Source organism: Phragmites australis, chromosome 22 (assembly GCF_958298935.1).
Source record: "Phragmites australis chromosome 22, lpPhrAust1.1, whole genome shotgun sequence".
Classification (NCBI taxonomy): domain Eukaryota; kingdom Viridiplantae; phylum Streptophyta; class Magnoliopsida; order Poales; family Poaceae; genus Phragmites; species Phragmites australis.
In genome coordinates, this window is record NC_084942.1 from 1822029 (window position 1) to 1877815 (window position 55787).

Sequence of the window (55787 nt, forward strand, 5' to 3'; positions counted from 1 at the left end):
AAAGATTTATCAGGTAACATTCCTTTGTTCCAAAGATCCTCGTAGTAAATTTTCGTACAGGGATCAAATCCTCGAAAAAAAAATCCAACACCATCCCTTCGTTCCAAGGGAGCCTCAAAGTTGAAACATCGAGGATAGAAGCACCCACAGAGGGACACAAAGATACGGCCGCAGCCAAATCAAGCCTCCGAAGTCGTTCGACAACAACCCGTTCCACGATAATATCCAACGACGATGTGGCGCCTGACGTGCCGGCGGGCGCGCGAACCCAACCGCCGCCGAAGCCTACTCCGACAAGCAACAGGCAACTGGCAGCGGCGCCCCCGTCCTCTCCTCGGCGTCTGGCGGCCGAGGTCTCCCCCGCACCCCGGAGCCACACTTGGCTTCAAAGCCGCTGCTTCGTCCCTCGTGCTCCTCTATTTAAACGCGCGCTCGTATTCCACACCCACCGCAGGGAGCGCGCCTCGTCTTCTTGCTCTTCTTCCTGCTGTGTGGGATGGTGGATGCATGGTGAGCAGTTCGCTCAAAGGCTCCACCTTTCGCAATGGGCGTGTTTGGTTTCTCGGCAAGGATTTCCTTGCCGATGCGGGAGAGCCGCTTGCTGCGCTCGTTGCTCTTCTGAAGCTCTGTTTCTCTCTCACTGCCCTCGAGCTCCACTCCAAGACCAGAGACGTCCATGGCGTCCACCAAATCGAGGTCTTCAACACCCGAATCGACCTTCTAGCCTTCCGAATCGAGTTCCTTGCTGTTGAATCCCGAGCTAGATTGACTTCCTCGCTGCCCTCTCCTCTCAGTTTCTTCTCTGGCCACCAAACCCAGCACAACGGTCGGTGGCCAAATCGAACCCATACGTCGCCAAATCGAGCTCCTCACCGCTCAAATCAAGCGCACACGCAGCATGGAGGTGGTTTGATCAGAAGGGGGGAAGAAAGGAGGGAGAATGAAGAAGATACAGCAAGCAAGGAAACCAAACACCCCTACCTTTCCTTTTCTAACCTTGCCTATCATGGCCGGGCAATCGTTGCCCAGCTAGCCTTGCCCCTACTTGCTTTGGGATGTTCAGTTTCAGCTTCTTTGGGGTCGAATCTGGGCTCTTGGTTGTGCAGACAAGTTGTTTGATGGAATGCCCAAGAGACAATCTCTGTGTGCTTTATTCTAATGATATAAAATCATCTTGAACTAATCTCTTCTTTCCCTATTTAAATTTCCTCTTTAGCTGTATGTTTTATAAAGAACTTCAATTGCAGTTGCGCAGATGACTATAAATTGTTTAGCTTAGGATAATGTTTTGGGCATCTGTCTAGTTCTTTATATAATATGGGTTCGCCTTTTGTTTGTTCTAGTGGTATTACTGTTTTCTAATATAAAGCGTCAGCTTATAGCAGCTTGTACCTGTCAATTTCCACCTAACTCAATTGACATCTGACCTCTCATAACCTTATTTGTTTCATAGACGCATTGGCTCCATTAGTGTTTACAAGTGAAGAGTATGGGTTCCAAGGAAGCGTCCTCTTGTACCATCTTCTGCTTCTTGCTTCTATCCTTCGTGGGCTGCAAATGTCTGGCATCAGTAATAGAGGCCACCCAGACTGCAACCCTCAAGGTTGATGCTTCGCCACAGCTTTCTCGAAAGATCCCTGAAACACTATTTGGGATATTTTTTGAGGTGAGAGTAATTTCTTGGTAAACTCCAGTCTGTTGGGCTTCTCAAGTTTTATCGCATATAGCTAGAATAATCCAAATAGTCTCCATGCTCCATTATGTTCTCACAATAGCTAGCTTTAATTCTAGCTTTAATTCTGCAGGAGATCAACCATGCAGGAGCTGGTGGAATATGGGCCGAACTTGTTAGCAACAGAGGTACTTCAGTTATTCTTGATTGTATAGTGGTCTGAAAAGTGTCTAGATGCACTTATCTTGTTGGGGTGAAGCGTAGAAAAGGTGATAATATGCCATGCTGTCTGCTCAACTCATTTCTGTTGTCCCAGAACATATTTGAGCGAACCATGATTATTCTGAGCATAGCTGTAGTTCCATAAAACAATAAATACAAAAAAACTATTTTGAGCATAAGCTGTAAAATAATAGGCCTTTTTCTTTGGAAGCTGATGTCGAATGTCGATGTTCAAGTTTTAACATAAACATCTTCTGCATTTATGCTTCAGGTTTTGAAGCTGGAGGCCCCCATACTCCGTCAAACATTGACCCATGGTCCATCATTGGAGATGACTCTTCCATATTTGTGGCGACCGATCGTACATCATGTTTCAGTCGAAACATTGTTGCTCTGAGGATGGAGGTCCTCTGCAATGATTGTCCAGCTGGTGGTGTTGGCATTTACAACCCGGGGTTCTGGGGCATGGTATGACTTCATCGTATATTGCCTGTTCATATCAGCATGAGAAATGGATAGTTTCATCAAAACTATATAGTTAATATCAATAATGTGTATGATAGTGTTGTAGCCTAATGTAATGACACTTTGTGATTTGTTTTTTGTCATAAGTAACTAGCCACATAATTGAGTTCCATGCATTTTCTTTGGATCTTTCTGGTAGTGTTACCTTTCATGCTCTGATGTTAGGCAGATATTCAGTACATGTTCTGTTTTCCTACCTTTTCCACCTTTTCTTTTCAATAATGTCACCATTTAAACTTACAGAACATAGAAGATGGAAAGACCTACAATCTTGTTATGTACGTTAAGTCGCCGGAAACAACAGACTTGACAGTTTCACTAACAAGTTCTGATGGGTTGCAAAACCTGGCTTCAGCTACGATAACGTTAGTATCTTTTCTCTCAATACTGGGACCGGAGGGGGGATACTTGATTATTGACATGTGTTGAAAGGATTGCATTGCTGCAGAGTTTCTGGCTCATCAAATTGGACAAAACTGGAGCAGAAGTTTGTTGCTAAAGGAACCAATAGAACCTCAAGGCTTCAAATAACAACTAACAAGAAAGGAGTTGTATGGTTTGATCAAGTATCACTAATGCCTGCAGACACATACAAGGTATTTTATATGATTGCTCTTGATCTTGATAGTGAAAGACAAATCAGGCCAAAAAAATGTATGAAATTTGAATTATACATACAGATGAAGAGTGGACCTCTTAATATGAAGCACCGGCCAATTAGTTCTGCATGGCAACAAAGTCCTACTCTGTGAAACAAAAAGTATTTACTAGGTCTAGAATCCCCTTTTCAGTGACCCAATAATTAAGTCCCATTTCCATTAAATCTTGAGCTAGCCGCCTTGTTCATGTGCAAGTGTGCTTGTGACACGTACGTGGCTGCAACATTTTTGTTATGGTCTGTGCTCCATATTTCTGCTAGCCATACTCTGTTTGGCCACTTATAGCCCTTTACCTCAAGAGAACAATAGTGTAGCAGCCAGTTCATGTGCAAGTGCGTTGGTTTCTTTGATGAGTTAATCACCATTCACCAAGTAAATGGTTCTGATGGATACCCTGTTTGGCTGAATTTATATGTTGGTTTATAGTGTATTCAGTATTGTGGGATTTATTTTATCTTGTTAGAAACTTGAAATGAATTTGATCTCTTTCTAGTATATTGGTCATTCTTATGGTGATGAGTTTATCCCAGTATTTACAATCAATTCTTCTCTGCATACGCAGGGACACGGTTTTCGCACAGAACTTATATCCATGATTTTGGAATTAAAACCACGATTCTTGAGATTTCCTGGTATGCACTTTGCTTTCTGTTTGAAAATCAAATTCTCTATGTTTGGACACATATGATATATGTTCAGACATGTTTGAGATAATTGACTAGATTGCACGGAACTATTGTAGGAGGTTGCTTTGTAGAAGGTGGATGGTTAAGAAATGCATTCAGGTGGAGGGAATCTATTGGTTCATGGGAAGAGAGGCCCGGACACTTTGGGGATGTTTGGCATTACTGGACTGATGATGGCCTTGGATATTATGAATTTCTTCAGGTAGCACTTTACACTGTTTCAGCGATTCCTTTTCTATTGTCACCCCCTAATTATTACCTTGTAATCTACATCAAAGCTTGCTGAGGACCTGGGTGCTGCCCCAATATGGGTATTCAACAATGGTAATTGTTTTCAGATTTATTAACTCTATCTATGATCACTGTCGGCCTTCTTAACTGATGGAAAGTTCCCTCTTAAAACTCAGGAATCAGCCACAATGATGAAGTTGATACCGCTGCTATTGCTCCTTTTGTGAAGGTATGTTTTGAGCTCCCTAGTTCTTTCTCGGGTTGAGCAAACGTTTCTTGATATAATGAATAGTTTTGAAATTTCTTTCAGTAATACCTTCAATTTTTAAATGAATTGTAATTTCTCAAAAATGTGTGCACATTACCACGGTGCATTACATGAGATGTTATAGTAGTGTTACATCTTTTTTTCTTCTGTGCAATCATGCACATCTGGAGATTAAAAACCTTATTGCTCAGTCCCTTATGAGACAATTACATCTGATCAATCTGCTTGAATGATGCTTAAATTCTTCTCTTCTTACCCAGTACTGTAACAGATAGGATGGTGGGCTTTGCTCTCTTTTTTTTTCTTCTCATTCTTTAGTTCACACGAAGAGATGATGCTTGCCTCGAGTTTTATGTTCGTATTTACCAAGCTTGTCCATGAGCTAACTTCTTCCATTTATATAAATAGTAGCAAGTTCACTAAGAGATACCATGCATCTTTTATGGACTTAGGTAGTTGTCATAACTAATAATCCTATCTTCATTCTTTTGGAACTGTTTGTCTTTCTACAGGATGTATTGGACAGTCTAGAATTTGCAAGGGGGAGTGCAGAATCAACATGGGGCTCTGTTAGAGCTGCAATGGGGCACCCTGAACCATTCCCAGTTAAATATGTTGCAATTGGAAATGAAGATTGTGGAAAGAAATTTTACCGCGGTAAATTGATCAACTAAATTTGTATTTCATCCATTATACAATATAAGTCGAAGAGGCCTTGTGCACAAGTGTTAAGAAGCTGTGTAATCAAGGAGAAGGAAACATAGTTGGACCATGCTATCGCTATTGAAGGATAACGGAGATAATTAATCACTCAACTTTATCTCCCAACTTTGCAAGAACATGTTAAACTTGAAAATCTGGCTTTGAAATTGGACTTATGCTGCAAAACTAGCAACACAAGAAAATAGAACTGTATCAGATTTCATAAGAAAAGAAGTCTGCTATTTTTTTTTCGATGGTGTATCTGTTACTCCAGACGTACTCATTTAGTTAGTATATATATTTTAATACCGAATTTTTACATTAAAACATTTGTTATTATTGTCTGTTTCGATCTGCATATGTAAGTGTTACTTTTCTTATCTCCTCTTTTTCGTTTTCTGTCTAGTACTTTATCAGGCCAGCTGTAGTTATATGATATATGTTTGCATCCATGCAAAAAGGAATTAAGAAAAAGTAAAATAAAACCAAGAAGCACAAAAGAAAAATGAAAATAGCAAATGGGAACATATCAAATTAGAACTCTAAAAATCAGATAATTTGAACTCGTAAGATCATTTGAAGATGTATTTTTCATCCATTAGATCTTGGAAAGTTATTGTTTCCTCATCTTATGGGTTCCCTAGGGAAGCTAACAACACCAACGTCCCTATGTGTTGATTTAAGGAAGGTTATTCATTCCAAAACTGATCATAGTCAATATCGAGTTACATTGTTCCTACCTAATGTGCCTTAACTGATCATAACTCCCAGTGGTAGTGCACAAATTTAACTTAAACTGTAGAGTACTACAGACGAGACCTTCTATTGGTCACATGATATTCTCTAATATTGTTGAATATGTAATTACCTCAAGTTCTACAATTCTTTTAGTCACATGATATTCTTTAATTTTGTTGAATAGGTAATTACCTCAAGTTCTACAATGCTATTAGAGAGGCCTATCCAGACATTCAAATGATTTCAAACTGCGATGGTTCATCGAGACCACTTGATCATCCTGCTGATTTATATGACTTCCATGTAAAGTTCTTGCTGCCAAGTCTGTTTGTCTCATTTCCGCTGTCTAGGGTCTGTGATTATGTTTCATTATTCGGCATTAAGTTTAACTTGCCTCTTAAATTCTAACGACGTTTTATAGGTCTATACTGACTCAAAGACTCTGTTTTCCATGAGGAACACATTTGACAGAACATCTCGTAGTGGACCCAAGGTAAGTCTCAATTTTCATTACTTTTGTAAACCTTTTCATCTGGAATATTCTTGTAAAACAGCCCTCATTCATGACCTATCACTTACATCAATTCAGGACTTTGTGACATTTCTTGTGGGATGCTCTTAGGATAGTATGAAAAGAGTCATATGTTTCTTATATAATAATTGTGTAAAACCCGGTCTATCCATTCAATGCCAACTTAAGTGTTAATCTGGATACTATAGACTATTGTACAACTTACGACTCTTAAGGCCAATCCTAGCCAAAAAAAAAAGGAAAAAATGATGAATATGATTACAATTCTGGGGCATTGTAATTCTGAAGGACAATGAGGATATATATGTGGAGCCTAAGTAGTGAGTACTGTAATGTGTGATGTTATTTGCATGTTCTGGAGACTCTCACGAACTTCATTGGTTTCTTGCTTATTTACATCATCATGCATGCATATTGGCATCACCATATCCTGGTTAGACAGTAAATATCTTTCTGAATATGATTCAAATGCAGGCTTTTGTCAGTGAGTATGCTGTTTGGAGAAGTGATGCAGGTAGAGGAAGTCTTCTTGCTTCATTGGCAGAAGCTGCTTTCCTTACTGGACTGGAGAAGAATAGGTGATCTCTCTAACAAAATGGTTGGCTATGGGTTGCTTGGTGATCACACCTGAGTTTTCCTGGATGAATTTTAGACGTTGTCTTTGCTTGTTGAGTCTCCATAACCTGATGGAGTTTGGCCTGCTCTTGTTCCGCTACCAAGATAGTCTTCACTGTGAGTTAGATGACCTTTTGTTGGTTCTTTGCAGTGATATTGTTCAGATGGCAAGTTATGCTCCACTGTTCGTAAATGACAATGATCAAACGTTAGTATTTACGGTTTTATGCTTTATTTACTTCTTTATTGTGTTCCTGTTGATTTATCATTGCCGTAATTATGTTTGAACAAAACAATCAGGTGGAACCCGGATGCCATTGTCTTCAATTCCTGGCAACATTATGGAACTCCTAGTTACTGGATGCAGACGCTGTTCCGTGAGTCCAGTGGTGCTATGATTCATCCTATTACAATCAGTTCCAGCTACTCCAGTTCGCTAGCAGGATCTGCAATTACTTGGCAGGATTCGGAGAATAGCTTCCTGAGAGTCAAGGCAAGTAAAGTTTCTTGCGTTCATCTTAACCTGTACCTGAACTCTGAAGGATTATGAACTTGTACTAATCCTGGAAAGCTCGTGTGCAGGTTGTAAACTTTGGGTCGGACGCTGTTAGCCTCACAATCTCCACAAGTGGACTTCAGGCCACTGTTAACGCATTAGGATCGACCGCCATGGTTATGACATCTAGCAATGTGATGGATGAAAATTCTTTCAGTAACCCAAACAAGGTAATTTACGCCTTCCTTTTTCCCCCTCCTGTCTGAATGATCATATAAATTAAACGCGTCGCAATGTTTAGAGATTGTTGTTGGTTTTGGTTTCCTTGTGGCCTCCGGCTCATCTGAACCCAAAGCTTGCTTGTAAACAATGGCGCAGATTGTGCCGGTGAAGAGTGAGCTGCGCAACGCTGCAGAGCAGATGCAGGTCACGCTGGCTCCGCACTCGTTCACTTCGTTCGATCTCGCGCTGGCTCAGTCCAAACTTGTCGCGGAGATGTGAAGTAGCAACACCATAAATCCGCGAGGTGTGATATGCAAATACAAGTAATCAGTGAGTTGTCAGTACCTTGATAAAGCATTTTATAGTGTAACACGAAGGAGATACTAAATAAAAATCCGAGCAGTTTGCTTAACTTGTCTTCTCCGTGTTTGCTTTACATGTCAGATCACGCCACGTCGCCATATGTGTTTCGTTTTACTCATTTTATTTATTCGAAAAGGCAGTTCCAGACTACCAATATGCATTTGTCCAAAAGAAGGGAGAAAAAAAAGAAGTAAACATTTTCTTCCTAGGAATATGAAGAACCTTATTCATTATGCGTCGCCGTCTTGGTGAGCAACGCGATGGCAAGCTTGGCCAGTTGGAACGCGTTCTTGTCCTCCGCCGTCACCGGAGACGCCACATTGTTCTTCCCAAACCCGTCCTCGCATTCCATGGCGGCGCTCGCAGATGTCTCTAGTGACGACGCCGCCTCACCATCCCTCTTGTCGTTGATAGCAGCTTGGACGCTGGGCTGCGTCTGCACGATGCCGCTGTACAGCGCTTGGCAGGACCTGAGGCAGCGCGTCGTGGCGTCGTCATCTCTGCTCCCGCCCTCCCGCAGCAAGCCGTCGATCTTGGTCGCCGTGCTGGTGGCGTTGGCCGTGAGGAGGTCGACGGCGATGATGGAGTAGGTCCGATAGTCCATGCCGGCGCTGACGCTCCGTCCATCGGAGCCGAGTGCCTCCAGACAGAACTCGGGGTCGACGAGACCACTGACGGTCTTACATACTGGGAGTATTGAAGGGACGTTAGCGGTGACCATGGTGTGAGTGCCCGTGAAGAGGAGGGCAAAGAGCAAGATGACGCTCACGCTACCAGAGAAGAAGGGGGAGGAAGCCATGGCGGATCACTTTTTTTTAGTGTACATTCTCGTCTCAGCGCTTTGTCGCTGCTTCAGATCATGAGATGTGTATGAGGCTTGCAGATTTATTTATACATGTACAAGTTCTGGTTTGCGTTAAATGACATGATCACGCAGAATTAACGGCTTGATCATGTGAATCCGTCATTGTGGTATGCAGTTCTTTTTTTTAGATGATTGCGGCATGTCATTGATGGGGGTGATTCTGTCTTTCCATTATTCTTCCCACTGCTGCTATCAACCGATTGATTGAGATCTATCCACTTAATTAGTTATTGATGATTCTAGTTGATACCTATAGCATTTCCTTTCATTTATTTCTTTAGATCTCGTTCCATACCTATTAACATATCCTTTTCATTTATTTCTCCTTGTTATAATTGGTACGTGATATCGATCTAGCAATCTAGAGAAAAAAATAAAGTGGATACATATTAAAAACAAAGAGCGATACATCTAGCATTTCCTTCAATTTATTTCTTAAGGTCTCGTTGATACATCTAGCATTTCCTTTCATTTATTTATTTCTTAAGGTCTCGTTGATGTGCATAGCATTTCCTTCCATTTATTACACCATTAATGGTACAATTAACATTATTTACAACCAAAATATACAATCTTTACAAATTTGCAATAAATTGAAGAGAAACGTTTGATAGAGGAGCGCATCTTCATGCGAAACCGCTTACCTAGATTTATGTGTAGTGACTGGATTCACATACGTGGGAGGAGTCACATGCTTGTGCCTGTACCTCACTTGTCAGATCTGGCCAAATGGATAGCCCGGTATGCTAAGGCCCGGGCCTATTTAGGAATGGCCCGATTATACCTGATAGTTAAGTAGGTCGTGTTTACTAGTTTGCGTGTCGAGTCTTTGGTTTAGGTACGTCTCATTTAAGATCGGGTCGTACCATGTCGATCCGTGGCACGGTAGGCATAACGGCGGCTAGGCAGCATGGTGGGGTGGGGACGACGGTGGGACAACGCGGGGTAGGATGACGAGATCGGGAGGCTCGGCCGACGGGGCGACGTAGCCGTGCTGGCCTAGCCTGGCTAGCCCTCGGACCGTGCTATGCCTAAGCTGTGCAGTGGGTCCCGTACCGATCCAATTGGCCATATGTAGTCGTTGTAACCTCAAACAAATGGCGAAAGATAGTAAGCACGTGGTTAGTGCCCATAGGAAAAATATTGCAATGCACGTAAACACCTGGCAGGGGCACGTGCACCCATACACACATGTATATATAGGGCTGAACTATTTAACATGCTACGCGTGGGATATTATTCCACGCTCTGTGCTTTGGACTAATCTGAACCTAACGCAGCGGCCAAACAACCTCTCAAGTGAGAAAAATAGAAATAGTCTATTAAAAAAATAGGAAAACACGTATTAAGAAACTGAAAAGTCGAAAAATACATATTATAAAACAGAAAAACATATATTATAAATAGGAAATCACCTATTAAGAAACTGGGAAGCCAAAAAACACACATTATAAAATAGAAAAACATACATTATAAATAGAAAAACACCTATTAAGAAACCAAAAAGCCAGAACCACACATTATAAAACGGGAAACACGTATTATAAAACAGAAATGCCGAAAAACACATGTTATAAAATAGAAAAAAACCCTATTAAGAAACCGAAAAGCAGTTATTGGTAGTAGCGCCATGGAGTACAGTGGAATAACAACATGCGAGATTTTCTCTCTAAATAAGGAAATTAATTATGTAATTAGGAAACAATCTTAGCTAATTAAGTAAAGGGAGAACAACATGTCAGATTTCCTCTCTAAATAAGAAAACTAATCATGTAATCAGGAAATAATCTTCAGCTAATCAAGGAAAGGGATAACATCCTGCGATATTTGCTCTATAAATAAGGAAATTAATCATGTAATCAAGAAAATAATCTATGTGTAATCAAATAAAGGAAAAATAGGTAAAATGATTAAGTAACCTTATATGTAATGCGCGAAATCACTTGTTTCCGTGTTTTGATGATTATTTTCATCGTTTTTCGGTTTTGATTATTACCTTTTCCAGTTGAGTAAAAGGTGATTTCCATGTAAAATAGAAATATTTCAGCATTCCTCGATACTTTTTCGATCCTAACAATTATGGTTTTCTGTTTGCAATTTTCATCTTTTACTTATAGTTTTTTTTTATGAAGATTATGGTTTTCGGTTGAGTAAGAACATGAAGATAAAAAGTATGGGGGAGAATATGATCTCAATGATCTGTCCACTCAAAATTGAACCAAACAAATGTGAAAAATTATCACCATATATGATTTAACAGATATCTTTCTATATTAGAAAAGATTTCAGAAATATTCTCTTAACACATCACATTAACTCAAGATCAAAATTGTACACAAAAGAAACCTAACGCTTGAATTGAAGGAGATGGTGAGAGCATGATGACCACTGTGCCACCGCATGGCCCGGCAAGCACTACAAAAATTGTGGGTGGTGCTGCCATGGTAGTGCCCGCCAAGGTCTAGGAGCGCGAACTCGGCCAAGCAGCGCATGCACCCACCATGGCGCTGTTGCCGAATACGCCGATTGGATCGACGGTGGAGACTGGAGAGAGCACTTGCACCGATGGACGACATCTTGGCTCATCAATGAACGTCGGGGAGCGAGCGCAACAAAACTGAGGCACAACTCTCGCAAATTGCCCTCACCGGCATTGGCTACAAAATTGGATCTAGAGATCTGCAGCGGTTTGTGGGTATTAGATGGGAGAGAAGGGATCAACCGCTATTTAAAGACGAGCGGGATGGTTTTTTCTGGTTGCGGGAGTAAAAATTATGACTTTTTTATGTTGCGTGAGTAAAATTACTGTATTTTCCGATGGCAGGAGTAAACTTCCAACCTTTTCCAATTGCGGAATGGATGGCGTATTGATTTTCTAGTTGCTGGAGTAAACTTCCAATTTTTCTGATTACGGAGTGGATGGGGCGTTGAATAATTATTTAGCGCGTTGGGAGTTAAATACAGGTTATACACACATGTGCTATTGTACACCTTAGGTATAGAATAACTAGCGGCCCAACTCATTCTACGCCTGCGCGTCGTGCCTGATCGCCTCGCGTCACACCATGTGTCCTTGCATGCGCGCCTGCGTGCCTCGCGCGTGCCACGTGCCGCTCATCCTATGCCGCTCGCTCAATAGTATTTTTTTTCTCGAATACGCAGGAGAGCTGCGTATCATTATATTAAAGAAGGAGAAAGAGGGTAGGACCCCTTACAACACACACCCGAAACACCAAAAAATTTAAAAAAATTACATGTGCGCCCCTAAAATTAAAAAAGAACAACCTCAAATTAAAAATGCTCCTCTACTGGAGCAAGGGCAGCTAGGTACGAGAGTGCACGAGCCCCAGCCATATCCCAAAACTGCAACTCCTCACTAGCGAGCAACAAAACTCCAGCTAGGTTTGGTGGGGCTCCATCAAAGACACAGCGGTTGCGATGGTTCCAAATTGACCAAACCCCCAAGATGATGAGAGAGTTAAGTCCTTTTCGTACTTGTGTATCCACCATGTCAATAGCTCTAGTCCACCAATCGTCGAAGGAGGTTTCCTCAACCAAAGGAGAAAGAGCCTGAAGGCCAACCCGCTGAAGAAGACTGAACCAAAATTGCTGAGCAAAAACACAAGTGACGAGTAAGTGAAGGATAGTCTTATCGGCTTGATCGCAGTGCGAACAACAAGCAGGGTGCGGCAGACCTCGCCTTGCAAGACGATCAGCAGTCCAGCACTTGTTATGCACAACCAACCATATGAAAAATTTACATTTGCCCGGTGCCCAAGATCTCCAGATCCTCTCCGAAGGTCTGAAAGAAATAGCACCCTGGAAAAGGTTCTCATAAGCCGATTTAGCTGAATACTCTCTAGAAGTTGAGAACCGCCAGATATGAGAATCATCCATCCCTGGCTGCAGCATTACCTCAGAAAGGATGGCCGAGAGATCCAGAAATTCAGCAATAACGCCGACGGAAAGAGCCCCTTGAATGTCAGCAATCCATTTTTGATCGGTGAGGGCCTCAAGAACAGTACATTTATTTGCTCTTCTCTTAGACACCAAAGCAAATAAACGAGGTGCAATCTCAATAATACTTTGCCCATGGAGCCATTTATCAATCCAAAACAAAGTACTTGCACCATCTCCCACCTCAGAGAAAACCGCCATGGAGAAAAAGGCCCGGGCGCACTGATGCACCTTAATAGGGAAAAACGACCACGGCCGATTAGGTTCCGTCTCAGTAGTGTTCAATAGTTATCCAGTAGTTGTCATTTAATAATTACATGTTTTCTTGTAATCTCTGAACATGTTTTTCCCCCAAAACGAGGTCACAGTTATCAAAGACAATGTCAACATATCCACAAAACACTCGTGCTTGATCCAGTGACAATAGACAACTGTATGATATTCCTCCAGACCCCATGACAAGGATGAATGAGGGAGCTCACCTATTGTTTTCTAATCCAGTAAGAAAAGCAGCCTCTGCCAGTGAAGCAAGGAGGCTTCCTCTACCAGCATCCTTTGCTTTATTAACAGCATATTCACTAACAAACACCTGGAATATGAACATCATAGTCAGTTTACTTCCTGCCTATCTAACATCTAACAGTGTTTCTTGAGGTCTGATGAATAGTGTTTACACTACGTGATAGTTAAACTCATCCGCTCAAAAATGTAGTATAGAGAAGATAGTCACCACATCATTCATTAATGGAAAATTGTGTATCTATATGATAAGATCGACTGAACTTCTAATGTATTTCAATAAACAAAGATTTCAGTCTCAATTACAGAACGAGATGGAAGAAACAATGTCTTATAAAAGTTAGTAAGCTTGAACCATGAAAGATACAGCCTTTATAAGACTTTCTAATGGCATCTGTGACCAAAAAAACCACATCATAGAAACCATAAAGACTAGAGTATACCTTAGGCCCTGTACGTGATGTCCTGTCAAACTTATTTTTCATGAGGAAAAGATCAGTAGCATTAGTATAAACCTGGAAAAAGGTTATATGTTTAGAACTCAGTCAATAAAAGTACAGCAAGAAAAACTCTGTTTTGAAGTCAAACACAACTTAAACATGTAGAAAATGGCAGACTCGGAAGCAGTAAGCTTACGTGGACATCATACAGATCTTCAGGAAGTTCAAGTGGCTTAGACGAGTCATCACAGTTTGAAATAATTTGAATGTCTGGATAGGCCTCTCTTATAGCATTGTAAAATTTGAGGTAGTTTCCTGTCCAGTGGAATTAAAGAACATCATGTGCATAGTGGATATTCCCTTTAGTTGGCTGTTGCGTGGTTGTTTTTAGTTTCCTTTTGCCGGAACTGGTCCTTCCTTTTTCTGGCACTAAGTTGTCTCGCTTTTCCTTTGTAAACCTTCTTTTACTCCTAGTCTAATAAAATCGGCAGACCTCCTGCCGTCCTTTCTAAAAAAAAAAATAGTGGATATTCTTGGGAAGCTCACTACTACTTCAGAGAAATTGGTGAGGCTACTGTAAATCTATAAGTTATGATCAAATATAGCTTCATTCATATACAAAACTAATGGACCCTAAGGAACCTTGTAAACTGAACAGCTAATTTTTTTACGGTATTGTTTTCATTGTTTATTGCTCCATAATGCCTATATTGTACTTTACTGGAATGCAAACATGTATCGCCAGGATTAAGTCGATTCCACTAAGTAATAACAGGAAATAGATGAAAGAAGGGGGAATGATGAAGCAAAAAATGGTTTTTAGATTAACAGAAATGAGTGTTGGATTGTGTTAATTACACTTGGCCATGACATCAGTTCAATCCTTAGATAAATATAAACGCCTATGTTAATGATGCTTCTAAGACAATGTCTATGGTATCGGCAAAAAAATAAGTCGTTTATAACTAGTATATGTTAATTAATCAAACTTTACCTGGGTAAAATTCCTGCAAACAATCTTCATTCCCAATCGCAACATACTTCAGTGGGAAACGTTCTGGATGCCCCATTGCAGCTCTGACAGATCCCCATGTTGATTCTGCACCCCCCCCCCCCCCTTGCAAATTCAAGACTATCCAATACATCCTATAGCAGGAAAAATAAATTATATTGAGAAATAGTGAATTTAAAATTATTAAGAAATGCACATTGGCTTGGTGGTATTTGCTATGACTATGAGAAAAAATAACTTTTTTAAGAACATTAGCATAGGACTAGCCAATTCTTATTAAGAAATTATTATGAAGGCATAACTTTTTTAAGAACATTAGCATAGGACTAGCCAATTCTTATTTGGTTGTCTTTTTTTCTTCTTTAAAGATCAACACGCTAGTTTGGCTTCATCATAGGTTAGTGCGTGTTCTTGAGGATGGCAAAGTAAAGAATTATGCCAACCACATCCCTTATCAAAATATTAACAGAGTATGAGTGCTTTGAGACATTTGCTCAAGCATACACATTATATGTGGTCGTGTCATTCAGATTCTAGAAATTAGTCATCATAGGGTTTTCCTTTTGACAAGATCACCAAGCTTACCTGCACTAAACATGCCGATAAAAAATGTTCCAGGGAGAAACTAAGCTATGGGCTTAATCTTATACAAACTCCAAAAACAAATTAATGCAATGGTCGACAATTACCAATGATATTCTTACGTACCAGGTTAAAGCCCAACAACTGCTTTTGTTCATTGAAGAAGAAAAAATTGTGTTACATCAAGCAAAGAACAAAAGATCTTGGGAGTTCAAAAAATACCTTGACAAAGGGTGCAATAATAGTGGTGTCAACTCCCTCACTGTGGCTAATTCCTAAAATCCAAAATAGTAACTCCAAGACCTTAATATGCTATTGATGATTAAAGAAATAATAAAAACAAATAATATTTACCAGCATTGAAGACCCAGGTAGGGGCAGCTCCCAGGTCTTCTGCAAGCTTTTGTTAAACATTTTGAATTAGACATATGATCAGTTGTGGTGAAACCAAAAGAGGCAAACTCAGATGACATTAATCAACATTTACCTGGAGAAACTCATAATATCCAAGGCCATCATCGGTCCAGTAATTCCAAACATCTCCATAGTGTCCAGGTCTCTCTTCCCATGGACCAATAGTTTCCTTCCATCTGAAAGCATTTCTTAACAAGTTGCCTTCAACAAAGCAACCCCCTATCAAAAAGATGCACAAATATTGCAACTCAATTTGTACCATTGGAGAATTGTTAGAACGTTGGTTGCTGCAACTCATCTCTGTCAAGATTTTCTTTAAAAAATGCATCATGGTAACCATATGAAAATACAGGCATTTTAGATTAACTTACTACAAACTTTTAACATGCTATTCCAGATTAACTCACCATAAGCTTTGGAAATTTTCTCGAGAGTCTTAAATGTTTGTGTGTTATACTGTAGCAGTAATAAATCAAGAGTTCCCTTCAAATGTGTTGGTATCTGACACTAAAGTAGCAAGAATGTGTACTCAAAATAGTTTACTTTGTTCCTTAAAGGTGTAGGTAGTGTTGTTTTCCTGTGTTAAAAAAATGTTGCATTCCTGCGATGATACATGCTACAACACTGGGTAATTTCTCAGTTTGGTCAACTAACTTGATGTATGCTAGAATACTAGGTGCATCTCCAACCATGAAAGTATCTGTAAGCCTGGTGAGTGTTATGTGTTCTAAAGAATATACAGGAGCAATTGAAGGATTGGTTTAAACATAAGCTTTTCAGCACAGAGAATAATACAGCGTACGTTTCTATTATATTGTGCTAGGTGTGTCACTAGTAATTTATTTGACAAACCTAGTATAGTTGTATGATCAAAGCATGTTTCATTTCATTTTCCTGTATTCTAGTTTCTGCCTACTCCTAATGCAAAGGAATGCAAAGTAGAAAGTTGGTTTTCAGAAAACGCAGAAAGTACCAGGAAATCGTAGGAACCGTGGTTTTAAATCCAAAAACATGGATATGAGTTCCTTGCGAAAACCGTGGCCCTGTATGTGTAGAACAAAATGCAATTAGCAACTCATGTCAGCGTTGTAGTAAGCATGGCCTGGCGTTAGAAAAGGAATATTAAATTTATTTCTAATTTCTATAAAAATGAATATAATTTATCTGATTTGATCTAATTGGTTAGCAAAGTGAACACTTGGACCAACATTTTGGTGATAATTGATTATCGATTATGATTGAATAATTCTGGCGGCGCACATAATATGAAAAGGATGCCCATTGAATATATGCCTGCTAATTAACCAACAGTGCAAGCTTGTATCTTTTCTTACAGTTCATGGTAATATACTTCCTTCTTGGATCTTCATGAGCTATGCCACAATACCTCTCTGCTTGCAAATAGCCAAAAGTGAGATAAAGGATAAAAATGCAACGCACCTTGTATGTATCTGAAGGCATGAGTGACACTTGATCAAACCATATTACTCCCCTTCTGGAAGTTGTTAGATCAAGTTTGAAGTTCTGCATGTTCCTTGAGCTAATAATTGTAGGTCTACCTTTGTCCAATTTGACATATCAATGTCTCTGCAACAGTGCAATATGCAATTATATCAGTTAGCGAAGAAAAAGAACAGATTAAAAAATAATATCCATGTCACGGAAAAGATACATACTGTATAGAAGCCGATGCCAGGTTTTGCAATGCACCTGAAGGTCTTGAACATGTAAGTGAAGCTGTCAACTCCACAGATTCTGGTGATCTGATGTACATGACTAGGTTATAGGTTGTTCCTTCTTCTATGTTCTAGAAAATCAAATGGTCAAGATCTTCATACAACCAGAAGGGAAAAGCAGAAATGGTTTGGAGAAAAATCATAGCAGAAGTTCAAAGGAAGTGAGGCGCATCCATTAGATAGGCTCGTGGAAAGCTGACACTACTCACAAAAGAATCAACATGAATATAAACCAAACAGTTAGATCGCTATGTTGTTAGTTTCACCTATAGAAAAAGAAAAACATTTTTTTATAAGTAACAACACTGTAGTGACTTATAAAATATTCTTTTATTTAGACTTATATTTCCATGCTGATATGCCAGTTCAGTTATGTATTAGGATGAATTCATACCATGCCCCAGAATCCCGGATTGAAAATGCCAACACCACCAGCTGGACACTTACCACAGAGAACCTCCATTCTTAGAGCAACAATATTTCTAGTGAAACAGGAGACACGATCAGTCGTCACATATATGGAAGATTCATCTCCAATGATGTTCCATGGGTATATGTTTGAAGGGGTGTGGGGCCCTCCAGCTTCGAAACCTAATGACAGTTACAAATTTCCAATAATGTTATAAAAGAACAAATTCTGCAGCAGTCAGTTAAAGCTAAACTTCAAATGTTAACGGCAGTTACAAAAGAAAAAGGTTGAATGCTTTTCTTTCGTTGATCTACGGTTTAATACTGAACTTCAGTGTATTTAGTTATGTAACAATGCACAGAATTATCTAAGCAACAGAACTGAGTTAACCAACAAGCAGCATATAGAAATGAGGATAAATAACACCGTTAACAGAACTTTTTTCTAGAATTGTCCTTATATAGGACATGTTGTATGTTTCACTTGAACAAAAGGGTCAATTTACTCTCTTATTTTGGCTCATTAAACTATTTGGCCTGTATGAAGTTGAACCACTGCTATAAGGGACATTTTGGATATGTCTTGCTAAGGTTTCAGGTTTTCGCACTAAAGTGTGAAAAGCAGAAGGTGCAGTTTCATTGCCTAGATTTTGGAGCTATCTATCATTCTCGTAGAACAATAAAGTAAACAACCTGATCAACTGCATCCAGTTACTTGTCAGAGCATTTTTCCCAGATGCGTATATAAAAGCTAACAGTAACAATAGTACCTCTGTTGCTAACTAGCTCTGCCCATATTCCGCCAGCTCCAGCATGGTTGATCTCCTAGAATATTCACTGATCTAGTTATCATGAATAGATATAGGACAATATGGAATATTAAGATTTTTGTTACCATGCGGTGAGAATTAAAACAAGTGTTAACCAAAAAAACTGTCATGCAGACGAAAGGAACAACTTGGATACTTGATTGCTTCTTGCTCCAATAAGTAATGGCAGATAAAATTTCATAACTGGTATTCATGAAAGTAAGAAAAATTGAAATAAGAGTTGACCTAGGATAAAACACCCACGAAAAGGAATTCAATCTTTTTGCTGAGCCATACGAAAATGGACATAGGAGAAAACACCCACTAAAAGGAATTCAGTCTTTCTTTTTTCTGAACCATGCGAGAAAATGGACATGAACATGGAAATGTCACCGTAGTTAATGAGTGCACTGCAGAGTGCCCGGATGTCAGGGACGATCTATGCTCTCTGTCTCTGTCTGAGCATGCAATGCAATGGTAGAACAAAAGCACACATGCGATATGATCCAACTAATTGCGCTGCATGTAACCACAATCAATCCTTGTGTTATTGTTTTCTGATTCAAGTAGTATTTCATTTGTAAAATTGAAGAAGGGAAGGACGTGAGAGGGGGTGGGAGGGAGTGAAAGGTGGCCGGAGGGGCTTGGCTGTTGCAACAACAGCAACAAACATAAGATAATTTAGTTAGAAGATCAATCGCATACATAAAACAACAACAAACAAAAGGAAAATGCAACAATTTGAAGAGGGTAAAATAGTAACAAACATAAGATAAATCAATCAACTTAGCGGTGGATCCAGGGGGGCACAAGCCCCCTACCCTCGGGCACACTTGGGAGCCCTCCAAATCCCTTCCTCAATTTATGGGTATGGAAGAGGAAGAATAAGAGAAGGACGAGGAGGAAGATGAAGAGAAAAGGAGGAGGGGAAAAGGAAGAAGAAGAGTAAGAACTCTTAATTTTTTGCTCTAGATCTGCCACTTAATCAACTGAATAGGTAAAGAGCATAAAACAGAGGAGAAAATAACAAAGATAGTTAGGTTAATATTTCATTAGAAATTAAAACTACCAGCTACAATGTGAAGAGAAAAGATTTGAGAAGCGAAGGTATGTCACCTGTGAAAAGTGCGCTCAAGCGTGTGATGTTGTGGAAGTATGAGCTTGGGAAGGACGATGTAATGCTTTAAGTAGGCCATGGCATGCGTGATGCTGCGAAAATGGAAGTAGTGGGAGGGGGGGACTAGCAGAGCAGAGCAAAGGAGGGCTGGAGCCGCAATGGGAGGGCCCGGATGTCAGGGATGATCTATGCTCTCTGTCTCAGTCTCAGCATGCAGTGCAATGCAATGGTAGAACAAAAGCACACAGGTGATATGATACAACTAATTGCGTTGCGTGTAACCACAATCAATCCTTGTGTTATTGTTTTCTGATTCAACTAGTATTTCCTTTGTAAAATTAATTGTCCATACATATTAGAAGTATTAGGCCGCACCATCTTGGCGACCTCCGAGCGTATCTACGTTAGTCTATTTTAGTTGCTCCGTTTGATATATTTTGTGTGGTCTGGATGAAGGTCATTCAGAATGATTAGCGATATACAGTGTTCCTTCATGACCGAGACAGTGCTCCGTTTCATGCACAACATTAGAAAAGGTGAATAGTCAGTAAGTGACCGTTTGATATGAAGGAACAATAACCAGACGACAAAGAAGCCTCATGTGTTCACGCACACGCCAGTGCATATTGATGAAGCTGCTGCCCGAGACAGTGAGTGTTCATGAACCTGTTGCATCCAATGTTCCTTCATGTCACATTAATTTGTTATATCCAGTACTCCTTCATATCACTCCGATTATAGCCATGTTAGACTACTTATAATATTAGTGTACGTGAATGATGAAGCAGGGATACATGGCTTTGGAGCCCATGTATGAATGCATCGGTGTCTCCTCTCCTCGTACTACTGTCGTCTTTTAAGCCTTCGAGTGACCATCAGGAAATAGGACGTCATGCCCCTGCTTAGCACATGCACGTCTTTCTCACCCCTCTGCGATTTTTGTCAAGCTCTTGTTACTAATCATAGCAAGTCCATTCCCAATGAGGTATATAAATACGTAGCAATGCAAGAGGACAAGAAGTAAGGACGAACAGCAAATACTAAATATGAACTCGATCAGCTCATCCCTGCCTGCCACAAAACTAAAATGCTTCTTCAATCTCATGACTAACAATAACAACACTTGATTATCTGGTTTGTGCCTCTCGGATGTCAATTCCCTCTTCCTTTTTTCCAAATAGCCCGATATGCAGATGTTACGGTGGGCCAGAGTTATATAAATCAAGGAATGGAATTTGAATTGTATTCAGGAGAACAAACCTCAGATAACAATCTAGTTTTTTCTTGTAATTGCAAAATATAAAAAGATGACAAACTAATTTTATCTCCTAGATTCACTAACTTGTATGTTCGTTGGGACTTGAATTTCCAACGCCTATAGAACTGATGTAAGGAGATGAATCCACGAGACGGTACAGAAGCACAAATTTCTTTTGGAACAAATACAGATGCCAGATCGCCAGAGAATACAAGGATGAACTGACTGGAAATTAAAGAAGCAAGATCTCACCTCAAAGAATAGTCCAAATAATGTTTCAGGGATCTTTCTAGCAAGCCTCTAAGAATTATCAACCTCCAGTAGTGCTGTCTGAATTGACTCCAATTCTGCAGCCAGGCTTTTGCAGCTCACAGAGAACAGAAGGAAGGAGCAGAAGAAGGCACGGTAATACACTTGTTTGGAAGCCACATGCACACAGCTGCATTCCGATAAAACGCTAATTAAGCCAAGAAATACAATTGGAAGAGAAAATATTAATTGGCCATACATATGTAGAGAATGATGGAGCAGGGATACATGGCTTTGGAGCCCATGTATGAATGTGTCAGCGTCTCCTCTCCTCGTACTACTACTGTCTTTTAAGCCTTCGAGTGCCCAATGCTCAGCACATGCACGTCTTTCTCACCCCTCTGCGATTTTTGTCAGCTCTTGTTACTAATCATAGCAAGTCCATTCCCAATGAGGTACATAAATACGTAGCAATGCAAGAGGACAAGAAGTAAGGACGAACAACAAATGCTAAATGTGAACACTCGATCAACTCATCCCTGCCTTCCACAAAACTAAAATGCTTCTTCAATCTCAGGACTAACAATAACAACACTTGATTATTTGGTTTGTGCCTCTCAGATGTCAATTCCCTCTTCCTTTTTTTCCAAATAGACCGAGATGCAGATGTTACGGTGAGCCAGAGTTATATAAATCAAGGAATGGAATTTGAATTGTATTCAGGAGAACATATGGAACTGAAGCGGCAAGATGGGGTGAACTTCTTGATCAGGTTGCTCTTTCGGAAGAGAGAGATGTTGGTAAATGGGCTCTTACACAGCAAGGAATGTATTCGGCCAAATCAATATATCACTTCATGTTAGAAGTTTACAGAAGATATATAGTTGGCTTTGTTTCCTGATTCAGCCTATCTGGCTATTTTGTTTTTCTTTTTCATTCGCGGGTTGTGTTGACAGGATCCCTTTAGGGAGGGCAATGTCATCTTGTAAAGGGGCCTCTACTCCAATATCCACTGCTGAGAAGCTCTACATCTCGGTTGGCAAATAGTTGACTCCAGATGAGGCGACTGAGTATAGAAGCACTGTTGGTACTCTTCAGTATTTGTGCTTACTCGGATCAACATTGCTTACTCTATTAACAAGGTGTGTCAATTCTAGCATGCTCCTACTAGCGTGCACTGGATGGCGGTGAAACTGATACTTCGCTATCTTCATCACATTGCAACGACTAGTATGAAAATTCGCAAGTCATCTTCCACCTTGGTGAGTGCCTTCTCTGATGTTGATTGGATGCTCGGATGATCAAAAGTCTACAGGTGACTTTGCAGTATTTTCTGGATCCAATTTCATCTCGTGGAGTGCTCGCAAGTAGGCAACAGTCTCTCGCTCAAGTACTGAGGCAGAATATAAGGCCCCTGCTAATACTACAGGAAAAATTATTTGGGTGCAATCAGTACTTGGTGAGCTTGGCATTTTTTTAGTCTCAGACAGAATGGTTATGGTGTGACAACCTTGGTGCTATGTACCTGTTGGCAAGCCCTGTGTTCCATGCCAGGACTAAGCATATTGAAGTAGACTTTCACTTTGTTTGAGATCATGTTGCACGTAAGGTTCTTGATATACAATTCATCCCTTCACGAGATCAAGTGGCAGATGGTTTCACCAAACCATTGCAAGTGCCGCAACAAGAGGAATTCAAGCGCAATCTCAATCTCCAAGAGTTGTGGTTGAGGGGGGCTATTAATAGAATGTCATCTTCATATATAGGATCCATTGTATAGATAGAATATCTTGTATATATGGTAACAACCATCCCTTTGATATAGGGATTGCCACCTATAATCTGTTGTACATCATTCTATATAAGGAGGAGGCATGCAACCATTGTTCAGCGCACAAGCCATAACCAAAATCCATCTTTCCTATTTTACATAGTGTAGAGCGCACTTGCCTGGCCACCACAATGAAGCTCCCTGGTTTTACACATAGATTGTATTAGCGTTAATTAAGTAGAAGAACTAGCTTGGTGGATGATGCATGGAGGGGGATGCTTGCTTACGTTGTTGAAGAACGCAACAACATGCCTCAAAACATCCCTGCTCTGCTTGTCTGCTCTTCGTGTTTGCGGGCGGTCGGTGGTGAGAGAGGTGGGTGGGGCCCGGGTGTCACGGCCACTTGGTGGGAGAGAAACTGACATCCCCACTGCTAGGCTAGAGTTGAAGCCTCGAAGGGGAGGGAAGAAGGGAAGGACGTGAGAGGGGGTGGGAGGGAGTGAAAGGTGGCCGGAGGGGCTTGGCTGTTGCAACAACAACAACAAACATAAGATAATTTAGTTAGAAGATCAATTGCATACATAAAACAACAATAAACAGAAGGAAAATGCAACAATTTGAAGAGGGTAAAACAGCAACAAACAGAAGATAAATCAATCAACTTAGCGGTGGATCCGCGCGGGGGGGGGGGGGGGCTCAAGCCCCCTACCCTCGGGCACACCTGGGAGCCCTCCAAATCCCTTCCTCAATTTATGGGTATAGAAGAGGAAGAAGAAGAGAAGGAGGAGGAGGAGGAAGAAGCAGAGAAAAGGAGGAGGGGAAAACGAAGAAGAAGAGTGAGAGCTCTTAATTTTTTGCTCTGGATCTGCCACTGAATCAACTGAATAGGTAAAGAGCATAAAATAGAGGAGAAAATAACAAGGATAGTTAGGTTAATATTTCATTAGAAATTAAAACTACCAGCTACAATGTGAAGAGAAAAGATTTGAGAAGCGAAGGTGTGTCACCTGTGGAAAGTGCGCCCAAGCGTGTGATGCTGTGGAAGTGTGAGTTCGGGAAGGACGATGTAATGCTTTAAGTAGGCCATGGCATGCGTGATGCTGCGAAAATGGAAGCGGTGGGAGGGGGGACTAGCAGAGCAGAGCAAAGGAGGGTTGCAGCCGAGGCTGGAGCCGCAGTGGGAGAGCCCGAATGTCAGGCACAATCTATGCTCTCTGTCTCTGTCTGAGCATGCAGTGCAATGCAATGGTAGAACAAAAGCACACAAGCGATATGATACAACTAATTGTGTTGCGTGTAACCACAATCAATCCTTGTGTTATTGTTTTTTGATTCAACTAGTATTTCCTTTGTAAAATTAATTGGCCATATATATTAGAAGTATTAGGCCGCACCGTCTCGGCGGCCTCCGAGCGTATCTATATTGGTCTATTTTAGTTACTCCATTTGATATGTTTTGTATGGTCTGGATGAAGGTCATTTGAAATTATTAGCGACATCCAGTGTTTCTTCATGGCCGCAACAGTGCTCCGTTTCATGCATAAGATTAGAAAAGGTGAAGAGTCAGTAAATGACCGTTTGACATGAAGGAACAATAACCAGACGACAAAGAAGCCTCATGTGTTTAAGCACACACCAGTGCATATTGATGAAGCTGCTGCCCGAGACAGTGAATGTTCATGAACCTGTTGCATCTAGTGTTCCTTCATGTCACATTAATTTGTTATATCCAGTATTCTTCATATCACTCCAAACATAGCCACGTTAGACTCCTTATAATATTAGTGTACGTGAATGATGAAGCAGGGATATATGGCTTTGGAGCCCATGTATGAATGTATTAGTGTCTCCTCTTCTCGTACTATTGCTGTCTTTTAAGCCTTCGAGTGCCCAATGCTCACCACATGCACATCTTTCTCACCCGTCTGCGATATTTGCCTAGCTCTTGTTACTAATCATAGCAAGTCCATTCCCAATGAGGTACGTAAATACGTGGCAATGCAAGAGGACAAGAAGTAAGGACGAACAACAAATGCTAAATGTGAACACTCGATCAGCTCATCCCTGCCTGCCACAAAACTAAAATGCTTCTTCGATCTCAGGACTAACAATAACAACACTTGATTATTTGGTTTGTGCCTCTCAGATGTCAATTCCCTCTTCCTTTTTTCCAAATAGCCTGAGATGCAGATGTTACGGTGAGCCAGAGTTATATAAATCAAGGAATGAAATTTGAATTGTATTCAAGAGAACATATGGAACTGAAGCGGCAAGATGGGGTGAACTTCTTGATCAGGTTACTGTTTCGGAAGAGAGATGTTGGTAAATGGGCTCTTACACGACAAGGAATGTATTCGGCCAAATCAATATATCACTTCATGACAGAAGTTTACAAAAGATATATAGTTGGCTTTGTTTCCTGATTCGGCCTATCTGGCTATTTTGTTTTTCTTTTTCATTCGCGGGTTGGGTTGACAGGAAGGAAATTCTATGAGATCCGGTCTCACAGAAAGATCTCCTCTTATACATGCCATATGCTCCTCTCCTTTCTCTCAGTTGCACGTGACAGTTATCGGATCAAGAAAGGACGGCATGGATCAGAGTCTCATATGATTCTTTCAGTGAAGGGTCTCATAGAATTTTCTTCCGTGTTGACAGGATCCCTTTAGGGAGGTTTATTTCAATTTTTTTATTATCAAAATTAGTAGAAGTTTACAAAAATAGACTCTTCTTGCCCATTGAACGGGCGAGAAATAAATATCATCCGTTCAACAGGCGATTCATATTTCTCGCCCACTAAAAGAGCAAGAAATGATGTGTTTGGTGTAGAGATACTTTGAGGTTGAGAAATATATGTCAACCAACCAGAGTGTGAGAAATATTTCTCTCTACCTGGATGTGTAAGAAGGTGTTTTTTTATATAAAATTTGCATTCCACACTGGAGATAGCAAATTTTATATAAGAATAGACGGGTTTTTTTTTTAGTGCAGAAGCATGGTATATGATTTAGGGTTAATACAAAATTATGCAGAAGCAGCTTCTTTGCTGAGCATATGCATCTGCATGGATGTCTATATCCTCTGGGGAAATTAAGTATTTGCCATCCTTATGAATGACCACTTTTCAAATGACATCTACTTTGTCATCTTCAATTTTTTTGCCATAGGAAAGAGAAAACTTGTTACTCCTGTGTCACTTTCAGCTCTTTTTCCCATAACTTACCATTCTCTGGGTATGCCAGTTTCATTAGTTAAATCGACCCTTCAATAGAACATCATACTCCTTTATTAAGTCTGTAATGTTAAAGACGTAGAGTTTCATTAGTCAGCATAATTCCGTATAAGCATATATAATAGACAATCAGGAGATAAGCTAACCTTTATCACCAGGGACACGACCCATCATTTGGCATACTATCAGGAACCAAATAAACCTACAAGGACATGCGCAAGCTCTTCTTCCGCTACTTTGCTCTCATGGGGAGCTTACCGGAAATACAATTTTTGCTCTCCGCTACAAGAGGAAATGAAACTCTACGGTAAGCTCCAAATCACAGCCAGTTACCAACAGATCTATTTCCTGCACAGCTCATGGGGAGGTAAGTTAGGTTCTGAAATCATGCTTTTTCTTGACAAGGCATTGTCGATCAGTGCAGGCAGCGCTTTTAGACAAGAGGATACAGACATCCATGCACACACATATGCTCTGCAAAGAACAGAAAATGGTTGGCAGCATTGTTCGTGATCTCTGACATGGGCTGATCCTAATTCTGGGCACCAGATAAGGTTGCTGCCCCAAATTGCACCTAGCTTCAAGCACTCCCCTGTCACTACCGGAGCCATGTCGTTTATGCATATAAGTTTGTTGCACAAGTGCTTTTGATTCATGACAACATGGTTTGTTGTTACTTTCATGCATGCACTGGAAAAGGGTCCCTATTTTTTTTTAAAAAAGAGAGATTTATTAACTCTCATTGTTACATCAAGCTGATACAACCGCACAAGAGTTACTTTCGGCCTCTACATAACCAAGATGCACACAACCACTATCAAAGATACAAGAACTCAGTACATGAGACACAAAATATATGGAATAACACTGGCAATATATCTTGCCCCCACGTCACTCCCAGGGGGCAACTCGGGCGGCTCCACGCCCCGGCGCTGCCACCCTCTCTCACCCCTCTCTCCTAGATCGTCACCACCTGAGCCGGCTACCAGAAGCCCGCACAATGGCGAGGACGGTGATGGCGAGGCTCCCCTCCCCCCTTCTGGGGATGCTCGTTGATGAGGAGCATGTGGCCACGCTTGGTGCAGGAGCAAGCTGTATGTGGCGGATGCGACAGGTGGCGGCTAGCAGGCGGTTGTGGATGACGGATCCAATCACTGGCGGCCAACATGCAACCGTGGGCGGCAGATCTAGCTGGTGGCGGTTGGCAAATAGAGACGGGCAGTAGATCTTACAGCTGGCGACTAGATCCTTTTAGAGGTGGACGCGTTGATGGCAGGGCAAGGACGTGGACGGCGCAGTCGGCACCCATGGCATGCGCTGTGCGGAGCGCGTTGGCGGCCTGGGTAGGGACGGCGTCTGGCAGCTTTAGAGTGGAGGTTTGGCTGGATGGGCACTGCGGGCATGCCACGGTGCATCATCATGAGGCCGGCCGCCACTTCACCGAGGCTGCGCACCCTGACGGGGTAGTTCACCGCCACCCCGGTGTGGTGGGTGGCCTGACGGCTCGGTGCCCGACCCGACGGCGGTTCTGCTCGGCGACGGCCGGATCTGGCAGGTGTGCGCGCGGTTCGGTGGTGCGGTGGATGCGTTGAGAAGGAGTTTCGAGGTTGAAGGCCACCAAGGAGCCGGGTCGGTGTTGCTGGCAGCATCTAATCATTTGTCCATGTGATGCAGTCGTGATTTTGGTGGCGGCTCCGCGGAAGGAGGATTTGCACGGGTTGCAGGGCTGGACTGCGCACCCCCAATAGCGAGGCAAACCGAATCTGAAGTGTGGTGTCCAACAGCGAGTGTGGGACGATGCCCATGCGCTGTAATCAAGGCGATGATTGAGGCAGCCTCGGAGGTGAGCGGATCTGGTGTGTTACTTCGGTCAGTGGGTCTATGCGGTGCTATAGCGGCATTGAGGCATCGGGTTCTGCACAGTGGCGACTTGCTCGGTGTGGTGTGGTTGGGTTCGCGACGGCTTCCTCTTCTCTCGGTCAAGACCGGGGTTTCGATGACTACGAGCGTGAGTCAAGATGTGTTGGAGCTGCTGGCGGCGGCGGCTTGACGTTGCGGCGACGGCTAGTCTGGTGCTCGACAATTTGGTGATATGGTGGTCAGTTGGTGCTACGTTGATGGCGGCCGGTGTTCGGTGGTTACGGTGATGGTGGCCCTGCAGGGCACGATGGCTTGACGACGACTGATCCTGCATGGAGGTGGTCAGTTCGGTGAAGGGAAGCCGTGCTCTTCGGGGTGGCACGTCGGTGACTGAGGTGGTGTAGAGCGTGTTGGGGCTTTTGTCCAACAGGCCATTGTTGATAGTCGTCGTCATTGTTGTTTTTTTCTCTGTCGTGAGCATCGTCGTTGTTTTTATTTGCCTTAGTTTTAGCAGTTGTTGTTTCATCGCTTAACCTCTTTTGGGGCCGTTGTTTTGCTCAGTTTGGGCCTTCTGCTTTATCAATATAATCGTCAGCTCTCCAGCCTGGTTTGTTTTAAAAAAATGTATGGAATGATCTAATAAGATGAAAACACATCTCTTCTACTAAGGTTATGCGGAGTCTAGACTATTATACAAACAGGATAAGGAGCTCCCTAGCCGCCTGCTCCAGTCGTGTACATGCCATAGTAGCCATTTCACGATGCTCCTGCTAATGTAGTACAGACAACGAACAGAGCCAGTACGTACAAGTAAAAATAACCTGCAAAAGAGAAACATGTTTTCTCTTGTTAAACAACGTCATTCCTGTATAACCATAGAGATCAACAAAATGCAACGGATGTGTCTACCTCACATTCCAATGATAATGATATGGATAAGTTCCGTGGTGACCTCGCTAGAACAATTACTCTATCTAGATGACAATTTCTTGTATTGATCGGTGTCTTTTGGACAATTTAGTTGTAATATCTATACTATTAATGCTATCTTTTGACCATTTGAACTATGTTTATATAGCAATCTTAAGTAAATAATGGTTATTACAGTTTATTAGTGTAAAAGAAAACATGACAATAAATATTGCCTGGTACAAATCAGGAGTCAACCGGGGTAAAAAGGATAATTCCATCTCTTTAAAAAGTCAGGAATCAGTTAGATTACCAAACAATTTATAGACAGAATCAATTCCACGTAAGAATCAGATCGAGGAGCTCTACAAGGACCCTAGTTGCTGGTGCGCTCTCAGCAGCAGGAGGCTCGCGGTTGGTGAGAAGAGCATCGGACTGGAAAGGGATAGGGCTGAAGACCATCCCCTGCAAGTGCCAAACCCCAAATTCAAATCCCTCGTCAGATAAGCACAGTACGCTTCAAAGATGAACAGAAAAGGCGAGATTTTGGGGACCTGACCGACGAGGACATCGCCGTAGGTGTACTTGGCGCGGCCGTCGAGCAGGGCATCCACCGCAACTGCGAGAGACCAAGGCAGATCGAATCGACTGAGCACAAAGCACAAAGGCGAAGTTCAAACGGAGAGATTGATTGGGCGAGACCCAGGTCGCGGCTGATATCGCAGACGGTTACGGCGCCGGGCGTCGGGAAGCTCGGGCGGCATCGTCGATTTGCTTGGTTGCTGGAAGCTAGTATACAAGACAACGTTGGGAAAGAGCGGCGCAGCGCGGCGGCGGGATCAACCGAGGGGTGAGGGGGGAAAGAGAGCGGCGATGGATCGTCGACGGCGAGGGGAACACCAAATCGTAACGGACGGACAAATGGCTGCTGGCTGCTAAATCCAACGACCGAGAGGTAGTCAACATTCCATTTGGTCTCCCCGCCTCCAAGGTCAGCCGACACCCGTTTCATTCCGATTCTTCCCGCCCGCCCATCACTCTCCCCCCTGCCTCGCCCTCGCCCTCGCCCTCGCCCTCACCAGCTAGCAGCTACTGCAGCCACCTAAGCTCTGCAGCTCTCTCGTCCTCCTCCGTCTACCACCAACAATGCTACGGAGCTCTCTTAACCCATCTCTCTGGGCCCTGGCTTTGCACGCACCGTGCTCGATGAAATGCCTGCGAGGTAACTACAGGTTTCTCCGTGTCTTGCTTGTGCTGTGCTGCTGTCCTGGCAGTTACTCCTGCACCTCAGATTGCGTCTGACTATGAAGGAACCCATTATTCCAACAGATGGATGGTTTCATCAACTTTTATGCCCTTCCTTTTCTATGTCCTCTTTCTTGTCGATTCAGGGAGAGTCCTCTTCTCTTTTGCTGCTCCACTTCGTCGTGTCATGTTTTGTTCTAACTAACTTACTGACTCTTACGAAACTGACATTCATGATTCATGCCAATTTGATGTTGTACATTTCGTTACCTATGAAACTAACAATGCTGAATCCCCTTCCTTGCAGCTTGAACGGATTGCGATTACTTTAGAGATGCAGGTGTCGTTCTCAATGCAGTTTTAAATTTTCTCGGGATTGGATTACTAATATACAAGCAAATGGCATCGATCATATTTGGTCCAAGAATCCTGCATGCACTCCCTCTGCGACTGCACGTGCTCAGTGAGACATTTCAGTACGGTCCTTTTAATTGTGGTGTGCAGCGGAGGTGGAAGAAGCCAGTAGATTCAGCAAGAACCCGTCTGGAGGGCAGAACAAGGGATCATAGGCTGGACAAGCTCATCATTCAACTGAAGAACTTGAGGGTGGCCTTGGCTTTACATGACTTCATATCTCAGCAGAGGAACGGATTTGCATCTCTCCAACTTCTTTCAAAGTGGAGACATGAGGTTGGGATGAACATTGAAATCGGTGCTTTCCTCAAGAAATATCCCCACATTTTTCATATTTACATGCACCCTGTCACGAAAAATCATTGCTGTAAGACCACGCAAAAGATGGTCGACTTGATTGCAGAGGAAGATGCTGTGATCAGGGAGAATGAGACCGACATAGTTCAGCGGCTGAAGAAACTTCTCATGATCTCGACGAAGGGAACTCTGAATATGCATGCATTATGGCTCATAAGAAGGGAACTTGGGTTGCCCGATGATTACAGGTCTTCTATACTACCAAACCATCAGCACGATTTATGTCTTGAATCCCCTGATACTCTGTCACTTGTCTCTTGGGATGAAGAATTAGCTGTAGCTAAGGTTGAAGAATGGAGGGAAAAGGAGTACACCGAAAAATGGCTGGCTGAATCAGAGACAAAATATGCTTTCCCAATCAACTTCCCTACTGGCTTTAAGATTGAGAAAGGTTTTAGAGTAAAACTCAAGAACTGGCAGAGGCTTCCCTACACCAAACCTTATGAGAAGAATGATTTGCATCCGATCCACAATGTGGAGCGGCTTGAGAAACGTATCGTTGGTATTCTCCATGAACTTTTAAGCTTGACAGTAGAAAAGATGATACCACTTGAGAGATTGTCACACTTCAGAAGAGTGTTCACTATGGAGGTAAACTTGCGGGAACTTCTTCTTAAGTACCCTGGCATTTTCTACATCTCGACCAAAGGAAGCACACAGACAGTCCTTCTGAGGGAGAGTTACAGTAAAGGATGTCTGATTGAGCCGAACCCTGTATACAATGTACGAAGGAAAATGCTATATCTGATTTTGTCTGGATGTCGTAACGTTGGTGAACCAGAAAGTGCAATTTGGTTTACTGAGTATGATCAGGGAAGCAGTCATAAGTCACAGAACAACACACGCCAGTTGGATACTACGAATTCCATAGTGGAACTTGAAATTGGAAGTGACTCACATGGAAAGAACCATTTTACTGAGGAGTTCCTGCACAAACCTTGCTGTGATTCAAAAGAAAATTAGGTTGAATAAGCAATCTTGAACATGTGGCAATATTATGTTACTCCTAGTTACTGGATGCAGACAATTATTCTGTGAATCAAGTGGTGCTGTGATCCACCAATTACAATCAATTCCAGCTACTTTGATTCACTGGCAGCATCTGTAGTTACCTGGCAAGGCACTGATAAATGATAATAGCTTCCTGCGAGTAAAAGCAATGGAATTCCTCCTGACCTGCATCTGGTTGCTTTACTGTTCTCACATCCAGCAATCCGTTGATGAAAATTAGTTCAATGACCCAAATAAGGTGAGTTGATTGCTTGCATCGATTACAAACTTTTCATTTCATGCTTTATAAATTGGATTTGGTTAGGTGCAACCTTTTGATTGCAAATTCTGAATCCATTGGAACATCTGCCAACTAGTAAGTGTGTACGGATCAAAGCATACAGCTTCGTGGATATTCCCTTTTCATTTGATAGTTGCTTTATAAAGTTCTCAGAAACTATTTCATATAAAACTGTATATTGGGTAATGCCTACGACAGATTTCTCATTTTCCCCATAAAGGTTGAAATAGAATCAGGTTTAATGTAACACAAAATTCCTAGGTATCTTTGAGCTTGTCTAATATCTATATTGCAAAGAGTGCAGATCGTGCCAGTTACCAGCAAAGGTACCCCAGTGCTGCAGAAAAGATGCAGGCCTTGCTGAATCCTTACTCCTTACCATTCACTTCATTTGATCTGGCTCTGGATCAGTTCATATTCGTGGCAGACATGTGAAGCAATAACAAAAGGATGAAGATCTGCAAGGGAGACAAGAGATTGCACGATGTGTGGTACGGTAATTGCAGAAAGCAGAATGTTATCCTGCTGTTAAGTGCAAGCATGCTGCAAGGTTTTCTTCTTATCCTTCTGCAAGCATATAAGAACAAGTTAAAATAGTTGCACACTGTCGATTTTATTTCGCTTGACTCCAGTTAGTCAAGGTTTAAATGTCGCAGGGGCTCCTTTTTCTGTTACATATGTCATTTTTTTAGACGCTCTTTGAAATGATCGAGTGGTGTTATTATCGTTAATTATTGATTATATATAGTCCAGTATTTCTTTGAACAATTAGAAGCACCACTGCCTTTTTCTCTTAAAAATATATTTTACGATTTTCATAGTACTACAGTCAGTGATGTTTGAGACTGAGTTTGCACTTAGCACATGATGAGCAGTTGCCCAGCTTCCTTTACCCGTGGCTCCATTGGTATATATCCGACGGCAAATATGGTCTCATCCTCCAGAATCTCCGGATGCAGTTGATCGTAGCATCACCTACTCATTGTCACAATTGCATGATGCTGCGATCATGCAGGTCAGAGCACCTGCAGTTTGTGGAATATTTTCCTAGAAATACCTTGCAATCTTGCATCCTTAGGGATCTTGTTTCACGCTGCCAATGTTTCTTCTGGACCATGAGCAGGAAATACACTTTGGAGAAATTTCTGGAGAGAAGGTTGTAATACTTAAGGGGCGCGTGGTCCGAAACACCTCTATTCAGAGCGTGTACAGAGACCAACGAATACTTAGATTCTCATTCTGTAGTCATAAGAACTCTATCTAACTTTTCATAAGTCGGATTAGGAAGGGAATTCGCTCAAGTGAATTGTCGACCTGTTAAATCAATTTCTCTAAGATCAAAGCTATCAATGACAGCATTGAACAGAAAAGGCCATCGATCATTATATCTGTTGTTATTCTTCTCACTACTATTCCTCAGGATATTGAAGTCGCCGCCAATCAGGGTTGGGAGGTGGTTTTGCTTGCAGGCGCGCACTAACTCCGCAAGGAAGCTAGATTTAAAATCGTCATGCGCCGGTCCGTAAACCGCCATAAGGATCCATCTAAATTTGTCAATCTTGTTGCTTAGATGGAATTTGACGAAATCCCTTCCGCAATCAGAGTCAAATCTAGAGTGGATGCATTAATCCCAAGGAGAATGCCTTTAGACCAACCACGAGGAGGGAGACAATGCCAAACAAAATCAACACCACCAGAAAGGCGAGCTTGATTCTTTTTTGACAAATCTCTCTTCCCTGTTTCTAATAAAGCCACAAAATCCAAATTATGCTCCCTAATACCATCAGCAACATACCGAAATTTAGCCAAGTCGGAGAGACCTCTGCTATTCCAGAAGATACCTTTCATTGGGAAACATTTTTGTTGGTTTTCTTGTTACTGTTCGGGGCCTTTCGCCCTTTTTTCTTAGAGGCTGATTTAGATTTTCTAACGGTATCCATAAGGTCACAAATTTTTGTGCCTAGCTCCGCCTCATCCCAATCAACCTCCGACATATCTTTAATCAAGTGAGCGAGCAGAGCACTATCAGGTTTAGTATCCTCGTCATCACTTCCGTCAAAGGGATTCATCCCTTTTGTGAAACCATTATTTGGCAAATTATTCGTTGTTTTGAAATTAGGTGCTAGCTTAATTCTGTCTACTTCAACATGTTTCAAAACATCGATAGATAATGCTATTTCATTACTACAACTACCCAAAGATACACCTAATTTACTTAAATTTGAAGTAAATCTATCATTAGGTAAAGAAGCAAATGAAATAGCGGATTTAGCTTGTGGCATACCTGGTGATTGAGAGAAGATTGATGAGCTTGTTTTGGTCGCTGCGTCAAGGTTCTTTTTCTCCACCCTGTTCATTGCTTTGCCATGGAGTCAACGTCTACCGCCGGAACACCATTTTCAGCAAGCAATTCCTGGAGGCGTGAGCTGCGACGGCTGCCACCTTTTGATTTGACCGCTGCCGTTGGAGTGGCTGGAGTCCCCAACTGCACTTCACTTGGGCCCTTTGGAGTGGAAGGTGAGGATGGCGTGCTCAAAGCCTCAACTGTGAAGCCAACCGACTGGGAAGCTTTATTTCCGCTGGCCGGAGGCATCACAGACTGCTTTCGCTCACCATGCAGCATGTCGCATTGCATGATGGCCGCATCCGGAGTCCCCTGCCTAACCTTAGTACCGCCGGCCTAACTGGATTTTATTTGTTGCTGGCCCTTGAATACTTGACTACCGATCTATGCTATCCCCGCCGAAGTAACTCTCTGAGCAGAGGCGCCGGCTTGGGATGAAACCGGCCTGGGAGAAGAGTTGGTCGGCCTGAGAGCCTGAATAGGTACCGACAGCTGCTTCTCTTGATGCACCGGAATATCGGTAGGCCTTGACTGCATGTCGGTTTTGCATGTCTGAATAGCTTGCTCATCTGCCACCAGAGAGGCTTGCTACTACTGCACTTGAGAAATCTGGACGTCCGGCCACACACCTCTGTCAGTCTTTGGTTGGGTTCCCTGCGAGCAGCGGCGGGAGAACGTGTTGTATACTTCTGGCGAGGACGCGGCCACGGGGCTCGGGTGAGACTTGTCGCCCGCCACACGACCCGTGTTCTTCAGCGCGGCTTCAGATCTCGCATCTCCCGACGCACCATGTTTTTAGATTCCCGATCTAAGCCACCCATTGTCATGGCCAACGAGGCGAGGTTCCTCTGTCACTGCAGCAGACCGCAAAAGGGAGACCATTGCAGAGGACGCATCCAAGGAGAGAGACCGCACAACCACTGATTTGGAGGCCATCGGTTGAAGCCTCCTAGGATTGAATGGGGTCATAGCAATGAGTCGATTCGCATCCGATGTGGGCGGTGAACGCGCCAAAGAGGCCCCATCCACCTGTATGCAGTCAGTAGATTTTTTTTTTGCCATTAGCATCAAAAGTATTATTTTTTTGTTTCTTATTTGTCTGATCTTCAGACCCTTCTATATTATCATCAAGAAGGTCGTCTTCGTCGCCGTTAAAGTCTCCCTCAGAAGAAGGGAAGCTTGGGCCGTCATCAACGAAAAAACTCGGATCTTCGAGGGAGAACGTTATTTCATAACCTGCACGATCAAAGACTACATCTGTTTTGAGGGGTAGAAATTTAGTATCTACGAGATCCACCTGAAGGCGCACTATGCCCCGACGCCGCAGACATTGCATGTCGATGTCCAGTGGGGCACCTAGCACAGTACCAACAGCCCAGATGGCCAAGTAGTGTTTGTAAGCAGTGGGGATTCCTAACACATGTACCCAAGTAGTTTGAAGTTGGTAGTGTGGTTCTGGCTCATCGGAAGGCTTCCATTCTCCAACAGAGATAGAGGCTCCATGTGCCTTCAGACGGAACTCGACGTCCACTATCTTGCTAAGCTCATCCATGTTTGGAAAAGCCACAAGAAAGCTATCTTCCCCCTTTGGAACGGCCTCTAGGTTCCAATCAGGTCGGATCATACGTCGTAGTTCTTTTTGGATAATCTCCGCCGACACCTTCCCACCCATGACCGTAACCAAGGCTGTGGGAGGCGCGTGAGGCACAACACCTTTGTGCTGTGATTTGGGCACTTGGAAGAAACCCAACTTGTTTCCGCCGAAGCCAAAAAGCGTCGCATTGGGCTTGGGAAGCCTGAGCACTGGGCACTTGTTTGAGAGGTGATCATTATGCTTGTCACAAAGGACGCAATACAATTCAGCATCGCAACTTTCTGAAGTATGTCTCTTCGTCTTGCACCTGAAACAGAATAGCTTCTTTGGCTTCAGGATGCCGTCCCTCTCCACTGCAGGTTGCTGAGCCGGTGCAAGAGGAGGGAAGGCAGAGGATGTTGCCCAGGCAGCGTTACCCACCACCGACTTCGTCGAAAGAGCAGGTGGTCTGCCACGGCCACGCCCCAAGCCGGTGGAGCGCGGACCAAAAGAAGCGCCACCCCACCTAGGCCGGGAGGAGGTGCCGGCTCCGAACGTGAACTGGCCGCCAACGGCAGCTCCTGGACCTGCCTGACCTCCAAAACCACCAAGGTTTCCAGCCGACTTGGCATCCGCAAGCGACTGGAAAACTGGCACATTCGTCTGGGGGAATCTTGGCGCCGAGAAGGGTCGCCCGCGAACCAAGGGGCTTGCACTTCTGCCGAAGCCCCTGGTCGCAGGTCCTGAGCCATCTACAACCTTGTTGCCGTCTTGGCCACCTTGGGCAGCCGGCCGGCCACCGGGAAGGTTCCCCTGGCCTCCATCACCACGTACTTGGCCACCAGCAATATCCTCGGCCGTCTCACCGCCGAAGGCAGTGGTGTTGGGCGCAGTAATGTTGTTCAGACCAGAGCCAAGCCCAAGACCATCCATCACCACCTGTGCGTAAGACTTGCGAGGGGAGGTAGAAGAAACCAATGCAGGAAATTTTGGAGGGGAAGAACACCCCGGCACCCAAAGTCTGCTGAAAATATCAGCAAGATCAAGGCCTGGGATTGTTGCCTCTTTTTCGCTTAACATGTAATGGTCAGGATGATTGTGTTCCAAACATTGGGATTCTTGCACAAATTGCGTTCTGAAGATGGGGGCCGACAGATCAGACTTTCCAGAAGTTCTTGATCCTGGGGCCGGATGATTTTCCTTTCCAATTTTCGTAGAGAAGTCCTTGTCTTCTATAAAGTCAGCCAGAACAACCACCGGCGGTTGGCGCCACTTGGGCAGGGGTCCACGCCATGGACGCATTAACCAGCCTCGACCCTTCCCAATACCCCGCCGCTGATTCGCCGGAGAAGGATTGCCGAGGTTGTTGCGTCGATGAGTCACCGCTGATTCGATGGCATGAGACTGCAGTTGACGAACACCGAGATCTGCACCAGTGGCTGGCTTCCTGCTCCCGATCCCAACTCCATGGTCAGACATCGCCACATCAACTTGGATGGAACGTTCCGGATGCTCGGCCTCGTTGGTTTTGGATGAAATTTCCCACCCTTGAAGGAAGCCTCCTGCCGGGAGACCGACTTTCTCCCAGAATTCCTCGATCATTTCTTGATCTGCAATAAGCATAAATAATTTCAGTAAACTTAGTTATTACAAGTGCTATGCAACCAAATAATAACCATCGACAGCTAAAATCTTTTACTTTTGTAGCGAGGCGGAGGCATAATATTTACACATGCTGGGGAGATATTTCCATCCAAGTTCATCCACAATTATCCTGTAACCAAGGTGACAATAATTGCACTTGCCCTTGCTTATTGTAACTCTACGTCCTATGTCAAAAGAAGATGCCGGAATCCAAGTTTCAAAAGTAATTACTAAAGCATTTAGCTAACCTTCTATGACATCACACACATATTTTTCTGATAGTTGACCATCATCTAGATCAACAAGAAAATGAGCATCAAATTCTGCATCATGGTCCCCAACCCTGAATACACCAGTTAGTGGAATAGGCTATCTTGCATGGGTAGAACCAGGTAGAACAGATACATGAAGACATACCAAAGATATACTAATTGTATACCTATCAGTCGAGAATTGCAAAGTGAAGAACTTTGGTCTCCAGTAAAATAGCTAATTCATCATAAAGTAAAACCATGGGCAGCGTTACAAATTTGCAGCAGTTCCAAGGCCTCCTCACAATTTGGTTGATGACAAACCAAGCAAATATAGCATCATTAGGATATCATAATGCAAAACAATTTGAGATCCCCCAAAAAGGAACCATTTACCAATTTAGATGTAGGATTTATTCAGGTTTTGTAACATTTTATCCTTTGCTTCAGGTCTTCAGCATGTGTATAAAATATATGGTACTATTTTTCTAGTGTTCATGATATTTCTGAGCAATAACTTAATTGCCAACTAATAATAAGTGGTGTACTATTAGTAGAAAACTATTATTGTCGGATAAGATTTGTTATGATAGATAGTGGCTTATCACTTTTAGATATACTAATACAAGTTATTTAAGGTGCTTAAGCAATTTTAACAATAATCTTGTTGGTTCTATTTGTGCTCTTATAGGTGCCGGCACTCACATGAGCATATGGACTATGAAGGAATGCCCACAATGTCAGGCAACCACATATGCACTTGGCCTGGTTTTTTTGACACAGAAGCTGCAATTTGTCCTAAACTTGCATCATAAACCAACCTGAGATGATGAGCAGTTCACAGCAGCATTGACATTAGCTATAGTTGAAACTATCCTTTAAAGCCCCAATTATTCCCGCTCTTCTACAAGGTGAGAAGCAGACAAAGCAAACATAGCAGATTAGAATTTTGAAGTGAAAAACACCTTGGCTGGAAGAGTGTGCTAACCTTATCATAAACATGACCAGACCTGCTTTTTCGACACCATCATTAGCAAGTTTAGAGCCACCTGAACCAGTGCTGAAGGCAGCAGCCAGTGCCAAATCACAGAAGATATCATAAACCTAGTTTGTTTCATAATCCATAGGTTATGGTCACACTATTTCGGAGAACGAAATGAACAATGTGTCACAAGCATTCCAAAGATTTCCTCCATGAAAACTTTCCAAGTAATACATTGGGCTTAGCAGGGTATATTACCAGCTATATATGAAGTTATACGAATCAATTCCTCAAAGTTGTTGGATGTCAGTGAAATCATAATATCCAGAGCAGAAGAAGCTTCATAGCCGTTCCTGGAACCTATATGAGTGACCAATGAGTCTATAACCTGCAAAAAGTGGCAAGAATGTTAGGAAACGACAAACAGGTAAAACTTACAAACCAGGTTTCAGAAGCCAGCTCGGTTGCCATCTCCTGTTGTTTCATTAGGTTCTTTCAGATTTCCTTAGAAAAGAAGGTGCCTGGGTGGGCGGGAACAGAGCATGCCAGTCAGAAGTAAAACTGGATAATCTGGGTTACTGAATTACAAAACATCAAAATATCTCTTCAGCTTCAAGAAAATCAGTAAGCTGAAAAGATTATAAATAAATCAAATATTCAACATACCTTCGCATGCACTTCCTCCATATACAGGCTGCCAGCAGGCAATGCAAGTACAATTGATTTGTCCTTCAATGATCCAAACCCAACCTTACTATCTGTCGAGTTATCATATATAGGAACCCGACAAGTAACAGGGGTTGGTCCATCTGGAAACCCCAGAGGCAAATCTGCCACTGCTATAGTAAATAGGGAGCCATGATGAGATACTAAGAAAATATGGTTACAAACACATTCACAATTGAATATGGCTATTAAATAGAATACTTTCCCCAATGGTGAAGAGTTTTGTATATTGGCTGGGGATAGGGAATGCAAAGGATAAGCCCTACAAAAGCGTGTAAGGAAATACCCCAACAGACCAAGGGAAAAAAAGACAGGATTGTGAAATAAAAAAGGCAGAGCTTATATCTCATGTGTTGGAGCTCTATTGGCATGATCTGGGACTTTTCCAAACCATTCTTTGAAATGATGATTAAAGCTAAAAATGATTTCAGTCACTCTTTCTTCATGGATATCTTTATTATCGGAGCCTGGAACATCTGGAAGCAGAGAAATGCCTTCATCTTCGAACACAAGCAACCAAATTTTCCTTTCTGGAAGAGGAATTTTAAGGAAGATATCTTTCTTCAAGCCCATAGGTTTAAAGATGTTTATAGACAGAATTTTCTTGGCTAGGTTTCCTCCTCTTCTCTGTAGATTCTTTTCTTTTACCCTGCTTTGGGGTTCTTGTATTTTCGTTTCCTTCTGCTTCTTTGTTGTACAATTCTCTCTCTTTTTAATATATTTTATGCAGTAGGGGTCTCCCCTACTGTTTTTCCCCGTCAAAAAAAAAAATCCCATGACATACTGGGTAGAAAAACGTATAAATGCCTCTCTCTTTATCATATATACCAGCGAAAGTTGGTCCGAATAGTGCATAAACAACTGCAAAAGTCGCTAATGTTGCTGGACCGCTGAAAGAGGAAAAAGAGAAGAGAATGATCAGTAACAACACACAGAACATTGTGCTGAATGGTTGATGTAAAATGAGTGACCATGCACCGTATAAGCTCCGGATTTATCCAAGAGTACTTCCACAGAGACTATACAATGAAAAATATTGCCCACAAGCTCCTCACCCAATTAAAGATGTTGCATATCGCAATTTCAGTCTCTTAACATCATAAATCTCTATGAGACGGAGCCTCTGCAAGGAAAAGAAGAAAAGGAAAACTTTAACAATTGCTGAAGGATGAATTGATATAGTTCATTTTTCATTGAGCACTTGAAGAACCACAAGAAGATAATTATTAACGCACTGCATTACGATATTAGTTAAAAAAAAGTCATTGCTTGTAAGCTTCTTCAATTTTCTAATAGGAAGGCAGGGACACGGCGACACATACAAGGTTCTAAACAAAACTGGACGGAGCTTAGATGTGTTTCTATCTCAATCTAAACGCCACCTAGCTAATTCACTAACCCACAGATCAGTCAATGAAAACAAGATAGCATCAGCAGACAGCAGTGCAAGAAGTAGAAAATGGTATGCAAGAGAAGAGACAGGAACTAAGAGCACATGTACATGACGTCGGCCTCGTCGCAGCTGGTCTGCCATGTCACGTCCGGCCAACAGCCGCCATCTTGACGCGGCAGCGGTGGTGCCCTGGCGACGCGCACAGCCCTGGTGTTGAGCCTGACCGTGTCCATGAACCCGAACAAGTTGGTAGCAGTACATGTCGGGCCCTTCCTTCGGATCATCTTATACAATTTATATCAGTTCTGAATCAGTAACTGGTACGCATAATTTTCAACAGAAGTAGATATTATAGACATACAACGATTAGGTACGATATTAGATACATCCAGAGTTTATTACAATAAAGACCCGTACACATAATTAAATAAACCCTCACAGCACAATGAAAGTAACGCAAAAGTAACATATGCCCCAGACAACTTAAGTGCAGACGAAACCAGCTTCTCTATTCTTCATCTTCTCCTTCAACGAAGTTGGCCTCTAGATCATCTAGGTCCACAATTAGCAAGTGTGAGTACATAAGATACTCAGCAAGTCCTACCTCAAGAGGAGACATTAGATGTATATAAGTAGATCAAGGTTAAGGCTGTAGAGTCTTTAGATTTTGCAGAAAGCTAGTTTTTGATGCAAGATTCAATTAGCAAAGACTATCTTAAAAGTATTTCTGAGGGTAATATATAAGTCGAGCTTATGGGGGTCGTCGGCCCTGGGGGAGATGCTTCCATCCCTCTAGTTCTCACTGTCCTTTTGTTAGTGGACACACAGCCCAGGATACTCAAGGCACATAGCCAACCCCTTCGTTTTAAAAACAAGAGCACATTGCCCACTCACACACCAAGGGGGTACTCACACCGAAAAGCTAATCATTGTGACCAAACTATAGCATGTCCTTAACTGAGGACACGGCTATCCGGATAGGTTTAACACTCTTCAGAGGTTGTACACTTTACCCACAAGATATGCATAGGCTCCCACCTTAGCAACTGGTGAAACTGTCATAACGAGACGTAACGACCTCAAAATGTAGTCACAATATTCACCCATGGGGCACTAAGATACCAGGGGCCTTAGAAGATCCACGGGAAGGACCACTTAGTAATCCCAAGGTTCTGACATTGTCTTAACAATATCACTAGCTGGACCTTGGGCTACATACTACCCAAGTCTTCTTCTGGTCCCCATTACCACTACCAGCCTCCGAGTGGGTACCGAACTAAGTTGGAGGGGTTTGGTCAAGTCCTGCCCATTCAGGTCATGTGGTTGTACGAATGGATACTAGGTAGGATGTCACAACGAACCGATCCTTATACAATCGAGGCAAGTGTCTCCCAGCAAGAACACCACAAAGGCGAACCTTGCTCCAAGGTAGTTCCCACCTTTGTGAGGTACCTTACTCACCCTCGTCAACAATACTCTAGAGTTTTCCAGGAACACAAGTCTTACACGCCCACACACACTAAGCACAAAACACTTCACATTTTTAAAAATGCATGATTAACATATGTAATATCCTGGTTCTTTCTTTTGAGCAAAGTAATCCTAAGCATGCTAGTAAACAAGCATTCATCTAAACAATCATTATAGTTGATGTTGGCGACCTTCTAGGGTTTCAATGGAATAAAGGTAACAATATAAAGGCATGGCATAAACAAGCTAGGTCATAACTATATTAGCATAATCTTTAAAATCACAGCTATTAACTTAAGCATGCATATCTCTATCATTTGAAACAATGGCTCTACGGGTTGTATTTGAAAACGTGGGATCAATATGATCAACGGTGTAGGACTTGCCTTCGTTGAACTCCTCATCCACTCCTTCTTCAAACTCTAGATCCTTGGGGTCTTCCTCGAACGCGCCTTCCTCTAACAATCGCAACATATGACAAAAGCGCACACACAAACAATCAATCAAATGATTATAATAAAAACTAAATAAATTACAAAAATTATGAAATTGATATTATTGGGTAGATCTTGAATTTATATGAATATCGGTGGAAGAATCATTGAAAACGGAGTTAGGACGGAGGAGAAACGGGCTTCGAAAGTTTTACCGGGAGAGAAAATCAGAAAAAAGAAAAGGGGGGAATATTCCTGGAATATTTCAGTTTTTTAAAAAAATCGGCTCAGCTCGCCAGCTTTGCTTAGTGGCTGGGCTTGGGGCTCGGCTCGACGGTCGGCTCGGCAGGGTCCACTTGTCAGCGCCGTGTGAGAGGGAATAAAGGGAGGGAGAGAGAGAGAGAGGAAGAGAGGGAGAGAGGAAGAGAGGGGGAGAGAGAGGGGGGGAGAGGGAGAGAGAGAGAGAGAGAGAGAGAGAGAGAGAGAGAGAGAGAGAGAGAGAGGTGGAGCTCACTGGCGATGGCAGCGGCGCTCAGAGAGGCAGGCGGTGGAGGAGAGGGAGAGGGTGGTTTGGTGCAGATGGGGGGAACGTGAGCACTGTTCACTTATATAGGCGACGGCGGCTGAGAAGGTGCGGGGCACGAAGTCTGCCTAAGTGGCGATGAGACGGCACGGCGAGGAGCGGCGCAGGGCAGGGCGACGTCGGGTCAGGGGGGAGGGAAGGAGAGAGAGGGCGAGGGAGAGAGGAAAGGATTTTTTTTTTCTCTGAGAATCAAGGTTGTGACAGTACACCTCACGGTATCGTGGCAAGCGATGCACGTTGTGGCCGTTCCTGGCGTTGGGCAAGAACTATAAGTCAGAGAAACTTGTGCCCTCGCGCGGGCTGAGCAGCCGCGCTGGCTATTGAGTGGTGGTGAGCACATCGCGGCGCCGTCCAAGCATGGAGCAGGCCTCCGTGCTCGTTGTGGAGGCTGCCCGAGGCCAGAGCGGGGCTCCGCTGACAGACGCGAGGCTCGTGGCAGAGTCAGTCCAAAGCTGGGGCGGGGCTCCATAGGCCTTCGTGCTCATTGCGGAGGCTGCCCGACGCGGGAGCGTGGCCTGTTGGATGACGCGGGGCTCATGGTAGAGTTAGTCGGAAGCCAGGGTGGGGGCTCCGCAGGCCTCTGTGCTCGTTATGGAGGCTACCCGAGGCCGAAGCAGGGTTCCGCTGACTGAGGCAAGCCTCGCAGCAGAGTCAGTCCGAAGCTGGGGGCGGAGGCCCCGCTGGTCTCTGTGCTAGTTACGGAGGCCACTCGAGGCGCGAGCGGGGCTCCGCTGGACGATGCAGGCCTCATGGCAGAGTCAGTCTGAAGCTGGGGCGGGGGCTCCACAGGCCTCCGTGCTCGTTGCGGAGGCTGCCCGAGGCCAGAGCGGAGCTCAGCTAAACAAACACAGGCCCCACCACAGGGTCTCATCAATCCGCTCTTTGTGCAGGACTGCGTCGTGTAGGGGCTAGACGGCTCAACGGAGGCACCGCTTGCGTGGGTCGAGGGCGAAGGGGCTCTCTACGTGGAGTACCTGCACGATTGGCTGGGGAGAGAACAAAGATACATGGTGCAAGAATCCGAGTGAAGTGTAGTTGACACTATCGTGGATATTTACGCTACTCCCTCTGATTGCAAATGTATGTCGTTTTAGCCTCCTCAACTATTCTCTAAATATAAGTCATTCTCAAACTTCTATTCACTTTTTTCTCTTTTGTTCCCTTCTTGCCCTTGTTTAATAAATGCTATCACTCTCACAAATGAATGAGTTATCTTTTCCAATACAGAATAAATAAGGGGCAACAAGGTCATTTGATCTACTTTCTTAATCCTTGTGTATAAATCTAAAACGACCTATATTTGCAATCGGAGGGAGTATTATGCAGCTTTTCCTGCAGCCATGGCATGTGATGGTTTGTCGTTCTGTAGCCATATTAGTACAGATGACAGGACTGTCTGGCAGGATGTGGCCTAGTTGACTTGCACAGGACTCTAGTGGTTCCTAGCTCTACTCATGGTTCAATATGAATTAAACAGTCAGCTGGTAAAAGCCATTCTATCAGCGCAGGCCGTGGTTCAGCTATCAAGGTATGGCGAGGGGAATTTAGCTATGTAGCTCCCTACCCACGTGTCCCTATTGCACGCATAGTATTGTCTAGTGTATACCAGCGAGATAGGCCAGAAAATCTGGGCACTCTGGGTTATCAGACTATTTCCAATCATATTTTCTTTATTTTATTTTTTTCCTGATTTCCTTTCCTGTTTCCATTCTCTTTATTTTCTCTCATCTCCAACAGCTTCTCTTCGAGGGGAATCGCGAAGGGAAAGGAAAGAGAATCACGTCCTAAAAAGAATGACCCTGAGAATCCCTTCGTGATGAGAACAGTGAAGGAAAATCGTTAGAGCGCTAAAGGGAACAGAAATTCTTTCACGACGAGATTTTTGCCCGCGATGGAAATCCCTTGGGTGTGGTCTCATAACCTAATGCGCCTGTCTCTGGCACAAAGATAAGCTTACCAACAGAAAAGATACATGAGCATCACAAAGGTCAAGAGCTACCTTCTAGTACCCTCCATATGCACCCTGTGATATAGACCATAGACTATGGACACTCTATGCTAGTACGATTAGTAAATATACTACTATCTCCTACACTATGAAAATAAATACCATGAGACATGGTCGGACCATGCGAGGACGGTGACATGCTGCCATATCACAGCATGCATAAAGCTGTGCTGCCAAATGCATGCAGCTGCCACTAAATTGCAACAGAAACTGGGGTAGATAACCATCTACAAGTATGAACTTAATGCGAGCAACTTTTACCGACAAGCCTCTTCAAGCTGATTATAGATTTGGCTATGCAGGGTTTAGCACACTTATTTGCAGCTTCGTGAACCCTTGTGGTCCAATGTTGGCCTTGGTTTAACGCGACCCCCGTGAGCGCCACACGAGATAAGTAGCAACATTCTAGGCGCAGAACCAAAGCATGTATGTGCAAGTGTGCAGCGCAGCAGGGGCTTTTGATGAAGATGCTAATCAACAAGGCGGTGGAAATCTGAACTCTAGCGGATCCGGGCACGCCGGACGGTGCGAATGGTAGCCATGGCGAGCCCACCCGCGCTACGATGGTCTGAAAAACGACAAGCCCGCAGGAGTGGGAGCACTCCCTGAGGTCATCTGCCCAGGGCTGGCCACTCGCCACACTGCTGGCCACCCCCTCGTTCCCAACGACAGGGATGTTGAGTACGAGCAGTGGCCCCCTCTTGCCGTCGTATGTGCAGCGCCGTGCGCTCGCAACGTAGTTGCCATAGATGGTTGCACACCACATCCTCTTAGTCTCCTCCCTACCTTTCCAACGTAGCGATTTGCTCGAAGAATCCCCATGGACGGCGCCTTCTCTTGGGGCACAAAAATATGCCCCGGACAGAGTGCGGCGAGAGCCTCTTCTAACAGGGAGGCTCAAGCTTGAGAAAGAATGCTGAGTCAAGGGGAAGGAGAGAGAGCGAGCAGAAGAGTCTGTGGAAAGAGTCAAAGAGTCCATCCTCCCTTCCTACCCCTTGGGGTCTCATTTTATAGTGAGAAGAAGCAGGAAAAATTACCATCCTACCTCTAAAATTATGTTACAATTACGTACATATGAGACTATTTTTAGCCGTTTGCTTTCTCTATAGGGCTATACCAATTTGGGAATTATAGTCATCTATTATATCCGGTCGTACACCGTCAGGGTATCCAAGGTTGGGGCATTTTCCCCATCAGATCCACTTGATAACTTTTTATTTTGTGAGTTGGGGCACAACTCAATTGGAATTTGACTATGAGAAATCCACTCAATAAATTGATTCCAATCCAAATAAATGATGTGAGGTGGTTAATTTCCTAAAGGATAACGTGACGTAATTAGAAAATAATAATGGCATAGAATCGCAAAGATACTACATTAATGCTGCATCCGTGCGTAGAATCAAGCGGATTACGGGGATCACTCTGCGTCACTATCACATGGGGTAGAGTGACAAACATTGAAAGTCACGTGAATTTAGTATTATATTCTGAAATATTCCCTAATTAATGTGGTAAAAAGAAAAGAAAATCCTGGGGATACGAGGCCCTGAAATTGCCTGGCTTAACATGCATGCACTGCCTTAGAATGGGAGGAATATTCCTGCATGCATGTGATTGTTTACACTTAGAAAATCTCGAGGATACGGTGGAGTTATATATGGGAGATGGGGAAAATTAATACAAGATTTGCATATGGGGAAAATTGATATGTGCATTTATTTATTTATTTGGCCGTTCGATCTCCACTATATAAGTTTGAGCTTTGCCTTGCATAGGCTGCATACAGACCTTGGTCTCCTTGCTCCTCTAGCCAAAGAAGAAGACATGGATCTGATGGAGATACTGCTTCTTGTGGCTGTGTGCTTCCTGCTTTATGCCCCAACAGGATCCAGTGGTGACCGGTCCCACCCAGCAAGCCATCAAGCGGTATGTATGGTACAATTATTTTTATAAAACATGGCAAACGGCATCATGCATCTTGGTAAGCATGACAGTTTTTAGATTCTTGTCTGCTCAATTCCTATATGTCCATGATAGATGTAGCATATGTGGTGTGGTTGTGGTTTGGCGAAGAACGTTATCGATTAAATAAGCAATATGGGTGGGGATTGGGGACAGAGGAGGGATACATCTTGATGGGAGGTACTAAATTGTTTCATGCGAAGTTCGTGCAAAATTCTTATGAAATTCATATGTACAATCCAAAAAGGCCCATAGTATTACGAGAGGATGCATGGGTCTCGAGGTGATCCGGTGGCCTAAAAATCTCATCTGTTTCACCAAAACGTTGATTACATATTTTGCAATCTAGACTATGGATCCTTGAAAGTCTCCAAGTCGATCGTATGTTACCCTTTTTTTTTGTTGAATATATATGTGTAGGTTTCTCCAAGAGAAGATTTGTCGTCGGTCCAACCTCACGTCGGAAGGGCAGAGATAGCAAACGTCATGAGGGACTCCCTCTCAAGGTTTCATATGTCGGCCATCAACGTGACCAGCTCGACTCGACAAGAGATGGGTCCAGTTTCAACACTAGCCGATGATCAACCTGGTGCCGCAGGGAACTACGTACGTCACTCACTCGACCGATCCAGCATTCTTATTTTATGTGCATACTCCTAAAACAACAGTGCTAAAAGGCTGTAAGTTAAGGTGCATACATGGTACGTGTTTCCAAAAAAAAAAAAAAATCAAGGTGCTTGCATGCGTGACATGACTCATCAATACATTCATGCAGTAATTAAGTGGGTCGTTTGCTAATGAACGAAGTTAATCGTTGATCAATATTGCTATAATATAGTTTGCGGTGCAAGAGACAGAACGTGGTTCTGGTGACTACCACGGATTCGTGGCAACGTTGGACGTCTACGGTTTCTCGCTGAGCCCTCAACAACTCAGCCGTGCCGCCATTTGGGTCATGAATGTTGGAGATCGTACACCGTCCAGTTTGAACGTCATCGAGCTCGGTTGGGAAGTAAGTACTCTCTCTCTCTCTCTCTCTCTCTCTCTCTCTCTCTATCTATCTATCTATATGTATGTATGTAGCTTAAGGAGATTCATGCATGAATGCTTATATATTCATGATCAATTAATCCCCATGCGTGCTATCCTTAGGTTTCGCCATTTCTGTACGGTGATTCAAAAACTCATTTTGTTACTGTTTGGACGGTGAGCACGTACCACATCTCTCGATCTATTTGGAATTCAGCATTGACTATTTAGTTAATTATTTTGTACGTACGTACTGACAATTAGTATATTGGTTTTCTTAGAGAGATGGGTATAAAGAGACAGGCTGCTACAATACCAAATGCCCTGGGTTTGAGGCCGAAAGTGGCGCAACCATAGCTCCTGGCGGCATCATCGACACAGTCTCTCAACCACCCAATGGTCTCAAGCAAAACCTGACCCTCAAGCTAGTCAAGGTACATATGCATACTCCATCCATGCAAAGTTATGCAATGGCGAAACCCATTACAGTAATAATCTTCTCTGATTGATGATACGGCCGGCATGCATGCATTCTAATTTCTACGTACGTACGTGCAGGACGGCGCATCAGGGGATTGGCTGGTGCATTACGGGCTCAACAATGAGCCCGAATTGATCGGCCGTTTCCCCAACTCGATCTTCACCGGACTAGCAGATAAAGCAACGAACCTCCATTTTGGCGGCTTGGCGGCCTCGAGCACGACGAACCGGCCGGCGCCGCCGATGGGCAGCGGATTTCTTCCGCCCGCCGCCGCGTCCTTCAGCAACATACAACTCATCGATCACAACGGCGAGGCCTCGCTCCTAACACGGGAGCTGCCCCGCGTTACGACCAACCGATCTCTCTACCACATCACGCCAATCGTCAATGGAGGCTTCTTCTACGGAGGCCCCTCGCAACCCACAACATGATAACCTCATTATACCGATCCATGCATGCAAGCATCGTATTAATTAATATGCTAGCTAGCTCCATCAGTATCAATTGGTATCAGCTTCGATCAGTTTCGGTTTGTTAAGAGGATCTAGCTACTATTTTTCTAAAGAGATACATGCAAAAACGATGTATGCATGTTATATAATCAAACTCGTTTTGTTTCCAGGCTACCACATCATAGCATGGCATGCATGCAACCAGTGCATGTGATCATGATGACCATGCGCAACTCCAATAGTCCAATGCGACCAATGCTATACCATTGGAATCTTGCTACGTTTCGGTCGCTTTAATTTTTTTAACAATTCGAACAGAATTTAGGGCATGTTTGGATGTTACAATTTTAGGAAGCTATAGAAATATCTGAAACCATAGTTGTTTAGGTAACATGGATGGAATAACCCATATGGTCATTACACGTGCATGGGAGTCATTTTCGAATATTGTATCTTTGTTTATTCGGAACATGATTGTGTCCATAACCATCGTTGTGCCTACGCTGAACACCAGATCTCATGCCTCAATGCTTCGTTAGTCCGGATAGCATGGTGGCATATGAAGTCCATAAATCTGCATGGGCTGAGGTGTCGTATGAGGATGTTTATGTTGTTGGGAGGAAGATATTGAACGTGCCATCTTTGATGAATTGATTGAAGACATTGTGCAGGAGGTTTTAATCTGACAAAACCGAGAAGATGGATGCTTACAGCAGTCAGAATTAGTGTGAATGGATGTCCTTGTAGGGTGAAGTATTTTTTGTCCGCAGGAAGATTGCAGGGATGAAATGATTGGTGACACTTTGCATGAGGTGTTCATATATCTATATATACATGTATAAAGGAGAAATAAAGAAAAAGAAAGAAAAAGAGAAGAAACAGAGAGAGGCCGGCCTCCTTTGCTTTTTTTTTCCCTCTCCATGGCCCAGGCAGGCCAGCCTATCACCAGCCGAGCCGACCCGGCCGCCCGGCCTATCTCTTTCCCTTCTTTTCTCCCCACACCGAGCCAGCCTAGGTGTGCCGCCTCTCTCTTCTTCCCCGAGCGGCAGCCGCTGCGCCCCTCTGCTCGAGCGCATCGCCTGGGCACGCTGCTGCTATGGCCGAGCTGCCCTGTCCCTTATCTCGATCCAAAAGCTGAGCCGCCCTCTGCTATATCTATCTCCAACACGGTTCGAACTGGTTCTTAGCCCGATTGGATGTGGATTCACCCGGATTTCATGGACTTGGATGGATTCAATCCTTATCTTTTACGGCGTGATCCCTAACTGTTTTTGGTTTGAAACTCCTCTTCTATCTCTATCACCTAGGAGGTCCGGGTATATATACAGGGGAGGGGAAGAGGCACCAGAAGGGAGATCGATTGGAGACCTTGGCGAAGCCCTGCCGTGCCCATGCCTCGTCGTCGCTCGCACTACCGCCTCTGCTACACTAAAATGTCGCCACCGCCCACCATGGGCCTCAGCTTTGTCCATGCCGTCGTCGTCCCGCAAGGTGAGCCCAGGCCATGATTACCCCTTCCTACATCCTCTCTGGTTTGGGTCCTCATGTCTGCTCGCTCCGGCCGCCAGCTCATCCTCTGGCTACCCCTTGATTGGGTAGCCAAGATGGGAGCTGCCGCTTTTGCTGTCTCCCTGTGTCTCGTGCCATCATGCTGAGGTGACGTCTCGGTGCCCGGCCGTCGCGCCGCGGGGTTCTTCTCTGTTCTGGCGATCGTGCTGCTGTTGAGTTCATGCATGCTGTGAACACGTACGTTCTGGCTACGCACCACTGACGCCCGTGCTCCGGCCACATACTGAATGATGTCCGTGCTCCGGCCTAGCTAGTGCCGTTGAAGCATGTGCTGCCGCCGTGCGCCGTTGAAGTGTCATGTTCCAGGTCGTGTCTGTTGGTAATATGCCCTAGAGGCGATCGAGTTTGCGGATTGGATCTGCTAATGGGCTTTAATGTTGATTAAAGAACCATTAGGGTTTAGAGTCATAATGGGCTTTAATGTTGATTAAAGGCCCATTAGCGTGCTCTATATAAGAATAGGTAGGAGCCAAGGCGCATTGAGTTTTTCAGAAACCCTGGCCGCCTCCTATTCCCGAACTCCCTTCGAAACCCTAGCCGGGCGCGCGGTGCTAGCACACCGGCGCACGGCGATTCTATCCTTGTATGTGTGGATACCGTAGAGGCGCTGCTACTATTGCGGTGCTGATCTCCTCGGGAGTACTCGGGACGTACCCGCGAGCACTCGGAAGGTGCTCGGGACGTGCTCGGGACGAGGTTGACGATCGACTACTTGACGTGCACGACGTTGGATTGGTCTGCTCCAACTCTTCTTCCGCTGCACTGCTCGTCAAGTGGTAACGATTCATGATCCCCTACTCGCATGGCTTCCTGGTTGAATGCGGTAGAGAAAATTTATTTTGTGCTAGCGTAGCCTACCCGCAACCCTTCAGTGTCGATATGCTCCAGATGTGTCATCCTGTTCCCTGGTCACGTGTGTCGTTGTTCTTGTATGAAAGCCTAGCCGCACCGCTGTTTGGTTGCCGATATGCTTGAGCTCTAGTGTTCCCCTCCCTTGCCGGTTTTCTTTCTTTCTAAGATGCTCGCTGGTGATTATGTGCTATTGCCGGCTGTGTGATATTGTCACTGGTGATGTTGTGCTATTGTCGGTTCTCTAATATTCTTGCTGGTTGTCCTTTGTGATTATTTCTATGCTGTTGATGGCTTATTACAAGAGAATACAATGCCTTCGTGGCTCATGGTGATTATCCCTTCTGCCTTTGTGGCATGGCGCCTGTGTGTCTGGCCAGCTATGCTAATTGCAAATAACATAATATAGTGCCCTTTCGGTAGGAGCCTTTGTGACCTACTGTGATCACTCTTGCCTTTGTAGCCACACTTATATGGCTTTAGCCTTCATGGCATGTTGCCTTCGAACGGTCGATGAGGACAAGTCCGAGGCTTGAGGGGGATTAGTGAGCTAAGCATGGCGTCGGGCTCCTGGTAGTGGCCAAGCTATCGGTACCGGTAGAAGTTATGTGTCGTACTATGCTCCTAGCTCACCTCTTTCACTTACACTATATTGAGGCCTAATACGAGGCTGATAATGACCTGGGATACATAAACAGTCTAAAAAGAAATGTTAGACTGTTATCGCATATTTTCTGCTTTTATTTCTAATGCTATCACTTTGCTCTATTTTGTTGCGTGTGACTACAACCTTGCAGACTCGGAGATGATTTCGATATAATGACCGCTAGTGCATCTTAATCGGAGGTAGCCTGAAGATGGGCGTAATTAACTGGAGTTGCTTCACGAAATCCTGAGAACTAAGACAAAGCAATCACCAGTTTAGTGAGACAGTCAGAATAGCGTGTACGTTGTGGAGTAACACTTTGTAATCAGAGAAACTGTACTCTATGAATTCGACATGAATGAATAAAGTTTACAATTTCCATTACATTGTCCTCCCATCTTTCATATACTTTATGTACTGGAACGCCTGCATATTATACACATTCAAAGTTACATAACACAATTTGACGCGAGTTCTCTCGAATCCGCAAAACACTACTATTTCCAGGAGCTAGGTGGATCCTTTCTGTCAACTTTACGCTAGCCACGCGAGTCGAGAGGAAAAGAAAAAGTATGTAATCGAATAGTTAGTCTAATCAAATGTAATCGACTTACCTTCAATTTACCTTATCTATGAATGAAACTGTTGGAGTTGATCGATATGCCACGAGTTTTCAAGTATCTCACCGTTTGGAGTATATAACCGTACCAATCCAGGTCGAGTAACTTCAACTACTATGTAGGGCCCTTCCCACTTAGGTGATAATTTATGGTATCGAGCATGTTTCTGCACTTTTCGTAGAACAAGGTCCCCAGCAGTGAGTTTTCTAGGCTGGACTTTCTGAATGTAATATCTATATAACGCTTGCTGATACTTAGCTACTCAAATAGATGCTCAATCACGATACTCCTCCAGTAGATTGATGTCGTCTGCTCATAATTTCTCTTGCGCTTCTTCCGAGTAACCCTCCACTTGAGGTGACCTGTGCAACTCAGTCGGGAGCACTGCTTCTGCTCCATAGATTAAGAAGAAAGGAGTTTCACCGGTGGCTCTATTAGTCGAGGTGCGAATGGCCTATAGTACCGAGGGAACTTCTTTTACCCAGCGTTTCGAGTAAGCTTCAAGCCTATCGAAGACCCAAGTTTGGATACCTTGCAAGACTATACCTTGGCGCTCTCAACCTAACCGTTACTTTGAGGGTGAGCTACTGAAGCGAAATAAGTTTTGATACCAAATTCATCGCATAACGTAGTAAAGGTCCTGCTTTTGAACTGGCTACCGTTGTCTATAATTATCTGATGCGGAATGCCATATCGAGTAATTATGCTCCTCATGAACTTCATAGCTGCTTATGTGGTTATCTTCCCTACGGGTTCGGCCTCAATCCACTTAGTGAACGTGTCGATAGCTACGAATAGGAACTTATAACTACCTTGGGCCCTTGGGAACGGTCCCAGGATAGGAACTTATAACCACGAATAGGCCAAGAAGAGGAATTATTTGTAGAGCTTGGGCTGATCGAGTGGTCTATCTTCTGAAAAAAATGACAGCTCTCGCACTTTTTAATCAGCTCAGAAGCATCCTGCAGGGCAGTCGGCCAATAGAATCCTAGGTGGAAAGCTTTTCCGACCAAGGTGAGGTAACGCATAATTACCACACGTGCCTCTATGGATATTCAGTAATATTTTATTGACCTCTTCCTGAGTAATATTTTACTCCCCTTTTGATAGAGTTTGCCGTCTACCAGAGTGTATAGTTTAGACTTACGAGCAATTTTCTCTACAAACGCATCATCGTTAGGGATCTCTCGACCTTTGAGATAGGCTCGGAATGGAGTCATCCAAGTTAGTTCCCGTTCGAGTAGTGTAGCTTTCATATCTGCGGGTTCTGCTTCGCTGACCTGTCCAAGCTGCTGGTCGGGTTGGGTAGCATCCGTACGCTGAACTGTCGGGACAAATAGTTTGAGGAGTTTCTCAATGAAGATTCTCATGGGTACCGATGAGCAAGAAGAAGTGAGTCTAGCAAGTTCGTCCATACCAGAGTTATCACTCCTTCTAATGTGTGTTACTTTTAGCCCTTTGAACTTTTTCTCGAGCTTTTGCACCCTGTTTAGATAAATTGCCATGTTGTCGTCCGAGCACTGATACTACTTTTGCACTTGGTTTACGACTAGTTGTGAGTACCCTTTCACAAGTAGTCACCTAATTCCAAGTGATGCAGCTATGCAGAGTCTGTTTACCAATCCTTCGTATTCTGCAATATTGTTGGAAGCTTTAAAATTTAATTGAATGATATACCTGAGTTCGTCACCCATTGGAGACTTGAGTACGATGCCGGCCCCCAAGCCCTAAGTGTAAGCGATCCGTAAAAAAATAGCATCCAGTGGTCCTCGATCATATTTGGCTTTGTTTCTTCAATGCTTATCCATTCGGCAATAAATTCCGCTAGTACTCCCGACTTCACGCTTATGCGTTGTGCATAATCCACATCGAACTCGTTGAGCTCAACCGCCCAATGCTGCAGAAGAGATGTAAGTCTTTCTTCTTCTTTTTTTGACAGAAGAACGAGCTTTGCTTCTATTGAAAGCAAAATAATGGGTATATAGGCACCACATCACCAGATACATCAGTAATTAGACCAGGAGTTACACAGGCTAAGCTGGGAGCTCTAGACACACACAATAGCAACATGCCGGCACTAGTTCAACGGTAGCAGGCTGATTTCTTGTACTTTGCTTTCGCTTCATCAGACTGAACTCTAGTTTCTCAAGGTTTAATGGATCTGCAATTATTCAGATACTAATCATATACCGGCATCAAGCATGTTTGCCTTTCATTTGCATAGGTCCTTGGACTGCTGGATCTTTTAGACTACACGGTCAATCCATATTTGATGCAAGAACATATAGATGCAGGGGGATAAATTCTCTGTTTGGGAGACTGGCTTACCAGAACCAGCCCAGGAACTGAACAAACATACCCCCTTCACATCTCAAACACCAGCCCACATAAG

At 43.5% G+C, this 55787-nt stretch overlaps 5 protein-coding genes and 1 pseudogene across 10 annotated transcripts; 3 read left to right on the forward strand and 3 right to left on the reverse strand.

Annotated features, from left to right (window-relative positions):
* Positions 1 to 238: 238 nt before the first annotated feature.
* Positions 239 to 7980, forward strand: LOC133904338 (alpha-L-arabinofuranosidase 1-like). Its single transcript, XM_062345806.1, has 18 exons — positions 239 to 510; positions 1454 to 1666; positions 1806 to 1860; positions 2166 to 2362; positions 2663 to 2784; positions 2868 to 3015; positions 3641 to 3710; positions 3821 to 3966; positions 4043 to 4088; positions 4172 to 4224; positions 4776 to 4920; positions 5888 to 6006; positions 6125 to 6196; positions 6710 to 6813; positions 7002 to 7058; positions 7151 to 7343; positions 7433 to 7576; positions 7725 to 7980. The coding sequence occupies exons 2-18, from the start codon at positions 1490 to 1492 to the stop codon at positions 7845 to 7847; spliced, it is 1971 nt and encodes a 656-aa protein (XP_062201790.1). The 5' UTR covers positions 239 to 510; positions 1454 to 1489; the 3' UTR covers positions 7848 to 7980.
* A 110-nt stretch (positions 7981 to 8090) lies between these two features.
* LOC133904339 (uncharacterized) lies at positions 8091 to 8889 on the reverse strand. Its single transcript, XM_062345807.1, has one exon. It carries the CDS (start codon positions 8728 to 8730, stop codon positions 8155 to 8157), a length of 576 nt encoding a protein of 191 aa, XP_062201791.1. The 5' UTR covers positions 8731 to 8889; the 3' UTR covers positions 8091 to 8154.
* A 4342-nt stretch (positions 8890 to 13231) lies between these two features.
* LOC133905359 (alpha-L-arabinofuranosidase 2-like) lies at positions 13232 to 23493 on the reverse strand (annotated as a pseudogene).
* A 5817-nt stretch (positions 23494 to 29310) lies between these two features.
* LOC133905453 (uncharacterized) lies at positions 29311 to 30081 on the reverse strand. 4 transcript variants are annotated; one of them, XM_062347238.1, is made up of 3 exons: positions 29772 to 30081; positions 29624 to 29688; positions 29311 to 29534 (listed from the first exon to the last, which is right to left on the reverse strand). In XM_062347238.1, exons 1-3 carry the CDS (start codon positions 30079 to 30081, stop codon positions 29403 to 29405), a joined length of 507 nt encoding a protein of 168 aa, XP_062203222.1. In that variant the 3' UTR covers positions 29311 to 29402. The 4 variants fall into 4 exon arrangements, with proteins under 4 accessions (XP_062203222.1, XP_062203220.1, XP_062203221.1 ...); XM_062347239.1 differs by having other exon boundaries at positions 29366 to 29534; positions 29629 to 29688; XM_062347236.1 differs by having other exon boundaries at positions 29629 to 30081.
* Positions 29447 to 33144, forward strand: LOC133905452 (protein ROOT PRIMORDIUM DEFECTIVE 1-like). 3 transcript variants are annotated; one of them, XR_009907610.1, is made up of 3 exons: positions 29447 to 30291; positions 30622 to 32334; positions 32681 to 33144. XR_009907610.1 is itself a non-coding variant. In XM_062347235.1 (2 exons), the coding sequence occupies exon 2, from the start codon at positions 30714 to 30716 to the stop codon at positions 32046 to 32048; it is 1335 nt and encodes a 444-aa protein (XP_062203219.1). In that variant the 5' UTR covers positions 29447 to 30291; positions 30622 to 30713; the 3' UTR covers positions 32049 to 33144. The 3 variants fall into 3 exon arrangements, 1 of the variants encoding a protein (XP_062203219.1); XR_009907611.1 differs by having other exon boundaries at positions 29923 to 30060; XM_062347235.1 differs by having other exon boundaries at positions 30622 to 33144.
* A 14467-nt stretch (positions 33145 to 47611) lies between these two features.
* LOC133905360 (protein neprosin-like) lies at positions 47612 to 49690 on the forward strand. Its single transcript, XM_062347125.1, has 6 exons — positions 47612 to 47713; positions 48170 to 48355; positions 48588 to 48761; positions 48902 to 48955; positions 49060 to 49212; positions 49337 to 49690. The coding sequence occupies exons 1-6, from the start codon at positions 47612 to 47614 to the stop codon at positions 49688 to 49690; spliced, it is 1023 nt and encodes a 340-aa protein (XP_062203109.1).
* The last annotated feature ends 6097 nt before the right edge of the window (positions 49691 to 55787 follow it).

Coding starts and splice junctions, on each gene's coding strand:
- LOC133905360 (XM_062347125.1), top strand. CDS start 47,612: ATGGATCTGATGGAGATACTGCTTCTTGTGGCTGTGTGCTTCCTGCTT. Junction 48,956..49,059: donor ATTTTGTTACTGTTTGGACG/GTGAGCACGTAC, acceptor TGGTTTTCTTAG/AGAGATGGGTATAAAGAGAC. Junction 49,213..49,336: donor TGACCCTCAAGCTAGTCAAG/GTACATATGCAT, acceptor ACGTACGTGCAG/GACGGCGCATCAGGGGATTG.
- LOC133904339 (XM_062345807.1), bottom strand. CDS start 8,730: ATGGCTTCCTCCCCCTTCTTCTCTGGTAGCGTGAGCGTCATCTTGCTC.
- LOC133904338 (XM_062345806.1), top strand. CDS start 1,490: ATGGGTTCCAAGGAAGCGTCCTCTTGTACCATCTTCTGCTTCTTGCTT. Junction 3,711..3,820: donor ACGATTCTTGAGATTTCCTG/GTATGCACTTTG, acceptor GAACTATTGTAG/GAGGTTGCTTTGTAGAAGGT. Junction 7,344..7,432: donor ATAGCTTCCTGAGAGTCAAG/GCAAGTAAAGTT, acceptor GCTCGTGTGCAG/GTTGTAAACTTTGGGTCGGA.
- LOC133905452 (XM_062347235.1), top strand. CDS start 30,714: ATGGCATCGATCATATTTGGTCCAAGAATCCTGCATGCACTCCCTCTG.
- LOC133905453 (XM_062347236.1), bottom strand. CDS start 30,081: ATGAAACGGGTGTCGGCTGACCTTGGAGGCGGGGAGACCAAATGGAAT. Junction 29,535..29,628: donor CTACGGCGATGTCCTCGTCG/GTCAGGTCCCCA, acceptor TGGCACTTGCAG/GGGATGGTCTTCAGCCCTAT.